Here is a 65878-nt window from a genome sequence, read left to right on the forward strand (position 1 = left end):
TTCCAATATTTTATTTTTTGCAGAATACTTACGCAAAAGACAATTTTAACTGTAGTTTGTCATGTTTTTCAGAAGTATAAAAAAGTATCAAAACAGTAGCCATTCAAAAAAAAGTTTGCCATACAAAAGGCAAGTAAAAATAGGCATATGTGCTTGAACTCAATTCTAACATGTTTAGAGAAGGAATACAAATGCAGCAGCATTCAACAAAAATATTTGCATCCTTTTGAAAAAACTGGACACCTTAAAATAGGACACAATCTCCAACTTGGAAAATGAACAGATCAACTATGTTTAAGGGAAGATTTTGCATGTTTTATGTAAATGTACAGTCTGTGTTGTTAGTAAATGTAATCAACTGAAGCAATAAATTCCTGTGCTGCTATTGACTGAAAAAACCTGTAAAATAAGCAGTAATGTTGCTGTTGAGGAAGAATTACATTATTTTGAATTTACTGCTTCAAATGACTACATTTACCATCAACACAAACTGGACGTTTACATGAAAAGTGCTGAATTTTCCTTTAACTGTATCAACTAAATATTACTATGGAGCCCTGAGCATACACTTCTAAATCCTGTTTTTTAGAGTACAAGTGGCTGGACACTGATGTCTCTTATAACACTGTAAGCTGAACATTACAAACTTTCTTAAGAAATAAAAGTTGTGGCAGTACTGCTGCACTGAACTGCATTAGATAAGAGCAACTTTATCAACTCCATCTGCATTGAGTATATTTTCAACCCCCTGACTGTTCACTGACAACACACAAGACATTTCGTTACATCGCAAGCTGGTTTTTCAATGTTTGTAACTTTGGTTTTAGTTCAACGTGGCCCAGCTCAAGAAATACCTGTTGGATGAACTGGAACGTGAACTTCATAGAAATGGGGTAACTGAGATGCATTGCATATGCAAGTCCAAAGAGAAGACACATAGCTTTTGGCAGGTCTTGAATGTTGTCCATCACCACTTCTCCCTCAATGACAATTTTTAGTGAGGCTGGACTGAGATGCAGGGAGGATGAGGGCACAGCACCTTCAGGTTCAACAAGGAGGATCCCAATGTCAATGTTGCGGAAAGAGTCATCATCATCTGAGTCCTTTATAAATGACAAGAGCACAACAGTGATATTTCAGTGACCATCAATAATTGATAAAAAAAAATAACTTCCACAATCAAATTGAAATTTCTGTCATATCTGTTTTATCATGCTATGCAGCCCTAGTTTCCTAGTGTAAATGTTGAATGAGTTGGAGCTCCACAAAAGAACATCTATCCAGCATCTTCATGTGCTAGTGCTAAGTGGAACAATACCTTATCCTTTGAATTGTTTAAAACTATGCTCACAAGTTTTCTTCAATCACTGGAACTGCCATCTGTTTTCCCACGCCTGTCTGTCTATGCCCAAATCCTGACATGAACCCAACACAGCATAGCATAAGATATAAATTAAGATATATATATAAAAAAAAAAAAAAAAAAACTATCCCTTTAAAGTGGGTTGCATGAGGTGCTTACAGATGGTCAGCATACTTACCTACAGTAGATGGTGGTCAGCCTTTCCCCACTTTGGAGAAGCAGCAGGTGGATCAGTGTAGGTAGATAAGCAATGTACTGCTGCAACTTGTATTTTTAGATAAGTCAAAAAATTTATATCAGTTTTAGTGGACGCATACTATTTTCAGCATCTCAAACTGCTGTCCAACGGACCTATCTGACTAGAAAATTAAGTTACAGCACTCTCTTCATGCCAACCAAATGCCATAGGAAAAATTAGTAATTTTACCTCACAGAACACAAGAGTTGTTAGTCTAGCATGTCCTTGATCCTTAAATGTGTGCTACTGTGTGATTTTAGTGAATCCAAACCAATCAAATAATAACACAATCGAACAGACTGAGGCAGCAGTAGAAGAGCCGTTCCTCTGTTCAGCAAAGTAAACAGATTTTGTCTATGAAGTTTGGCAGGAGAAATCTATATACAACTTATATAAAAGTAATTTTATGTCAGAAGTCTGACTGACAGTAAGGTAATGCAGTGAAAATATTCTGTGTATAGTGTACATTTCACTGATCTAGATTTTTTAGGTGGCTAAAATAATGTTGTTATAAACACTGATCACAGCAGTATATTGCTTAGTTTCCTACACCAGTACCTCTGCTGCTTCTCCAAACCGGGGCCGTGTCAAATGGCACTTAATTCAAGTAATACACTGACTTTGGATAAATAGGTCATACAACACAGCTGCAAAACATTATTGCAAAGTAAATATTAAAGAATTTAAAGTATTTCAAAGACCCATGAGAACCGTGTATAAGAGTGAAAATTCAAGATTGAGTTGTTATTGTTCCTTTAGGTAGTCTTTAAGTAAAATTACTTACAAAGGCTGGTTTGTAGAAGTCTGTGGGGTTGTCACCAAGGATAACAGGAAGTCCTCTGAGCACCAGTGTTCGAATATCAGTTGGCTCTGCAGTCTTTTGGGCAGTAAAATGACAAAAATAAGCAAGTAACTAAGCACAATTGATTGTATCAAAAAATATAAAGTCCCCACATCTTCTTAAGCATCGTTATTACGAATGTACAATATATCGGCATTAACATCGGTATCAGCCAATATTAGTCATTTGTTAACATGTGAGTATTGGTCCGATAAACAAAACTGGGCCAATATTAACAACCCATATCTATTTCCATCTTCTTGTCATTTGATTCCGGACGGGCAGGGGAGGAGGTTGGTCATGTGGTATTTGTTTGGTCATGTGACAGCAATGCAGCGCAAGATTGTGAGGAGTTCATCTGAAGCAGAGAATCAATGTCAGCTGTGGGATTGTTTTGTTTTTTCCAAGGTGTCGAAAGGGTAGTGAAATATATATATTGTATACATTATCAGTTATCTGCCATAACAGCAATATTAATATCGGGTATCGATATCATCCCACATTTTAATATCAGTGCATCCCTAATGGTAATCAAGGACTTTTGAAGGCACATTCCCTAAAATTTAAGAAATACATGGCTCATGGTTAATTAACCCACTGAGACAGTAACACCCTTAACACTGAGAAGAACTAGCAGGTTTTACTGAAGTTCTCTGAAAGTTTAAGTGAAGTTCAGAAACTCAGCCTTGTTTTTCCATCCCTAAATTCAAAATCTTTTAATCATTTCAACAATCTATGTGAAGCATGAAAATAAATACAGTTGGACTTAAAGCCAAGTCATTACATGAGCTGTTGCACACAATGCAAGTGATTAATAGGACCAACCTTTGTTTGTTGGGAAAGCTGTGTCAACATTTGGCCAATGTTCCCTCTCTTGGATCGAAAAATCTCGATAAGACGAGGACTGTGCCGATCAATGCTCTCATAGAATTCCTGTTTGAGATTCTTGCCAACAATCCTGTTGAACTCCATGCATACCTGCAAAATACAGAAAATGCTCCAATATTACATCTTTACAGCTAATAACTGAAGGTGGAAGCACCAGAGTGAGGACAGCAATAAAAATTGCACAGGTGTGGACATGGTCAGCTGTAAAACACAAAGCCCCCTTCAACTCACTCACTTAACACTTTAAATTTGGGGATATTTCAGTTATTCTAGTCAAACTTCTTTAACAAAAACTTTGTACCGCACACAACACAGGAGTTGCTTTTCTACTGCCCTGATTGTTTGTAGTATTGTGTTACTTTTGTGTAGCAGACCATTGCTACATATAAACAGACTATTAATATTTTGTGTCAAATTATATATTTTTGTTGGCAAGTAACCTTTTAATAAGCAGGATAGCGTACCGTGAATAGGGAATTAATAGATGATAAACCTCTTCAGAATAATCTGAAATCAGAGTTCTGCATCAGGGTGTTGATTTCACAATAACGACCAACTCAATATACAATATTCCTTACCAAAAAAAGATAAAGGCAGCTGTAGATAGCAACTACCATGTCCTGCATGGTAAAATTACTTTTTTTTTTGCTGACAGTGGGAATGGCTAACAGATAAATATTTTTAGGTTTTATAAAGGCAGTTTCCTAAGAGAAACACAGACACATATTTAAAAAAAAAAGTTCTCATTATTTTATTCATGAATGAACTAACCTGATCTTCTGTGAAAAGAGCAGGCCAACGTTCCACCATCTCACATACGGCAGGTTCTGACTCCACCACCTCTTTTCTTCTCAATGCAAACGTCAGATCCATCTTCTCTTTTACAAGCTGTCCATTTGGTGTTCTCTTCTGCATTTCATTAACCAAGTCTTTGCGGGCACCCTCAAGGGCTACCTGATTAAATCCGTCTGGAAAGTTGGGTAAGAAGTTGATCTCGCCTTTCTTTGCCTTCTTGATGTTCTTGTTGGCTGGTTCTCCTTCAGTTGAATGCCCTCCTCGTTTCCCTGCATTTACTGCTACATCAAGGCACCCTGATCTTCTGCGCTTTGTTCTGTAATTAGCCATTTTAAATTTTAGACTATTTTTCCAGCCGCTACAGCGACTGGTTGAGCCTCGCTCCTGGAGAGAGGGGTGCTTGCTTATGAGGGCTTGTGCAACACTTTCGAACTGAGCATTATTTGGGTATGCTGTGTAACTATACATGCTCTCTGCCAATCTTTCAAGAATCTCATGTTTCAGCTCTTTTGTTACTTTCAGGTGCGTACCATCACGAAGAAACTGAAGATCTGCTTGCCTAAGTCTATATGCTACATCAACAGAAAAATCTGGGATATCAAAACAATCTGGCCACTGTTTCTGTCGCTCCTGCGAGGATGTAGAGAGGATCTCTGTATCTGCTACACTGGGTGTGCCACTCAAAATTTCTTCAGATGTTGAGACAGATACCAACTCAAGTAGAGGGATGACCTTGACTGTTGGTTTTTCAGGAAGATCTTCGATATCTGTCAGATTGCACACTTCATAATTGAATTCAGGATCTTGGTACTGGAGACTGAAGTTGAAATTAAGTCCCAGTGATTCTTTAAGCTTGCCTATCAAATCCTCCACTGTAGTAGGTCTTGTATTCAGAACAACCTTTCTTATATCTGTCTCTGTGAAAATTACTCTCAAGGTCATCTTCTGGTGTGCTGCCATCTTGGAAATAAAAAAAATAGCTTATTAGAAATATATACACAAAGACATAGATATTCAGTTTAACATATGGCTTATCAAAAAAGATACAAAATTACCAATTAGGCTTACATTTAGACTCTATCCAGAGCAATGCTAGTACTGACAACACTTGTGGTTTCTCAACACAGAATATAGCGAGTGAGTGTCACTGCTGAATTTTCTCCAAATCTGTATGCTGACAGAGGGAAAACATCATTCAGCTCTTTTAGTTCCACCACACACAAAGAGGGATTTGCGCTGCCACAGAGTTCAAATGATCTGAAATGTTCATGGTACCATGCCGTCATTGTATTGCACACAAACAAGATCTCTGTGTTTATTGCCACAATCTGCTTGATCTGTTTGAAATTTGGGAGGCCTGAACATGAACCGACAGAGAGTATCATATCAGCACAATATCTAATTCCATCTACAGAGACTGATGATGCAACCAGAACCTTTGTAAGCTGGGGTACTCTCTTGCAGAAAACTTGTTGGACATTCTCGGGGAAAGATGTGATCAGTGCTGTGGTAACTTTGTCCAGCTCAACTGAGGGCTTGAAAAACGAACTTGTGTCCAAACAGTAAGCCATCATTTTCTGATGCTTTACAGCCAGTGTAAGTGCCACATGTCTGAAGTTGTGTGCATTACGAATGACCCGCTTGAAGAATTTATGTTTTCCCTCGAAACGCATTGTCCAGACATCTGACAGTGGGCCAAATGCCTTAATCATCTCAGGATAATGCTCAATGAAGTGGTGTTTTGGACGCAATTTGAAATTTGGGAATGTAGTTTGCAACAGTTCTCTGTGTTCTGACACTTTGCAGTCAAAGAAATGTATAGACTCTTCAGTGTGCCTTGTTGCTACAGCCAATTCAACAATATCTTTAAGGAGCATCAGAACGTTCCAGGCATCGTCCCCTTCAGGCACTTTATGGCCAATGAGAAGTGGGAGCAACCTGATTAGAGCCCAGTTCTCATGGCCATTTCCACCTATGGTCCCTTTGGTAGAGAAGCCTTGGGCAATAGGCTGAGGCTGGTCAGTTTTGTCATGAAAAGCATATGCAAAAGATTTGATAGCATGGTTCAGTGTTTCTAATGTGAAATATTTCTTAGAAATCAGTTCTGAAATGCAGAGTGATAACTCAACAGGAACAACCCCTTCAAAAAGGTCGTGTAGGATGTCAGGGGGATAGCCACGAGCAACATGAAAGTGCTCCAGACTGTCAGTTAGTACACATCGTCCCTTTACACCATACTGTTTTGCCAAAGTGGGATCCTGCTGTACCTCCTGTACCTGTTTGTTGTGAATGTCTGCAGTTCGGGGTTCAAAAGAGCCCGAGCTTACCTCCTTGTCTTGGATCTCACTCCTCGTTGCCATGCAGAACCTGCAGAACTTGTCCACTCCAAAGCTCTCAAAGAATCCTGCAAAAGAATGAGCAGCCAAGTTATCAGCAGCCACATACAACACTGTGCCTTTGACACATGCTCCCAACTTCTCAACATATAGGCCATCTTGCTCCAAAGAAACCAGATCCTGGATCAGAGGATGAAGAAATTTAGCATAGCCATATTCTTTTACATCAGAGGCTTTACATAAAAGAGCAAGTTGAATGGACTGGAGTGTGGACCTATATTTTGATGGCACATTGGCAAGCACCCAATACACTGCACTCATTTTATGTTTCTTCTTAGATGTCCCTAATGGATTGGACACTTCAAAATCATCTGTGTAAAGTCCAACCGCGATTCTGAATTCCTCGCTGTTAAGGAGGCCATTTCCTTTACAGTACAAACCATCTCTGTATGTACTGTACTCATGTGGCACATGTTTTTGTACTGGAAGAGCTTTATCTAAAATGTCTGCCCTGTTCAACATTTTCTGTAACATGGCATTTATAGGAACATATACAGCACTAGATTTCTTTTCCCTGGCAATAAAGTACTCAACTGGCATAACCACATCAAAGTTTTTGTTTACATATGCTGCTCTCCTTTTAGAGGTTGATAAGGAGCCACCCTTGCCACAATACTTTAGTATGATATTGCTCTCTGAGGCAGCCCTGACTACCTGTTTCACAGTTGAATCATCTACATCTGTGTGTAGCTTCAAAATGTCCTTGACTGAATTGTGCAGCAGTGGTTGGGACAGTTCACTTAAATGTAGGAGCTGTTGTATAACTTCATCGATAGAACTTTGTGGAATGTGGAGGATGGTTTGCATCTTTAAAAAAAGAGCAGCTAGGTTGTGCTCCAACTGTTTCCCAAGATCATGATGCTCTTCATTGCTGGACTCTTCGCTGCCTTCTAAATCAACAGTGTTGTTTGGGGGCCCATGTTCCTCTTCTGCCACTTCATTGGTTTCACTACCAGACACTATTTCTGGTTTGAACATCTTCCAATTGCCTGTTCTGTGCTGTTTACTTCTGTGTGCATTGAATGTGGAGTACACAGTAGTATGAAAGTTACACCCATTATATGGACAGTGGACTCTGTGATTAACTTTTAAATGTGTACTCCGCAAGTGAGTGATAAAAACTGCCTCTGTGCAAGCAGCAGAAAAATCACAGGACTGACAGTGAAAGGTCAGTGTTTCACACAGTTGTGCATCTTGGTCTTTCTGGTGAATTTTGGATAAGTGGACCCTAAGTGCACTGATGGACTTAAATGTGCATAAACACTCTTGGTGTAAGCAAGGAAATGGTACAGTTCTGGTGTAGCTTCCATGTTTTAGCCTGTAATGTTTTAAGAGGTAACCCCTTTTCTCTGATGTAAACTCACAGTATTTGCACTTCCACTGCATCTTCACACGGACCTGTAAGAACAAAAAATAATAAAAATTTTAGCACACTTGTCCACAACCATGTCATCAGTGATCAAGGAAATATGGTACTTTGAAATACTGTCTCCCTTTGAAATTTCTGTTCTCAGCCTGAAAATTTTGTTTTCCCATTTCACATTAGAGTTAAAATATTGCCAAATGAGTTAGGCTTACCCTTCTGTCTGCAGACAATTGACAGGTTTAATAACGTTTCTAACTTGTTGTCAGTTCTGTATTTTAAGAGTCTGGAGATCAGAGGTGGAGAAGAAGAACTGGCGATAACCTCAGCTTCAGCTCTTTAGTCATACAAGATTTCAACCTTTGTGTCCGACCATTACATTTCAGTACATACGAAACCGTATAGAAAAAAAACGTGGACTAGGTTAACACAAGCACATGCTGTTACGAACGATGTGAAACGCTAAGCTAACGATAGCATTTAGCTGTCTTGACACTACTGGAGCGGCTTTTTCGATTAAAAAAAATTACCCTCAGAGACAGGATACACTCGGCTTAAACTTGGTGTAATAAAGGTTTATTTCAGCAAAGTACATCTCTCCTAAAGTAACTGTCCGTTATAAACTGAGACTCGTCAGTATGCTAACACTAAGCCAATGCTAACATTCGCGCTCGCCACTCCACTCGCGATATTTAACTTCGATTCCAAAACCCCTCACTTTACCAAAGTGTCGATAATGGTGGCGGTAGGCTGTAACTATAATTTTCAGTTATATCTGCACATGGAACTCAGCTATCTTTTAAGCAAAGAAATAGCTAGAATTATTTAAAATAGTTATTCTTCACACTTACCAGTCAGGAGTCGTTGAACTTGCCACGGTGCATGTTGCAGCAGGACTGAGTTTGAATATGCCCCGCCCCTTCACTTCAAAAACATAATATCTTTAGTAATCTCTGCTTAACAAGTTCATTACACTCTATATTTGTGTAGAAAAGTACAGTTAACTAATTTGATTTAGTAATGGGACAACATTTTTACCAAACACGAAAGAATAAGTAATGATTACTAAAACGTTTAATTACAATTAATATCTGGGTTAAGAGTGTAGGGGCAATCAGTGCTTCTCTCTGACAGGTTAGTGAACAGCCTCTACTCAGTATATATTAGTGCTGAGATCCAGTGGTCCTCCTCTTTCTACTGTCCCCATCTACCACACCTGAGTTTAGGTTTCTGCCCAGCTGAGTCACTCCATCACTGGTTGACATATTCCCCTTGCTGATATCACCCATCAGGTCGGCAGAGTTTTAATCGATGTGGAGCCAAACGGGTCCTGGAAAAGGCCATTTAGTCTGGGCTGAGACAAAATGATAAAATTTCTTGTGGGAGATAGAAGAAGGCAGGTGGGCTAGCAGAGACAAGCATGAGAGACCAGATGTAATGGATGATCCAGGGCAAGGAGTACATAGTGCACATATATTGTAAAGTGTGCACTTGTCTGCCACTGTGTGCCATTAAAGCCTGCCTGGTTAGATTTTCAACTTTTCAAAGGCACAGATGAGTCTCCTTTGGATGATGATGAGTCATTCCCCCAGGAAAAAAAAAAAGCGAAGGAAAAATGATGTGCAGTTTAAAAAAAGAACAAATCAAATCCTACTTCCTGAAAAATGCTTTTCCAAGGATGAAGCTGATCTTCAAGGTTGTGATAATTATATATTATATATATATATATATATATATATATATATATATATATATATATATATATATATATATATATATATATATATATATATATATATATATATATATATATATATATATATATATCCCTGCCCATAAAGAGATGTTTCCTGTGTTCAGATGCTAGTGTTCATTAATGATCAGTTCACATCTGCTTCACAGTCTTGCCACAACTTTGTTATTTCACACTGCATACAACTCTATAGTTGCTGTCAATCAAAGGATACCCACAGGTATGGAAATCTATGCCTCAAAAGAAACCCTAAAAATTGCTCCCCAACCATTTTTATTTTCAAACACATGGCTCACTTTGGGCATTGTTACTGTCAGAACAGCTCTGTGTCACTCTATGGACAACTGTGATCAAGGCCCCGTGATGAAGGCACTGTTTTCATATGACAGGGATGAGATGGGGAATTGTACTGAACCTTGAACAATTAGATTAGATACTACGGTGCTACCTGCATCAGTGTTAGCACGCTAATATATAATAAATGCAAGCAGCATTGAGAAGAACAGTGACAGAGTTGAAAGCAGGGCTGTAAGCAGACATATAAGAAAAAACAGATTATTTTGCATATCACAAAACTCCAGTGGATTCACTGACTGTGGGTTTCAGAGTCCATATACTAAATTTGTTGTAAATACAGAATGTTTCCAGTGGGTATTAGACTCTGACAAGGTGAAGAGGGAGCTGAGTGTGAAAGCGAAGTTTTGATTTACTGGTTCATCTACCTTCCCACCGTCCCCTTTAGCCATGAGCTGTGGGTAGTGACAGAAAGAATGGCACGGTGGAAACAAGTAGCAGAGCTTAGCTTCCTCCATAGGGTGTCTAGGCTCTTCATTAGAGATAAGGTGAAGAGCTCAGACATTCAGGAGGGCCTCAACCAGGAGAAGACATACTGAAAGAGATCATGTCTCTCGGCTGGCTTGGGAATGCCTCAGTGTCCCATCAGGAGAGCTGGAGGAGGTAGCTGGGGAGATGGAGTTCTTAGACTGCTTCCCACAAACTGGACCTGGGTAACTGGCATAAAAAAGATGGACAGAATGATGGATGTTTGTTACGCAATGTGCTATAATTAGGCTGGCACTTAAAGTGAAAGCTTTGCCCTGTGACGTTTTCAGGTGCACATTTATCACGTATCAGAAGCTGAAAGGTCAAATGAGAGGGGACAGAGCAAGAGAGGAAGCACAGAAAAGCCTTACTCAGAGAACGCTAACACACTCTGTTGGGGGAGTTTTGAGTGTGAGGATGGAGCATCTGCTCCTGCCCACTGGGCCTCCCAGCTAGTGCAAGCAAACAATCACACTCTCACACACATACACACACTCTGAAACCAAACTGCTGCTGAATCTAATGAGGCTGAGGCCTGCTGGGCAGCAGAACGGCTGCTCCAGCTTGTCACTTGCTCTCTGATTCTTATCCCAAAGCTCTTCACACGTCATCCACTGTTTCACACCATCCGCACTGTTTTATTCTTGACAGTCTTCTACCAGTGCTGGCTCTACAGAAAATATTCATATTAACAGACTACACTAAAATGAAATACAATAGAATAAATAAATAAATAAAGGTGATCATAAACTTGATAAGACAACTAGGGCTTTTCCTTTCTGGCTATGAAATCATTCATAAAAAAATGGTGGTGTTGCTATCGTATCACCAGTCACAAAAATGGACAGTTCTACTTGTAGTAGAGAATATTTCCAAAGAGAAATCTATATTATCAGCAAAATATTACTCTGTTAGGGCCCTTTCTTAACAAAAGTAATGTAACAAATTGTACTTTGCTTTCTTTAATGGTATTGCGAAACTGCGGAGGCCAGTTGCCGGACTTTTGGGAGAGGGATGCCATCCAAATCTTGTCTGATTTAGAAACTAGCTGTTCAAACATCCTTGGTCTTCTTTGTCAAATTCTTCATTTCATGATTCATGAAATGTTTCCAGTTGGTGAAAGGTAGGCCAGTTCAGCACCCAGACTCTTCTATTATGAAGCCTTGCTGTTCTAACAGATGCAGTATATGGTTTAGCTGAAATATGCAACGCCTTCCCTATAAAAAGACATCAGCTGGATGGGAGCATACGTTACTCTAAAAATTGTATATACCTTTCAGCATTCATGGTGCCTTTCCAGATGTGCAAGCTGTCAGTTCCATAAGCACTCATGCACCCCTATACTCTCATAGGTGGGTTTTTGAAGTGAGTGCTGATAGCAAGCCAGGAGGTCCTTCCCCTAGTCCATGTTTTCCAAAAGGAATTTCAGGTTTCAATTTGTCTGACCACAGAACAGTTTTCTGTCATGAATGAGGACCCAAATGCAGACTCCAAGAGAGCCTGAGTAACAGAAATTGAGCATTTATTATGGCCGAAGCAGAGTTCAAAAACAGAGTCCAAACAAAAGCCAGATGCACAAACTCAAAATTAGCTCAGGAGATTACTGCAGAAAAGACTAAGGAGATGACAGGATTATCTATACACATGGGGTCATTGGGCAAGTGGAGACATCTGGAACAGACTAGACACAAGTGCAGACAATCAAAACAATAAGACAAAGAAGTAAAACTGAGCACAGACCACAGGAGACAAGTAACTGCCAAAGTAAAACAGGAACCAACTCAGATAGACAACTATACTGAAATAAAGAAACACTGAGGAGCCTAAGCACAAACACCAGACTTCATTAACAGTAAGTACAGTAAACATGACCTAAATCGGAATTTCATCTGACTTCTAAAAAATCTGTCTTAAGTAAAATAAAATCCGATTCTTCAAAATTCTTCAAAATATCAGACAGTTTGGGGTCTAATATTGAATTTTGCAGCATAGTTTTTCTACTCCATCCCTGCATTTGCTTCTGCAAATTTTATAATCTCATATTTTTGCTCGTAGCTTATGCTTGACTCCTGCGCTTGCCATGATTGTGTCCGGTGAAATGAACTGATTCGCCCAGTGCAGCCAATCTAGATGTCCCGTGCCAATCAAGCAATCGCCAGTCATTGTTAGTGTGTGTAGTTGTGCATGAATGAGCCGATGCATGAAGTTTGCATAGATTGTTCATAGTGGAATTGGGCGTGCCAGGAGATGCAGAGGGCTTTAGCACTTAAACTTATCTGACTTATGTGATCACATTTAATTGGAAATGCATTACAACGGGACCAGATTTTTCATCCATTTGAATTTTGTCAAGCTCTTCATGGTTTCCATAGAATAAATCTTTGGTGATCCCTGACCTTTTTCTCAAGTGCCATTTTAGTTATTTAAATCCCTCAATAGATGGATTGCTATTAAATTTGGTTCAGGCATTCATGTTCCCCTTACAAAACAAACATTTCAATAAGCACTGAAATAGTTTGTTTTTTTGTTTTGTTTTTTTCTGCATGGTGGCGATAAGGATATTACCATTTTGGCTCAAATAACTACTGTGCCTAATTGCAGATTCAGGCTCTAGGCTTGTGTTATCTTATTATGCTATATTTTAACAAACCCAGGTAGTTTCAGAATATTGCTTGTTCAGAGATGATGATTTATTTTTTGTGTTAACACTTATTAAACAGTGACAATACCTACACTGTGTGGAAAGCAAACCAACAAAATTTTAAATAAATATAAACCTAAAGATGTTCTTTTTTTTCTCACTGATGTGTTGCAATGCCCACCCACAAGTTTCCTTAACTATGATTCATTCACTCTAACTCTCCCGGTCCTTTTCTGTCTTTCCATTACCAAGAGGAATAAGCCCTAACAAATCCGCCTAAAGCCTTTGATGGGCTGATGGTCTCATAGAATGATACCTATTCCCTCTCATTTCGAATGACACTAATGGCATATTGATGTGCAGACAGATTAACAGATTATTGTATTTGTGTGTATGCTGGGCATCATGGGTCTATTTTAATCCAACTTTTTAGCATCCTTTAGGATTTTAGGTCAGTCAGTGATTCTCTTCTTACCCTTTTGCCATTGGTGATAAACTGGCATTTGTGAAGTCAGTAAAAGTGATGCATGCTTTGTTAAAATGTTATTAAACCTTTTTGCTCATTGTGAACTCAGTTTTAAAGTAACCCAACCACCGAGGGCCCACAAGTCAGTGCAGGTCCCAAGCCCAGGTAAATGGGGAGGGTTGCATCAGGAAGGCCATCCAGTGTAAAATCAAGTCAAGTCACGTGTATTTATATAGCTCACTTAACACAATAACAAAATCTTGGCTAAATCAAACATGCAGATCATAAAAAAGTCCATACCTGATTGGTTGGGGTCCAGATTAACAACAACCACTTCCGGTGCTCTTGGTCACAAGGGTACTGGTGAAAACTGTGCTACTGTTGGCTGAAGAAAAAGGAAGAGGAGAGGGGGAAGGCATCTTTTGAGGCAGAGAGAAAGAAGGAAAGGCAGGAGTGTGGAGTTGAGTGTAGGTGCACCAATGTAGGGACTGTGGCTGGTAAAGGGAGAGAGGTGGTTGATATGATGGCAAGAAGGAAGGTAGATATATTGTGTGTGCAGGAGACCAGGTGGAGGGAAAGCAAGGCCAGGAGCATGGGTGGTGGATTAAAGCTGTTCTACCATGGTGTAGATAGGAAGAGAAATGGAGTATGGGTAGTCTTGAATGAAGTGTATGTCAGTAGTGTTGTGGAGGTGAAGATAGTGCCAGATAGGACCATGAGTTGGAAACTGGAAATCAAGGTGGTGATGTTGAATGTTGTCATTGCGAGTGCCCAAGAGATTGTTAGGACAGACAGCATTTTCCCCACTTTGGATAAAGAGGCTCTCGTTTTTAGAAATTTGGGAAAATTTAATAAACCCTCCAAAACAACTATCTAGGATTAAGACCATGCCTCTTGGCAGCTTGATTGCTTCTGTTATCCCCCCAAAACCCCATCCCCAAAGAGACTGTGTCTGCTCCCAGACCACAAAAAAAAAAAAAAAAAAATAATAAAAAAGTGATATAAGCATAATAATTCACAAAGAAAGATCAATATAGCATCCTCAACTGCACCAAAGAGTAAAACAGTTAAATTATTATTATTATTATTAAAAATAAGGTTTCTCACTTCCAAGTCCCTGTTAGAAAATAATTTAATAATTGATCGACATATTGAGTTATTCTGCCTTACAGAAACCTGGTTACAGCAGGATGAATATGTTAGTTTAATTGAATCAACATCCCCAAGTTACACAAACTGTCAGAATCTTTGAAGCACAAGTCGAGGAGGAGGAGTAGCAGCAATCTTCCACTCCAGCTTATTAATCAACCAAAGACCTAGACAGGGTTTTAATTCATTTGAAAGCCTGACTCTTAGTCTTGTACACCTTAATTGGAAAACTCAAAAAACAGTTGTATTTGTTGTTATCAATCATCCACCTGACTCAGAGTTTCTGTCTGATTTCTTAGACTTTTATTTCTGTTGTGCTCAGTTCAGATAATTATAGTGGGTGATTAAACATCCATGTAGTTGCTGAAATTGACAGCCTCAACACTGTTTTTACTCTATTATTAGACAACTGGCTTCTCTCAAAATGTAAATGAGCCCATGCACCACTTTAATCATACTGGACAGATGGACACTGGATGGACGGGCTGACAGATGAGGTTAGGCAGGAGTCTCCGTGAAGTATGATGTTCACAGTTGATCTTGTGATCTGTAGTGAGAGCAGGGAGCAGGTGGAAGAGAGTCTGCAGAGGTGTGGTACGCACTGGAGAGAACAGGAATGAAAATCAGTAGAACGAAGAGAATATGTCATGGTCCTGGACCTTTTGCCCAGCGTTCTTATGTTTCGAGGTTTTGTCTCCCAATTATTTTGTGATCCCTGATTTTTGGTTTCTTGTCATTTGTTTCTATTTCAATATATTTAATTATGTCTTATCTGTGTTTGTGCTTGTGTTTTAGTTCTTTGTGTGTACATTAATTCTTAGGCCTGCCTCCTGTGTCAAGTCTGCATTCTTGTCTCTCTGTTATTTCCTCTTTACTTTGTTAGACTTTGCTTCTTGTCCTCTGTGTTTAGTTTCCCTTCCTTGTCTCATTTTGTGATTTCATTCAGCTGTTGTGTGTTTCTAGTACTGTTTATTTTTTTGTCTTGATTTCAAGTTGATGTATCTGTGTCTGCATTTGTCACTTCCTGGTTTATTTTGGTGTGTCTTTTGGTCCTTGTGCTCTGTGTAGAGTTTTACTTCCTGGTCTTGTCTGTAATTACCCACAGCTGTGCTCCCCACTTGTTACCTGTTCCCTCATTATTCCCTGTGTATATATTGTCTGCAATTCCCTTTGTGTTCTGTTGCATCCTTATCATTGGCCTCCTGCCTATTGTGTGTTCTTCCATCAAACTGTATTCCTATTAAGTGAGTTCCTAGTTTGTTTTGCTGGCCCCGTCCAGCTCTGGTTATTTTGTGTTTTCCAGCAAATAAAGCTGAGGTTAAAGTTAAGACTGTCCTGAGTCCTACATTGGGGTCTTTAACCTGCCACACACAGCACAGTACATGACAGAATACATGTGTGTGTGAATGAGAGGGAGACAGGTGGAAAGGTGAACATATAAGCCCTGCTATGATTTATGATTTGGAGACAGTGGCACTGGCAAACAGGAGGCCAAGCTGGAGGTGGCAGAGTTGAAGATATTAAGATTTTCATTGGGAGGGACCAGGATGGACAGGATTAGGAATGAGGATATCAGAGGGACAGCTCAGGCCGAGCAGTTTATAGACAAAGTTAGACAGGCAAGGTTGAGATGGTTTGGACATGTGTGCAGGAAAGATAGTAGACATACTGTACAAAGGATATTGAAGATGGAGCTGCCAGGCAGAAGGAAAAGAGAAAGACCATGGATATAGTGAAGAAGTACATGCAGAGGGTTGGTGTGACAGAAGAGGGTGGTAGGGATAGGGTGAGATGGAGGCAGATGATTTGCTGTGTCAACCCCTAAAGGGAGCAGCTGAAAGAAGACAAACTCAGTTTTAATGTATTTTTAAAGTATCATCATTTATGTCACTGAAAACACCAATACCCAGAGATTAGACTATGATTTTATTATTTGTTTTTGCTCATGCACCAGTATGTATCATGTTTACTATACAAAAAGAAAATATTTTAGCAATACACAGATGTCTAATCTCTTGTTTATTGTAATTATGTTTGCACATACATGTCCTTTAGTCGACAGCTTGCCAACAGTCTGCTTCTGCTGATGGCTGCTAGGTCTATTTTTAAAGTGATAATAAAACCACAGAAAAAAAGGGGGGACTTTGAATGTCAATCTGGTAAAGAGCAGGAGGGGACAAGTCATCAAAAATATCCCCAAGGAGTCATCTCATGCTTTATTTTCAAGGCCTGTAGCTAAACTGATATAGTGAAGTGATCTAAGCTGGCCCTTTATTTCTCACCTCATCTTCTGGGTGAATGCATACATGTCCTATGTGTGCATGCATGCCCATGAATATACCCCTTGTGCCCGATCATTGTGAGAAGAGGAAGTGAAATGGTACCCAATGTGTTTTTACCTTTTGTTCAAAAACTCCCTTTCAGCTAGAGATTAAACTTAGCTAACCTCAAACAAAAGCATGCATTGGATGCACTGTAATGGCAAGTTACGTACTAAACTCATATTACATTTCTTACATATGATGTAGTTATTTCTTGATATTCAGTTTATCTTTTTTTTTTTCCATAGTTTTAGAAAACGGACAAAATATAATGGAGAAAGAGGCGTGATCGATAGCAAGGACAAGAGACATGGGCTGTTACCATTGTCAGACGCTGACAGCAACCAGCATCTGTCATCTCTTTGAAGTGGGTGAAAAGTTAAACTCATCCAGCTTGGCTAGCCAATGTTCTTTTTGTAAGGGGTCAAATGATAATTACATTGTGTGTGTGTGTGTGTGTGTGTGTGTGTGTGTGTGTGTGTGTGTGTGGCAGTTGGAGGGCTTATTGCTGGCGTCATTGCTCTGATATTGGTCTTGTATTAATTTGATCTTTCACAGTGATAGATTGAAAGTCCTAATGTTGGACATTAAAAATTCACATTTGCAAACCTGATGTATTTTGCAACACTATCTGAAAGATAACAAGCAAGCGATTAAGCAGCATATCATCAACCAAAGGCAGTCTTCCTTCATCTGAGAATTTGTCACTGTACCAGGTGCTGTTTGTGCATCTAATAGATGGCGTGCCTTCCAGCAGTGCAGTGAATTCAAATCCACTTCCTTCAGTAGTTGAGTCCAGCTGAGGCTGTCTCTGCCTGCTCTGTCCTAGTTAGCTTCTTGATTTTTTTTTTTTTTTAAACCAACAAGCCTGACTGTGGATTTTCTTCACTGGTTCAGTTTTCTGTAATATTTTACAGACATAGAACTAATAGAACTAATGAGTGACAGGGTGTCACTCATTAGTTCTTGGACAAACTTGCTCTGCAAGCTACATATTTAAACTGTGTAAGTGCAATGAACAGACACCGTCATAGACTGCTAATTAGTCATAGACAAATAAAATACTAGAATTCCACTCACCAAAACAAGTTTCAGACTTCTTGAATGATCTGTACCACACAGCAGGCCATTTTATTGATCAGATAATTCCAATAAAATTTTCCAAGAGGCATAACTCCACCTGCATAGTCTACAGTTAAGTGACCGGAATTAGCTCAGGTGAAGCTTAGCTGATGGCAGTCAGTTAGAGTTGTCTCATTTGGCACACCTGTCAGCCCCTAACTTGAAATTTTCACAGTCTCTAAATGAGTGACTTTAATACCTTAGTAATGATTCACCTTGGGTCAATTTTTCTCTTTTGTCGTGGCTTCTTAGCCAGGTCATGGTAAAGTGGGGGCTTGTCCCATTCCATTCAATTCAGTTCAGTTCAATTCAATTCAATTTTATTTATATAGCGCCAAATCACAACAGTCACCTCATTATGTTGTACGGTAAAGACAATTACAGAGAAAACCCAACAGTCTCTCTTTCTAGTCCCTGTCAGTTCTGCTGCAGCATTTTGGATCAGCTGAAGGCTTTTCAGGGAGCTTTTAGGACAGCCTGATAGTAATGAATTACAATAGTCCAGCCTAGAAGCAAGAAATGCATGAACTAACTTTTCAGCATCACTCTGAGACAGGATGTGTCTAATTTTAGAAATATTGCACAAATGCAAAAGCAGTCTAACATACTGACATATCCTGGTCAAAAATGACTCCGATTTCTCACAGTGTTACTGGAGGCCGAGGTAACAAGGTTGACAATATGCAACCATAGAGTTCAGATCACAACCAGAACACACAGAATAAAATTGCTATCCATATATATATCATCTGGTATCTGGTGACTACTACCTAAATTCAGCCCAATGTTGCTGTCACTGTCAACAGTCAGCAGTAGGTACTCTCACTGCAACTTGCCACTGCAATGGTTCCTACCTATAAAAAACAAAGACAAAATGGCAATGAAAAGAAAGAAAAACACCACATGGACAAGAGGTCACAGAAATTGAGGCAGATTAATTTGGGACCTCTGCATAAAGGTCAGTCTCTCATTCTCAACGCTGTCTCAGTGAGTCAGTCATGGATCATCTTCTCTGTTCAACCCTGTTCTCTGCTTGCCTCTACTGCTGTCACTGCATATCAGCTTTGTCTTAATACTAACGTGTCTCTTCACCATTCTTGATTTTGCTCAAAAGAGAGAGACAGAAAGAAACAAAGAATGAAGGATAAGGAATGCAGTACCAATGCCAAAAATCCCAATAGCTTCCAGGTAAATGCTAATATAACACATTATAATATCCATCTTTTATTATAATATGGCCCAAAAAAAGAAAAAGAAAGTCAAAAGGCCAAGCTTATTTGATGAAAAATATTCTGCCTTTGAAATACTAGTACAGATTGTGCAGGTATACTGAAGTGAAAGAGAGAATGTTATTAACCAAAATCCCACTGTTACCAAACAGTGTGAATAATTACAAAAAGGCATAACTTGGACGATAACAGCAGCTTTCACATAATTTTCACAGCTGAACTGCACCTTTTGAGGTTCCTTGATTTACAGAGTGCATTAAAAACAGGCAGTTCAGTCGACTGATTGCATAATTATCTGCTGCCTTTAATAAATCAGATGCTAATTACACAGAGATTGCTGCTGCAAACAGAATTAATGCTTCCTGGTATGAGCCTTGCACATCCATCAATCAGAGCACCCATCCCTCAGTCGGCATGATCATCCTACACAAGTATGCATACCGCCTTCTTACCTCACTGCATTTTGCTGGGCAGATGGTTTAAATTATGTGTCTGTAGCCATGACAGCTATGGTTTTGGATTTCCTGCTCATATGTATGTCCATGTATGTTTAATTCTTGTGAATTCACTCTTTGAAGTCCTGTGATATCACAGGACTAAGTCTTGGCAGGGGGGGGTTTCCTGTAATTTAGCCAAACAATGTTCACTTAGACTCAGGGATGATCTGATTAGAGTTTGACAGTCAAGTGTAACTGTGAACTCAGAAATTTAAAAAATTGGGCAATAAGAGTAAGAATTCATATTGCAATATGACAAAACATCTAACAGTATAAAATTATGTGATGATGACATTCTGTACCAAAAAGGTAAAAGGTTGAATCTGAAAAGATATCGATGTAAAATAGCAGGTTTGACTGGTTGGCGAAGGCATACAACTAATTATTGGCGGATCGATACTGAAAATATCGATATTTCCAATACCAGACGTTTATGCTTTAAAATCGATTCTCAAATCCAAGTATCAATACTGTCAATACTTCAGTCATTTGAGATAATGTATCTTAACAAGAACACGTTAGAAAGTAACAAAATTATTGAGATCTTGCCTAAATGAGACGGAGTTGATGGGAACTAACTCTTCTTCCGCCTCGTAAGTGTCTAATGGGCTCGACACACGTGGAGCGACGTCGCTCCCTCTCATTCATTTCCTATGGAACTTGTGCAGTGAGGGGACAATCGCTTGCCCTCCTCCAGCCAAGCGACCTGCAAAATTTGTGCATGTGAAATTTCGAGTTCATACAGGTAGACGTCCACAGGCGGGCACTTAGAGGAGACTTAATGGCAAGATTTCTGTCAGTTCCAGTAAAATCTTCTGACTCTTCATCTTTATTGCCTTGTCTGACACGGACTGCTTTGAAAATGTCAAAATCCCTCCAGTTTCATAACAATCATATTTCTTGGGGACAAGTGACATGAGAGTGCGATTCGCAATGTTGCCGTCGCTATCGCGTGCCGTGTGTTGGGTATCACCCCAGTGGCGTTGAGGGCCATTTGTTGCTGTCGTTTGTTGCTCCCCTTGTGTTAAGCCCATAACGCGTAAGGACGTAATGCTTAAGTGCAGCGTACTGCTGCTGCTCACTCACTTAGATGCAAGAAGTCACGCGTGGAGCTATTTCAGCTCCACAAATAGCCAAGACACGATCTGTGATGTTTGTGGGAAATGAGTAATAAATGAGGCTGCTACCTCAATGTACTTCTGAGTTTAAAATGAATAGAGCAAAGTGATGTCTTGTGTTCTTTATGAAGCCAAGATTTGAATTACACCCCTTTCTTTAGATTTACCATTAGGTGTTTTTGCATAAAGTATCAGAATCGGATCGGTATCGCCGATACCAGCTTGAATTTTACTCAGTATTGGATCAGAAAGGAAATCTGTGGTATCGAACATCACTAGTGACCAGAGGTGGGAAGTAACGAAGTACAAATACTTCGTTACTGTACTTAAGTAGATTTTTCAGGTATCTGTACTTTACTTAAGTATTTATTTTTCTGAGTACTTCTTACTTTTACTCCCTACATTTTTACACAAGTATCGGTACTTTCTACTTCCTACATTTTCAAACAGACTCGTTACTTTTTAACACGTCAGAGAGAAGTTTGCATTTCCGGTCAGTGCGCCGTCAAACATCAAACGATCTGAGCCTAAATGGAGGAATAATAACATATAAGAGACAATCGTACTGCATATCCTCCATCACCGGGGCTTATCTCGTACAAAGGGATTAAATACACAAACCCATATAATTAATGTATCATTTATAGTGCTATAATCGGGCCGGACCGAGTCCGTAAGTTGCGCTGCGGCACATAAACAGCTTAGCTAGCGCTACTGAAGAGGAGCGAGCATGAAGGGAGTAACGTTTGGCAGGTAAATGCAACGTTTCTAAATATTCAACAAATATCAGCAGACACACAAAGTGTGTGCAGTTTGTCACACAGTGTGTCTGCTAGCTAAAAGAAGAGCTGCTGTATTTCAGGGAGAGCAAAGAGAGAGAAGTTCACTCAGAGATGGAGAAAGAGGACAGGAGAGGAAGAAGAGAGGTTAGAATTAAAGGAAAGGACTGGAAAATAAACTGAAGTATGCTGACTTTGTGTTATTCAGAGATTCTATGAAAATACTGCAGTTTAGGTTAGCTTGTTGTACTGTATTTACAGTAAAGCTCTGTGTTGGACTGGAGCACAGTGTTTGTGTTCATGGTCAGAGTTACAGGTTACATCAGTGCAGCAGAGATGAGTTTGAATCAAAGCTGCTGATGCTGAGATTCATTCACTGAGTCCAACATTTATGCAGCCTGTATGCTGTCAGTGTAGGGGATGGAGATCAGCAGATAGCTGTGAAATACTGGGTTACATCTTTGTGAGTTCAGTTCATCCACACAGAGCAGTAAACCTCAGAGCAGCAGCAGGTCAGCTGATCACAGCCTGCACACCAACATCATTTACTGGAGCTCACAATAGAAATTTGTGATTCTTCTCCCCATGCAGAGCCACTACAGCTGATCTTAGGGTTCCTCCACCTTCTGAATCCCACTGTAACCCCTGAGTATCCTCATGTTGGTGTTTAGGTGGAGGCACAGTCACCCTCTACTATGGAGGACACAGAGAACAGAGCTGTGTTTAAATTCCCTTTCACAGTTTGTGTCCTATAACAGATTCAAGCTGAGTGCATTCATTAGGATTAAAATTTAGATTGGAGTAACGTTTGTATTCTCATGTAATATTATTTTATATTATTACAATAATATATAATGAGGTTCAGTTAGTTTTACACAAAAATAGCTTGTAGAAACATCCTCCAAAGAACTACTTTTACTTTCTTACTTTCAGTACATTTCAGAGCCTGTACTTTTTTACTTTTACTTAAGTAGAGAAGTTGAACCAGTACTTTGACTTTTACTAAAGTATTTTTTAACATAAGTACTTGTACTTCTACTTAAGTACAGAATGTCAGTACTTTTGCCACCTCTGGTGTTTAGAGAAAGTCTCCACACTGCGGTGGATTAGCCTTTCCTAATCTTAGTCCTGAACACTGCCCTGTGTCCTGCTGTAAAACGCTTGTATCATCTCAGTAAGGTGGTGTTAATGATCAGGTGTGTGGGAAGCAGGTGAAACGCTAATGTTAATATTATTAATAATATTCCATAACTTTTAATAAATATTTAATTTTGTGTAAGTGTGTATAATGACTAATTCAAGGGAACTGAAGAAAAAGCATTTACATTTTACACCCTTTATATTTTAGTCGCCTAATTCGACTGTAGATTTAGTCGACTATATTCTTACGATATTTGTCGGCTAAAACTAAAACTTTTCAGATGACTAAATTATGATTAAAACTAAATTACATTTTTGTCAAAACACTATGACTAAAACTAAATCAAAATTTGCGGTCAAAATTAACACTGATTCACTCACACTCACAATCTGCCTTCTTCCGGAGATACGCTCCCCAAATTCATGCCTTCCTCACCACCAAGGCTGCTCCACTTCGCCTCACTCACTTTGGGACTTGTGCCAAACTTTTCCGGACTCTGGCTAATCCACTCTCTCCTCCCTCTGCAGAATTCCTGTTGTTTGACCCAGTTTGCAGTGAACTCAAATTTCACCCTCACTTATCTTTACATTATTTTCATCACTTTGTGAATAAAAACTTTTTAACTGCATCCAGTATGAGTCTGAATTCAGACTCAAAAAGTGGATTTTAAATATCTGTATTAGTCATCCTGTCCAGTAGGACCCAAATACATTTGGTGAGTCTCCTCTGAATGAAGCTCCATCAGTTTATTTAACAGGCTATGTTATCCATTCCAGCCATGATATGTGCAGTGGTAATGGCAGATCTGTTATCTCTGTTGGCCATTAGCCTTTGTGCGTGAAGTCATTAGAGGATGTAATTAAGCCCCATTGTTCTAGAGATGGGTCGTTAACAAATGAGTCTAAGACTTATGTAGCATCGACTTCATTGTCCTGCTTATGATGGTGACCCACAAGGAGTGGGAAGTTAAACAAGTTTTTTTTTTTTTTGAAAAGCTGCATTCACAGTGAAGTATTTCTGTGAAATTAGGAGTTCTGTTTTCATGATCACCTTAAAAATGCAGACAAATGACTTTATTTCCTCACTTAATATGCAAACACGGCCGCAAACATTCAGTTTAAAGCATTTCTGCTGAGAGAGCACTGATTTTGTGAATCACAGATATGGAAAACAATAAAATGCCATTACAGGACATGTGTGTAAAATTTATATCAGTGTAACTTAAGGATATGTCTTTGAGGGTGCAGAAAATGTATCATTATTGATGGGTGATATGGTTTACATTTTATACCAAGATGATCACTAGGACTCCAACCATCTACATAAATAAACATCTTTCTTTCATTCAGGGGAAGTTTGAGAGTTTGCTGTGTTACACTAATTCATAGGAGCCATCTATTTGTTTCCACTGTATCTGGATGATAAATCATTGATATCCCCATTGAAATCCTTCTGCTGCAGGAATGTAATAAAACCCCAATATGAGCTGAAGCTGAGTATTTGTACAACAAGCCACTCCTTGTCAAACAGCTCCCTGAAGTTACACTTGGTGAGATTCGTGAAGACAGGACAGTCAGCTGTTACTGCTTTTACCAAAAAGTTTTGGTTGCTTTTATTAGCTAGAACCCCCAAAATTGCCCATGAGCATGCTAACATTGCTAAGTTGCTAAAAGCTTAATGAATTTTAATACGAGTTTACTCACAGGATACTTTTTATAAAAACAATATTAATGTTGAAGCACAGCGAGGACAATAAGTCATCCAAAATCAAAGAACTTTAGGTTTTTGATTTGGCAATAATTCACTCCTGAATTATTGACGTTATGTCCTGTTATAATTGCAAGTCTTTAGAATGGATGGGTGTTATTATGAAAAACTAATTAATTAATCTAGCACACCTCTAAAAAACCCTTAAGGGCAAAACATCACTCAGAAAGCATTGTTTATTGTTAATATTTGATGAACTCTATAACAATTCAAACAGAAATGACTGAACTCCCTTTTACTTGTGTTTGTCAGATAATTCCAGCCCACCTGATTTCCATTTTAACACATTTGCTGCACAATTAGTTTTTTTTTTTTTTTTTTTTTTTGCTTGGAGCTAACAGGGGTTTTGTGTGAGTGATTCTATAGTACAGATACCTATCTCCTTTCTGAGTCTGTACTTCAACTTATCATTAAGTCAACCCTAAAAAAAGGTGTGCTTGGAAGCACACTCACACATTCTTGTATTTACTTCTGTCCATTTCTTTTCCCTCTTATTAGCTGCCTTATTGATTTTAGAAAAATTTTGATAATATTGACCTTTGACATTGAAAATGAAATCATATGTTCTTGGGCCCCTAATGAATAGTTCCACAAAGTTTAATCAATTTTGGTTCAAAGGTTTTGACTTATATTGCTAACAGTCAGACAAACAATTTCTTACCTCCCCTTACCCCACTTCCCATTTTCCTAGGAAAACATAAATAAATGATGGGTGGCTCAAGTCTTTTGCACAGTACTATATATGTAGTGAACAATTGAAATAAAAATTTATTTGGCCAACTTAATTCATTTCTTTTTTTGTGATAAATATCATTGGAGCCCTGCAACAGGCTGGTGTACCCTGCCTCTCGCCCTATGACAGCTGGGATAGGCTCCAGCCCCCCTGCAACCCTGAAAAGGATAAGCAGAAGAAAATGGACGGATGGATGGATGGACATATCACTGGTACATGTAACATTTTCAGTTCTGGTGAATTCAAGCTCTTTACCTAATTTGCATGGGTGGATTTCCCAAAATTAGGTCCATCCCATAATTCTTCACTGAGTCCTCATCCTGTTTAGAACAGAGCTCCACATTACCATATTTAAATGTAATACCAATATTTAAATGTAACAGAGTTTAATACGGAGCATAAGAAGGAAGGAAAGCATATTTGCCCATTATAAGACAGCCATTACTGTCACAGATGTATTAAAGTTACTATTTGCAGTGAGCAGAATTGTTTGTAGTGTCAAGACACAGCTATGAAGCCCACTCAGGCAGATCTCAGTCACAAAGAAAAGTCAGATTTCTACATTTGACTTATAAATAAATAAATCACATTTCCCAGCACTTTTTAACCAGAGTTCAGCCTTATATAAAAACACTTCGAGTCACCTCCGGGTGCCTGAAAAAAACTCAGCTAAAAGTCATATTATCTCTGCCAATAATTTTGATGTTTTGATGTGTTTTATATTCTACCAAGCCCAAAGCAGAATATACATGCACATACAGTCGCACTGTGCAATCCAAGCGCTCTCTGTCTTGCATGCCCTTTTGAAATTCCTCCAGGCTAACAGCTTCCCAGTTAAAGTGTCACCGTGTATGACTCCAGCTGCATGTATTTGCATGTAAAATGTGTGTGTCAGCAGTTCATTTTGTGTTGATAGCTTTTCCTGGTTGATTGACTGGTCATCTGGGTAGATTACATGTCTGATCTCTGTGTTAGTTCTCACTGGTGTCTCATTGCTCTAACAACTGACAGATTTGGTGTGGTGTTTATAGATTTATCCTTGCAGCGGCTGGGTATGCAGATGGGGAGGATTGACCTGCTGCGACCTTGGAAGAATGCCCTGGCGGAGGACGACGGCGACCTCGGGTTGGGCAGGACGTGCTGCAATGCAGCAGAGCAGATCAGGGCACTGCATGCTCTCACCCACACACTTACGCAAACACATAACCTGCAGTTTTATATCATGGAATAGGAACACATACACTGATGCACACAAATCAATATAAACACATACACTTTTTTTTTTTTTCCCTGGACAAGCAGGCATGGGTGTGTCCAAATCAACCTGCTGCTGACTGTCTCGCTGAAATGCACACACCTCATACATGACAGTGTTTGGAACAGCACAGACATTCACACACATACACTGAGACGGGATGTTTATGTGTTTGTCTGCATTGTATGCTTTTCCCCTTCACTGCAACCACACTTACTGCGTGAGGCAGTCACTCAGATCCAATGAGACACTATAGATGCTTCAGTCTCCCTAGCGGGGCTTCCCATATGCAGCAGTGTGAAGACAAGTGATTTAAATACCAGTGGAAGACAGACCCTCATTAAAGAGATTTTCTGGGGCATATTAGTAAACCCTAATGACTCTGAGCAATCATATCAAACCAGATCAACGTCAATTATTTTCACTATCAGGGTAGTGCAAAGCTCAGCCCAGTGGAAGTCTAATACACAATTGCATTTATGACCATACCTGACCTTACTTGACCTTGACTTGGATGTATAACTCCAACACAAATATATCTGTGTAGCCAGAGTCAGAAAGAAGTCATTCTTTTGTGCCTTAGAGTCTTTTCATCCTTACACCATCAGAGACACAACAGTGAATGACACTGCTGCAAAGGCTTACATTTTCCTTCATTACAATGAACGTGGACACTGTAATTCTTTTGTAATAATGCCACTCACGCTGTCTTTTCCCCATACTGTCCTGTTCCTAAATAAATATTGATCCACTACTGATTGTAGTCCCTAACGAGCTCATCGTTTTCTTCTCTTAAACTGATGTTTGCTAAAATGCAAAGATGTCTTTTAAACATTTTTTTTTTTTTTGCAACTCAGTATTAAAGATTTACATATTTAGTTAAAACCAGTGTTTTTCAGCTGAGTGTCATAGACACCAGCGTGTGTCACCCGTATCCTGGTAAACACAGACCCCCACGCAGCTGTGCTGGAAATTCTTAGTAGTGCAGCAGATGTTGCAGGATGTGAGGAAAGGTTGTAGCTGCAGAGGAAGGAAGAACTAACTGCAACAGTGATTCAATAGGAAATTCTTTCCATTTTTACACTATTGTGTACCATCTGACAGAATGGGATATGGCTACATTTCAGGGTATTATATTTAACATGTGATTGCCTGAAACTGTTTGTTGTATTACAAATGAGTGATTACTTTAAACCTACATTTCTTGTGACAGTACTCGTCATTTAACTATTGATTTCCAACAACTGTGGAATAACTTGTACTCCAAAGTGACCTTTAACTGCAGGATCAAAGCTCACGGTACACTCACACAATCACCTTGGAGTGATTTCAGCACACAAATAAAACTTGCACTTTTAGATAAACAAGTCTATTTATTATTTGATATACTATATCATATGCATTTTCATATAATAGTTCTAATACCAGTAAGTCAAAAATAATAGTCATATTATATTTATATATAGATATATATATAGAAAACTAATCCAATAATCTACTTTTTACTTGGACTTTACTTCCTTGTAAAAAAAAACAACATGGAGAAATGTATAATCTTCTCCCCAGCTTAAATATAGGCGCTTTGAGGGAGCAAAGAAGATAATACAAAAAGAAAAATTACACCTGAACATTGCATCTCATAGAATAAGAACATCTGTCAGCAGCTAGTAATGTTGACCATCTTGGTTTAAGACACAGGAAGAGGATGTTTTTTTTTTTTTTTTCTTTGCTAGAACATCTGTGACATATACGACTTTGTCTTCTTTTTACGTTCAGCTTAAATGGCTGGAAAAGTTCTGAATTTTTAGTAGGATGAGAGAGGAGACGATGGCAATCGTGATCATCTGGATTTGTAGATTGAGGAAACAGCACATTAGATCACACCAGTCTCATTACACACACTGAAGATCACTTCTAAGGAGAGGAGGGAGGGAGCAGAAAAAAATGGGAGAAACGGCAGAGTGTAGGAAAATAAGGTTTTTAACAGCGGGATACAGAAAGGTTTATGTGCTTCTCCACCAATGATCTGCATTTGTAAACAGAGGGTAGCAGCACAAACAGTGCAAAGTCCTTTTCATCTCCTCACGCCAATCTCCAGCCTCTTTCCCTTTCTCTCTGGGTGCTCTCCAGGAGGTAGCCATGTCTCAGTTGGCAGGGAGAGATATCCACTTGGATCCATTTAGCTGCGGCAGTCGTGACAAGTTTTACCAACTACACTGATATCATTCAAGAAAAAAAAATCTCCCGCCCCGTTTGCGCAAACTCTCGATATGTAGAAATGAAAACATGGAGGCAGGCTGTTTAACGGCTGTGGGAAATGGATGAGGCCATGGACTACAGACCATCCGGAGCCGTGGAAGGTGGCATCCAGGGGCGCTGGTGTCCATCAAGGCCTGAGATGCAGGAGGGCTGTCTCACTGCAACCCCTCCTCCCTTTGAGAGGCGTGGGTCGCGAAGTTGGGGTCAAGAGGAAGCGTCGAAGCTGCACGGGAAAAGACAGACGAAGTCATTATAGTTAACTTCAAACTGAAACCAGGTCTGAAAAAAACTTTTATTAAACTGAGCTGCATTTTAGAACAAATAAAAACTGAAACAATGTTTGCAAAAGTAGCTAAAATCTCATTTTAAATAACCTCAGGAAATGTCTTTAGTTTTAGTCTATAACTTTTGTCAAAGTTATAGAAACAACAAGCACGAGGAGTCACAAAATATATACAGCATACTTCTTTTCAATGGTACTGCGGGAGGTTGATTTGCTTCAGAAAAAGGGACATTTTAAGTGGTAGAGGATACTGTTTCACTAATCTACAGCTTGGCCACTGCAGTGTGTGTAATTCAAAGTCCTACGCAGTGTGCAGCTCACTGATTAAGACTTTGAATTGAAACTTAGGATATACAGCTTTTAAATGCTAAATAGGAGTGGTGACAGATATGTTGCTATGCTAATTATTTAGATACTGTATTATTTTTCCCATTATGGTAGGAAAAGCAGAGATGTTGCTAATAATAATAATAATAATGATGGCTAAATTGTGAGTGTCCGAGTAAGCCACGGCAGAGTGACAGTGAGCCAGAATGAACACAATTGGACATTGAACATAAATAGATTGTAGCTGCATAAGTCTGTTGAGAGAGAGAGCGAGTTTGAGTGAGAAAGATGTTCATCTCTGCAGGTTTTTGTGTTGCTTATCAGTGACAGATCCCTTTGTTCCTGCCTGCGTCCGTCTCCACCTCAGTGGAGAGCCAAGGGATGACCACAAGGCCTAACTGCAGTCTGCATTGTTAGCACATCCTTGTTGCTTTTCTCTGAGCTTGCAAATCATCTACTGACATAAAGTACACTTTATTCTTTTCTTCACCTGAGTCACTGATATTTTTGTAGCAGGTGAATGGGACTGGGCTCAGGCATGGAAAGAGTGATGGACTGAAAATACTAATGTGAAGGGAAAGGGATAACACTCTTTAATGTGAATGTTAGAGAAGTTCACCGTGTGTGGGAGAATAAGCATGTATGTGGCTTGTAATTACAGTATGCGTGGCTGTGTGTGGGTGTACTATACAACGACAAGAGTAACCAAGGGGGTCCCCAACTGTCCTCTAGGGGGAGGTATGTCTTGTCTTGCAGTCATTAAATATTAACACAGCCATCTCAGCCTCCCGCTGGCCCTGACTGAAGATGTAGGCTGGCATACGGGGACAGAAGAGGGTCACCTCTAACTCTGTAGTCCCACTGTAAACCCACTGTGATTACACCTGGGCTGGATCAAGCATGCCAACACATTACTCATCTGGAGGCAGTGCACCAAACTAAGTCACGAAATGACCCCGCAATGACACAGGATCACAACAGAATGCATTTTGCGGATCACTTACTGATTAGCAAGAGAATAAAGTGCAAAGAGTTTTGTATTTCAAATACTCCTGACTGAAAGATTTAATTATTTATTCATGTAAATCCTTCTAATGCAAATCCCTTCAACCCACTAAATAGGTTTCAAGACGTGAGCTAAAGGAAGCACACTGTAAAGCAAAATAGAATAATGGGAGCTAATTACAGGATTATGAACCCTTGTGGAAAGAACAGACAATGACCTTCATTAGTCGTTCTTCTTTCAGAGATTCTAATTAACACACACACAAAAAAAAGCTTTATGAAAAAGAAACAAGGTGGAGAGGGATTCTTACCTGTCCCATAGCTTGACATTTCTACAGTTGTTGGTGCAGCAGCCGGCTGATATCAAAGCTGTGACACAGAAAGAGAAGAGGAAAGAGACAGAGGAAGAAACTTGAATCTGTTGTTTTGACAAGAGTGGATTTTCTCATTAATCTAGTGATTTAGAGCTGATGTCTGTCTGGTTAGACTGCCAAAGCAAGGCAACACGACTGATAAATAAAACATGTTAATGGAGCAGCAGCTTTTGTTATCAGCTAAATTATGTGACAGAAATTGAACTGGGAAAGCAGCAAGTTTGTTATTAGAATGGAGGTGCCAATTAACACACACACCACACACACAGTGACTGAACAGGAAGAGACAGATACTCAAAAGCAGAGCTTGACATTTTAGAAAATAACATAATTCACTTCTTTTTTTTTTTTTTTTGTGCTGAAAGTTGGATCAAAAGACTGGATCTGTTGTTTTGTCTAAATTGGAGAATTTACAGCGAGGATACAATTATCTTAGCTTAGAAAAGACTGGAAGCAAGGAGAAACAGCTAGCCGGGCTCGGTCTCAAGCCTGTTTCTTTAAGAAGTGTAACTACTTCTTGCTGCACTAAACTGTAAAAAACAAAATTCAAGAAACTTGTAATATCATACTTTAGGGGGATTAAATCTTTTTCCTCATCAAGCGTAGGTAATCTTTTCAAGCACAAACTGCACCTGTGCTATTAGAGTTGTTTCAAGGTGAGCGGTCATGATTTGGATTAGTGAGGTATTCAATCAATTTTTCAGCTCAAGTTCACAAGAAACAAATCTGACTGGTGAATTGCTCCTCACAACTGAGGCGCACAGTGCATGCTCGACATCTCTGATTAGACCACAAAAGGCAAGATCCAAATGAGATATTATTTGTTGTGTGACCTATTTTAAGAGGAAGCAGCATGGAGACGGTGACTGTTTAAATAATACTCGGTGTGAAGGTTTGATTTTGTAAACCAAACAAATGAACAATGATTTTGGACAGTATATTATGCACTTACCTGTATATAACATCATTTCATTTAGCCTTAGAAAATCTCAATAAGTATTATAAAGATAACTTCTAAACTGAGACTCAAGCTCGAAGCTGGATTTCCTAATCTTTTAAAAACATTTCAGCTTTTATCCAAGAGACTTCTTCAGTTCTAAAACCAAAAGGTGGAGATTCCCAGGTATTTAAACCCTAGTGGGGGTTGTCACCTTTGGGGGATGGTCATTGAACTGAGGCGACTTTGAAGGCAAATGTTTGGGCTTTAAGCCTCTGTAACTTTAATTTCTGACAGTTCAGTGCTTACTTGAAGTTAAACAGGCTTATGCTTAAGCCTTTTTATGGTTGATTTTTTTTTTTTTTTTTTTCGTTTTTGAGTAATGGGTGAAAATATGCTAATTTAGCATAATTTTTGCTTGCACCATCACCAGATTGTGTGGGCTTAAAAGTACTATCTGCAGCTGTAGTACAAATAAAAAAGTTGCACCTTCACAGTGGAACACACTATTGCGATCAGCTTCACTGTCCTTAAACACAAGGCAGGCTCTTGACTTCATTTTGACATCCTTGTGCAGAGGCTGCTTTATTTCTGCACAGGATACTGTGTTTCCTGTCACACTTCAATGCAAAGCAGTAAAGCAGTGCAATAATGTTTTTTAAGCAGACCAAACTTTTTAAAAAAAATCATGTTATCCCTCTTTACCTCTTTTGCCCTTCAAAATTCTTTTACCCTTGCTCCCTTGCTTGATATCTCCAGCTCTTTCTCTCCCAGCCAGCGGTTTCTTCCTCCCCATGAGTCCATAATCATGTTTTCAGCACATTTCCTCTCCTTGGCACTCTAACATCTCACATTAAAGATTTATAATGCTCTTGTGACCGCCAAGTTGTGCAAAAGATTCCAGTAGCCACTTTCGCTATGTTCCCTGCCCCTTCCCTCAGTGTGGTCATCGGGGAATGAGGCAAGATAACACAAAGATATGAAAACTCCTTTAAAGTGTTTGGTAGATGCAGCAGTGGGCTGGGGGGTATTTTCACTTGGAGGTCAGCGTGTGTGGAATGGAACTGATTTCACGGCTAAAGCTCTCACGTTAGGGTAAAAAAAAGACACTATCACACGCACTCGTTTTCTACTACCACTTATACACAAACAAATAGCTACTGCAGGCGTAGACAGTATTTATTTAGATATCAAGTACACTTGAAAGAAACTGTTGGTCTGAACATGGTCTGTGGAATCAGGCATATATAATTTCTAAGAATGAATGGCATTATCCTTACAGATCAGCACCGAATTTATGATGGTTATATTAATACAAAATTTGATATGCCACATATTACTACTTCAACATACATACACATACTATATGTAATTAGTTTCAAGTTTGTTCCAGATTAATTTTCCTAAGAAAAAAAAAATGACGTTTGTGGCATGTTCACATTCAAAATGGCTTTGCTGCTGCTGTGTGTTACTGCCAACAATTTCAAGCAGGATCTAAGGGTGGCAAGATAAAACAGTCAGCTAAGTTCGAGCATTAACACAGAACACTGTTCTTTTGGAGTCTGTGTAGTAGTTAAATTGTTTTGGATGTGCATTGCAGCACAGCTACAGCAGGTTTGTGTGCAGCCTCTGTAGCTTTTTCGCTCCGTAGGAGCCGAGCTAAAAAAGACACCAAAAAGCATCACACGTCTTCCTAAAGAGTTACTCTTACAGGCTGCCGTTATAGGTTGGTTATGCTAGTGCTAGATATATATTATAGGTACCATATAAATCTATAGTGTATCACAACATTAAGACAACTAGAAGGGCAGAAAATATCTGTAAAAAAAGACACAACAGCTCCTAGAAACAAACATTTCTTGTTCGACCATTCGCGCTAACTTGGTTAGTTTGAATTGTGTTAGCTTGAACTAACTCGATTCAGGCTAACTCAGAAAAACAGCTTGAATGGAGTTGCTGCTTCAAGGTCGGCTTTCACACACGCACACAGGTCACAAGATTACAAACTGCTGTCTTGTGATGGTGCAGTTCAGTTTACACACACCCAGCCGAAATCCAGAGAATCCCTTTAAAACAAACTTGATCAGTGTCTAATTAAAGTTGCTCCTCCTTCTAACCAGTACCTGTGACCTCCTTAAGGAGCGTTATGATGTGAGAAAACACACAGCACACTTAGGCAGTGTTTGTTGATTTAGTTATGGGGAGGCAGAGTATTAAAACCAAAATTGGATTTAATGGGATGTGAGAGATGTGTAGAGGGAAGGGGGGTTAGCAGTGGGTCAAGTATATAGATAATGTGATTACTCTAGAATAATGTGGGGGGGGCCTAAGCTCTCTTAAATTCCACTTCTGTAAACCACAGCAGTGAAAGGCTCTAAATTTCCCCACAAAGAGATCTGCAAGATTGGCTTGGGAGAAGCTGCTCCCATACTGAATATAGCCCTTTTCCCTTAGCAGCCAGACATCAAATCATTAACTCAATATAACTCATAATCCTGCACTTCATAAAGAAGTTCCAAAACCATTTTTAAACACTTTGTTAACAAAATAAAGACTTTTTTTGAGTGAAAATTGCTAAAGTATGAGCGAAAAAAATGATTCAAGGAGACTGGCTCTGAGCAATAACAATAAAGAAGCTGAGAAAAAATCAGAATGGCGGTATGTGTATGATTTATCAAAACCAGTAATCGAGTTGTTATTGATGTCTGAATCAAGCCAGTAAACACATGAACGTGCTTCTCAGGACTGCTCATCATGCAGTCCTCTTTGATCTGTCACTTTCTCTCTCTCTCCTTCTCTCAATTTACAGAATCAATGCAAGGTAATTTCACGTGGCCATTCCCTCAGATCTTCTAAAAATCTGCCATATAAATTATTCAGGCTGGCTGGGCAGGAAAGCCCATGGAGATGCATGGTAGATCAGTGACCTTCCGTTTAGCTGGCAGTCAGTAAGACAACTAGAGTCAGTCAGTCAGTCAGCGAAGCTATCTGGCAGGAGAGCTGCTTGTTTTAATATCCCTCAGGCAACTAAAGTCAGTGCTGTTATGTGCAACTCTGGTGCACGACGGCAAGCTCGAAATGCATAACATTAAGCACGGCCATAACACATACACCAAGTGGAAAGAAGATGCAGAGTATTTGTGGAGTCAAGTCCGCCCAGTCTTGTGAGGCCAGACTTCAACTTCATCCCACTTCAGTTCTGCTTGGTCATCTCTGCAGCGTTTTATATAGCATCAACGACATGCTAATTGGCTACACTTGGTTACATCAGCTGTGAGAGCCTGTGATTGTTTTAAATCAGTAAAATTACACAAAGAAAAAAAACTACACTGAATTTCATGAAAAGAGAAGAATCTTTTTGTTTTAAACATGTTTTGCAGCAGTTTTGTCATGCTTAAAGTCAGTACACTGTTGCAAGATTGAATGGTTTGTTACAGTAGTTAAATAGTGTTATGTTACAACATGGTAATAGAGTGGTTACCACTGTACCACAGCAGGAAGGCTCTGACAGTAAGCTGGGGCCATTCTGTGTGGGGTTTGCATGTTCTCCCTGTACTCTGGCTTTCTCACACAGTGCAAACACGTTTGTTAGCTTAATAGGTGATTGTAAATTGGCCATAGTTGAAGATCTCTTTGTGCTTACTAGAGTTCAGAAAAACAGCTGAACTCACCATATGACAGTATACTCTAAGAATCTTGATTCACCAAGAAATGTCACTGTTTTTGAAAGCAAAGCACACTTGTTTTCATCTACAGAAACACAAAATGGGCTGAAATGTTTTAAAAGACAAACACGTTTAATACAATCACTTATCAATTACTATAAGTGATTTTAATAGACTGTCTACACCTTATAAAGACCCATTTTCAGCAGCCATTGCTCCTGTTTTTGCAGTAAATCATGTTAAACATGCTAAAATGCTAACTGACAGCTGAAAACTGTGCTGCTGATTAACAAAACCAGTTTGGTTTGTTGACCACCTGGAGCATCAGTCTTTGCAGGTTTGATTATAGTCTTAAAACGTCACGAGAAAGAGAACTTCTGAAAATCAGCAGAGTGTTCTGGTTCTAAGCAATAAATCCTGTTCCACGAGAGATATTGCTAAAAACAGTGTGTGCTACTCCCCTCACAGAACAGCACAAACTGACGAACCAGAATAGAAAGAGAACGGGAAAGCCAGGGTGCACAACTGAGCAGGAGGACACAAACAGATGCCACGCTCTCAATAGTTCTCAATAACAGTACCTGCAAATGACTTTTAACTTTGATCAAAAAAGAATTAATTATTAGCGATTCCAATAATTATTGTCAGTGACAACAATCTTTGTTAGTTTAATGTTATATTGGAGGGGGAAAAAAAGTGCTTTCTTTCAAAAATAAGGGCAATTCTAATCCAGTGGCACAGATTTGTGAGTCTTTTAGCAGATTTAGCTGATTCCAGCAACTTACAAATGGGTCACTCGCTATAGGAAAAAGTTTTTCATTGCTCTTCTATATTTGTCTCTTTAATGTCTTTTAATCTGATAATATGGGGCTATTTTCACTACAGTGTGGCTTTAGCAATATTTATATAATCTAAGCTGCCATTTGTTGGCACGTTACATCATGCAGGGTATATACATACATTAACACAGCAGCTATAATTAATGGGAAATGTCTGACTAAGGTGTGAGAACTGTAATACAGTAAGTGATGGAAGCAGGGAGAAACAGCAAATAACTTGAAGCCTATGTGTCTGCTGCATGGCTCACTGTTCAGCTGAAGTAGACCGTGGAGACACGAGAGCATGAAACTCACTGGAACAGAGGTGAGTAATTGGCACCCTGTTGGCTGATCCGAGCCTACGAGGGATGTCTGTGCGTGTGGGTTTACCTTTGTGTGCGATTTCAGGGAGAAATACATCAAATGGACGGCGCATTTGATGTATTTCGTGAAGCAGCGTGCAAACGCATGCACAGACGTCGCCTTTAGAGTAATACCAGGAATGCTTGTGTTGAACAGTAGTCACACATCTGTTCATTTACCTTGACGATGTCGTACTAAAACTTTGGCAAAATTCATATTTAAACTGAAGACATCAGCGTTAGGAATAAAAGAGACTTCCTTCGTGATGGTTTACAGACAGAAATGCTGTAACAACTTCAGTCCCTGATTCTTCTTTTGTTGCTTCTGTCCTCTGTGTTGAAGCTTCACATCATCTCTCCACATTCTACAAGAGCTCGTGTTGTTCCATGCATTTCTTCAGTATTTTGCTATGATCCTCAAAGGTAAATTAAATATTTAAGCCGACATTCACAAGATAAACTACTGTTGCTCTATTTTAACATGTCAACACCCATCACTTCTCAGTGCTGATGAATAATATAACAAACCGGGCACACAGCAGCGTATAGAGGATTGCGATGCGTGTGTGCCAGTTAGAGGGGTGGGGATGAGAAATAATATTGGTAATTTCATCAGCTCTAAATTAGATATGCTAGCATCCCAGAATTCTTTGCGGTTTTGTGTGACACAAAGGTTCTGTGTTTAATGACTTCTCATCTCCCAAAAGCTTTGGGACCTTGATGACCCATGTCCTGAGGCTGAAACTTGTTTACACATTTTCAGACTGTTTTGTCTTTTCCCTTGCTAATGAAAACAGCAGTAATCCTTTTTGTATTTGTCTCATGTTTAAAGGCTTTTGGATTTAGCTAGAAATAACGCAACGCATTGCATCAGATGTTAAAATTTGTCCTCCTCCCCCCCCAAAAAATGTAATTTGAAACAGAACATGGGTAGCCTTTTGTCACATTAGGTGTTAAGGATGAGCCAGTATTAACGTTGTCTGCCCTAACATCTATGTGTGGATGTGAATTTATATTCTGCTCTTACACACCCCTCTTCATGTGAGAAGAGCTACTTCACATACCTCTTCTCACATGAAAAAGTGAAAATAAGATTTTGTTAGCACTTAGTTATATAGGATATAAAAGGCTGCATCAGTAGAATATTGAGAGTTCAAGATAAAGCTGTTTCTATTGGAAAACTCATCATTAATTTATGATTTAGAGACACTGCTAAAGGAAGTTCAACATGATCATCTACTGAGTTTAAAGCAACCCAAGAAATTCTATCAAATACATGTTTTATTTGCAACGAAAGCTCTCACAAAGCACGATAATTAAATGATTAAATGTACCTTTTGCTATAACTGTAAAGGAAATGAGCCAGCCAGTCTGGAGCAGCAGGGGGTGTGTGGGTGGGGGTGGGGTAATGAAATTGATTTCAATATCTCAGAGAGGAAATCTCGCAGACCAAAAGACATTGCTGAAAGAGAACTAGTAAGAGATAACGACATAAATATAATGACAGTGGTGCCAATCGTTTCATGGTCTAACATAATGTAAAGTAATGGAAGCTGCACACATGCCTTATTGTAATTCAGGAAAACCATTACCTCAAACACACAAAATGGGCATTAGATAATTTATGTCCCCGGAAGAGGATAACTGTATCCTTTCAACATGCTATATTCCTGATAAGTTATCTCATTTTTAACAGACAGTAGAGCTATAAAAGCCATCACTCTGATAGGAGCAGCAGCATGGAAGCTCATCTGCTGCTTGACAGTGACAATGCACAACTGACACAAAACACAGACAAGCTATTTGAGCATGGCACAGACTTTGGACCTCTATGAAGAAGTAATTCTTTATGTCACTGAATACAACCAGGAGCTTTAAAAGTACAGTCTTACTTTGACCAGTGGTCATACCAGACTAACAAACTAAAGCAAACATCTGTCATAGATGTGGCTTTTTGTGAAGAAGACACGATTCCTTGTTACACACTACATGTTGTTACAGCTTGATTCAGACATGATGATGTTACAGAACTAAAGCACAATATTTTGTACCTTAAAGGGGGTAACAGAAAAGGGGGGGGGGGGGGGGGGTGCTACCGCCAGATCTTCTCAGTCTCCTCAACAACTCAAAACTACTTTATTCCTAGCAGCATATTTAACTGATATATTTAAGGGTTAATTGACAGACCAATTTTTTTGTTTTAAAGGGATCCAATTTATTTATTTGTTTTTTGCTATGAGTGCTACAAAAGACTGTGCAGAGGTTAAAAAACTGAAAACAATACAATTTAAAACAAACAACTAATGAGCAACGGGGGTGAAAGTTTTAATAGAAATGTGAAATTGTTATTTTTATCTTTAGTAAGAAATTCAGGGAGGGATTAATTAAAAACTTATTGAGCTGTAGCCTTGACTTGATGCGTAATCTTGTGCAGCTCTTATACTATAATTATTGAGTGAATGTTCACAAAATTCACAAATTTATTCCTTGTTAAAAACAAAGGCCCCCCCCAAATCTGCCAAGCCCCCATCTCACAGCATCACCTGCATATTGCCCATGATGCACTTTGTTACAACAGTCCAGCTCCGCCCTCCTCCTTCACTCGCACCTCTTCACATGGTACTCTGAGACTGCCAGCTCTCAGAATGGCATGCAGCGACAAATAAAGGAAATGTAACAGAAGCAAAATGTGGTTACTGCTGGTGACTTTGGGACTGTCAGAGATTCCCTCAGGCCCAGTCTTGCCCTCATACATGGCAGCCACTCAACTTTCAGTTAATTACCTGGCCTAGCAAGCTAATTTCCTCTCAGCTCAGTGGTCTGTTCCCCACTGGCATGGCGTAAGAGGACAAAGACTGTTCTCCATTCCACTGAGTTTGCGTGTCTACCGGATGACTGGGGCTACTGTGGAACATTTGTCACATACCTCTGGGGTTTGGGCCAGAGCAACACTAGTACGCACCAAACAGCCTCCTTGATATCTCAAACAGCCAGCTATAAGCTGCTGGTGGGGGGAAATGTTTAGGCGAATCCTGAATACTATAGTTATATGCGCAACATAATGCCAAATTCTGATTGAGTTATCTTCTTATGTAGTTTTCTTTTTATGATTGCATGATCTTAACATTAATTATCCCATAATGTGTCAAAATGTGAGTCTAAAATGTATGCAAGGAAAGATGGCTGGTTAAATGCTCATCTCTCCTAAATCTGCAGGACAAAATCACTCTCCTTGCCTTTCCCTAATTTATAATTTAGCCTGCCAAAAATAATTTTAGTTTTTATGTTAGACACATTTTACACTCCATTTCCCATTGACATTACCAGTCATGAGTATTTGTCTGGCTGTGGCTTTGTCTGAGAGTTACAGCACAGAGAAGCAGTATAGAGCTTTTTGCTGCATCCAGGAGGAGCGAGCTTTAAACTGACAAAGCTAACAGCAGCTTGATTAAAAATGACAATGATATGCACCAGTGGAAGATAAACAAAACGCCTAATCATGCACTCCTGGGTTAATAGCTGCTCTGATGGCCTATAGGCAAGGGTGTTTGGGATAATTGGTCTCAGATGTGATTACAAATTCAAAGGCCATGATAACATTTAAAAGTAACATTTTCCCCTTCGCAGATGAAGACATCCACCTGGAGAATTGAATGTCTCCGATGGCCTTAACTCTGAAGCATCTTTGAATTTTTAACCAGCTCTCTTTTCTTTACCATTTTAAATGATAGAACACATCAATAAGGGAATGGCTGTTCAACTTGTAAATTAAATATTCATCACTTATTTGCAGAAAGATCCAATGCCATGGGATTTTAAAATGAGTCTTAGACTGTAAAACAAAGAATTGTTTGCCTGAATAAGAATAAGTCCACACAGCATCTGTCATTTTTAGCAAGTTCAAGAAGTTCTGAATGGTAAAGCCGGAATGGCAAGGCAGACGAGCTCGTCTGGTTATAAAATTATTCCATGTGACTTACACCAGCCTAATGCTCCCCTAAATCCTTTCACACCAAGCAGCTGTGACAAACATTTGAGTTTCCCCAGGCCGCTTAGGCTGCGAGACTTGACAAATTTTCAAGGGATGCTTTCCATCCATCGCCTTGGCAGGCAAGCAAGGAAGAAGAGGATAGAGTGGAGTAAGAGGAAGGGAAAAAAATATGTATTATAGAGAGGAAGACAGAAAGGGGGAGAGAAGGAGGGGAAAAAAACAGCCAGTAATCCACTCAAATACTTCCTCAACCCTCTTTCCTTAGCCCAGCCTGGCAAACATTACATCCTCCAGCTTCTTCCTGAAACAGGGCTTTGTAATCAGAGTTTTCTCGCTTTCCGACAGCTGCTTGTTCACACTGGCAGCCAATTAGGATGGAGAGAGAGAGAGAGAGAGAGAGCGAGAGAGAAAGAGAGAGAGAGAGCTTTTTCAATGACACTGGCGAGGGAGAACATTATCTGAGACCACAGCTTCAGTGATGATTTCCTGTTGCACTGACAGGCAGCAGCACTTCTAAGCAACAGCCAGAGGAGCTGGACAGTCTGAACTAATGCCACAATTACGGAGATTAACAGATGGAATGAGACAGTGGAATGGTCTTCGCTAATTCGATCACATGCTCGAGAATGGAGGACCAGAGTTTGTCAGTACGTTCAGAGTATATAAAAAAGAAAACTAATAGAGCTTCAGAGTCGGATATTTGGCAAAATGTTCACGGGCCTGAAGCATTTGGAGAGTGTTTTTTAAACGCCTTTAAAAAAAAATCCCAAGGTTTCAGCAACACTTGCAGAATACAGAATATATTTTAAATAGCAAATAATATTATAGAACACAAAAACAATCATACATCCAATATATTCATCAGTGAGGTACCATCATTGCCAGTATCCCATTGGTTGATACATACACCAATGGATGGGCTGGGCATATGATCATAATAATTGTCCCATGAAATGTGGAGTGCTCAACTGAAAACATAAAAAACTTTATTTGATACTTAAACAGGAAAAATGAATTGGTATGTATGGAGGTGAAGTCGTAAGTGTGATAAACCACTATAATAGAGGTTCAGCTAACTTTAGCTGCTCTTTACTGCAATTTATATACTCTGAGCAGCCAAACCCATTACCTGCAAACACACCATATTTGTCAAGCTAATGGGTCAGGCTCATGTTGTGCATGCAGATCTGGCCTTTGTATTTCAGCATCCCATCAGAAACTGAGCTGTTAATTTAGAACAGCGTAGAATCCACGAGCAGTAGTTTTCTTTTCAATCGCCGGCTATAAAAGTGTAGTTTTGTCTTTATCATGAATACATACTTTTAAAACAAACTGTCTGCAAAGTGTATGTGTGGTACACATACTCCACAGTACATGCAAATGCAGTAGATACAGTATCACATGTACTGTCATAACAAGGGCAAAGGTTTCCCCACACACTGTACCGTCTTTTCTTTTCTCATGCAGCCTATTTTTCGCCTCCTGATCATCTGAGCAGCTTAAGCTAATATGCAGAACATGTGATTGCTAAAGCAGAAAACATGATTAAGTCTCTCCTCTTTTTTTTGAAGAAGACCCTCTGCAGTGCAGAGATCCTGTAGGCTTAGCGAACATTCATCCCTGCAGTCTGGGTCAGGAGACAACAGTGTTCATGGCTGATTAATATCTGAGAGGGATTCTATCACATGAAAAGGCAGATATTTTTGCTATGAGTCAAAACTGATCTTTTGGCGTTACTGATTATTTGTAAAGCTCCTTATCACATTCAAAGTCTTAACAGGCTTTACTGTGGCAATTTAATATTGGCAAGACAATAATTATTGTCGCTTTGGAGCTTGTAAAATCTAAAAGTGCCATGCACTCATTTCATCTGTAATTCCTTTTAATGCTTTTTTTTTTTCTTTTAGATGAATAAGTTTGTATATTTTTGGACATGTATTGTCAAGAGGAGAAAATAGGATTCTGCTATCTTCTTTTCTTCAAGCACAAATTCAACCAAAGCAAAAGTATGAGTGCTTTCATTTCAGCAGTATTCCTTCCTCCCGACTGTAACAATGGCACAATAGGCTATGTGCGATAAGCTTCCTGAAAGATGTTGCAGCAGATTGTATTAAAAGGCTGCAGAGGTCAGAGTGTTGTTTTGCTTTCTTTCTGGATTTTGCCAGGAATTTAAATGGCCTTAGCTTCACTACTGTTGAGTTGCACATCAATATGAGATGTTCATTTGTGAGAAAATAAACCCTCATTGCTACACTGACCCTGGGACACTTTAGCACAGCCACCCAAATCTCACACACACACACACACACACACACACACACACACACACACACACACACACACACACACACACACACACACACACACACACACACACAAACACACACACACACACACACACACACATGCAAGATCATAAAAAATGAAATAATGCTGTGCAAAGGGCTTAGAGGATAATCCAAGTGAGTGGAGTGTACTACATCGTCACAGGAATTAAATTCCCTCTTCATCCAAAAAAGGACACGGCAGCAAGGTTAGGTCAGTGTATGACACAAAGGGATACCGCCACAAATCTGCTGTCTTTACTTTTCCTACGCAACAAATGTTTTTTTTCTACATCTATTCATCTTTTTTTTTTGCCCTCTTTTGTCTTTAGCTGTATTCGTTTAAGTGGCATTTTAGTGGATTCTAATCCACCATCATCGGATGGATGGTATTTTGTGTTAACTTCGGAAAAAACATCATCCTTTGGCAAAATGTTGATTGCGTGTCTCTATCTAAGTGTAAATATCGTGTAGTGACACTTAAAGTTAGTTGTCTTGTCAGGTCAGTGGAGGCATGGAAGCCCTGTAGGGACAAGTTCATGATGGAGATAAACATCCATTATGACAGATAACAAGCTATGATATACCAATATGGCTTCACAGTAGCCACACACACACTTCCTCAAACTGTTGTCATACACAGGCTTAATGAAGTCTTTATGGCCCTGGTTAAAGGCTATTTGGTGCATGCATTTCACTCTGAGCTAAGTTCACAACAGTTATGCCACAGTTGGCAAACTACCAGGCCCTGTGCACTCACAACATTTTCCAGTTAAGGATTTGTGAGCCATTAATGTGATGTGGCTTTTGCAGACATCATATGGGTTTCAGGTTACATCAAGATTGAAATCTCTCATGGAGCTACAGTGTGCGCTAAGACCTAAAATAGAAGCAGAATGATGATCTGAATCAAAGTTGTGTGTGCATAATAATCCAGTACAATCCATAAAGATTGCGAAATGGCTAAAGCGAGCGTGCTCAATACTATACCGTAGTTCCTGAGATCACCGTTGTTGTACTGTGAGACATTCACAGTCATTTAGAGATTTAATTTCCTAAACCTGTGAAGGTGCTTCTGAAGGCAGACATCGGTAGCATCACACTGAGTTGTACATATAAACAGTGCCACAAAAAGTTGAGTAACAACTGAAAAAACTTTGCCCCTCACTGACCTCCACACTGTTGGCCAATCACAGTGTGAACAAGGTATTAATGACAAGTCTCTTTTTTTCATGCTATCCAACCATTAATTCAGACTATAAACCCCACTTAGCACCAGTATTTGTCTAGCCTGAAATTACTACTTTTCCAAAAAGGAACTTGACGTCTCTTTGCTCAAAAGATACTGTCCGGTTACTTTGGTCACATTCTCCATATTGTTGACTTGCTGTCTCCAAAACCGAGTTAAGATGACGCTGATCATACCAGTGGGGTCACCATTCAGATTTTGCTGCGACTTTTAAACTGAGCTTCATATGTCAAGATCTGTGGAGCACCTCTTTGAAGTTGTAAATTCCTATAATGTTTGTATTTTTGCTTTGTAATTGTCTGTTGTTGGGGGCATATGGCAAAAATGGCTCATCGTTTGGAAACAATAGCAGTTACTATCTCTGCTGTAAGTCTTAAGTTGACTCTGCTTTGTGTAAACTGTTTCTATTCTCTTGTCATTTCAGCCTCATATTGCAAAGTCAGGTAGATATTTCACCTTGAGGAATTTGTCCGTTAGCATCTGAGAGCTCCGTGCCACTCAGCACTTTTTCCCCCGGACTCCAGAAATCATTATCAGCCACTGTGGGGTATTTAAACAGCAGCCAAGTTGGTGCTTTGATTTTCCTCCTCATCATCATCCTTAGCTCCCCACGTTCTCTCAGAGATGGACGTGCATGGAGCGAAGATTTCAGGGTAATTCATCATTTAATAGGTTTATGCATCATTGTGTGGCAGCGTTTGCAATGCTGCAACTCAAATCTGAGTGTAGATCGTCTGAGCTGGATTGGTTCATGTTAAATAAATATTTCTGAAACCTGTATTTTCTCTGTTTTGTTTTTTTTTCCCAAGCCAACCCACATTTCTCCTGAGATCAAAAAGAAAATCAATAATGTTGTAAATTTCGCAACAGTCAGAATGAGCATGAGTGTCTCAATTTTCTCAATCAAACAAGTGCATTCCAATCCCATATTACCCTGCAAATCTCCTTTTAGAAGATGTTAGTGTTTACAGAGAAAGAAACCATCTCTACCACAACACTATAGCATACTATAAAACACTAAACTCTCTGTATATCTATATATGTTGAAACATTTATTTGATTGCAGTATTTTGGTCTCTTCAGTATTCCACACTGTCCAACCTTCACCATGTATATGGGCAGCATCTCAACAGGTCCAAAGATTCAGAACTACTCAGATTATTTTCACAGATGACCAACTTGCACTCAATCAAAGCATATGCATTAGAAAAATGATTTAAAAAAGTAGCACATCTCAAGTGTAAAACTGAAGAAACTGGTAAATGTAAAAACAAATGTTCTGATACGAAATATTAACAATAGTCTTTTACAGAAAAAAATGGAGCATGGCCAAAGTTTCAAATAATGAGGTCACTGTATGTACAAGTAATCCCTGTGAGCTAAAAGCTTAAATGCTCGAGAGAGGGGGTATCCTTAACATGGCCATAGCAGGCACTCAGCACTAGCTGTGAAGAGAGCAGTGTGCAATCCAAACCTGCTCTTTGTACGGGGCAATGACCATAAGAAAGTTGGCTTAAAGAGCAGGTGACCTTAAAGTAAGAGGAGGGGAAAAAACAGCTAATTTCAGACAGCGACTGTGGTAGGGAGCCGGATCAAGGCCCAGTATGAAGTAAATCAAGATCATTTTCAATTTTAAATCATGCAAAGCAATTAGAGTGAATAAAAATATGGAGTTAGAAGTGAACAGACTGCTTTAAAATGGTTGATAGCTGCAAGATTTATGTTGCATTAAATGTGTTTATTTTTATTTATTGTTTTTGGAACTTAAGAGTCTTGAGATTATAGGAACATTGCTTCACTAATTTAGTGATTGAGGCATGGAAAACATGGCATTGTTGTGTCATGCTGTGATGGGCACCATCTCAACACTTCAATATGTATAGGCCTCATATATATATATATATATATATATATATATATATATATATAGTATACAGCAGTAAGCGAGACAAAGTGTGTAGCAGTAGCACTCACTGTTTTCACATAGTATCTTCCTCTGATGAACCTGTGACTCATTTAGGGTTACAAATCTTCTTTTTTTTTTTTCAACTTACTATATGCATGTTTCATGTGTAAAAGACAAGATCAGGACAACATCATCCGCTGCCTTTAAGGGGCTTTGTACATGGAAACTCTAGGTGTTAATTAGAAGACCATTTTATATGATCTCATCACAAGGCACAAATAAACCTACCATTCATGCCATTATAGATGCTTCGATGATGTGGCGACAGCTCATCTCCAGCTGGCCTTCTCTGCCCTTCTCTCACTGGGCTCCCAAACTTCACATGGTCAGGGCTCATGCTGTACTGGTGCCTGTGAGTTTCAGGGCTGCCCCCCTGGACTACACAGCCCTTTTCATGGTGCTCCCCAGTCCCCAAATGTGCCTGCCGGGGCTCTGGGCTTCCACAGCCTGAACTACTGATGCTGCTCCTGTTGTGCCTCTGATAGAGCTCCCCACTGCCTCCCTGGCCCAGGAAGTGCTGCCTCTGGCCCAGGACGAGATCAGAGCTATGGTGCTTGGGGTGCTGCTCCGGACTTCGGTGGCCCACGTTCCTTCCATATTTTTCAGGGCTAAGGCCCCGCATGACTCGACTATGGTCAGGCACAGATATAGAGCCACAGCGGGGCCGGCAGAGCTGGGGGAGGGTGTATGGGTACTCCAGGCTTGTACTCCGATGCCGCCCAGCTGGATGCTCAGGACTGGACATCTCCCTGTCTCCTCCAGTTATACCCCCTATTCCACTGATGCTGCTACACCTGGGTTTATGCAGAAGCTCAGGGCTTCCTTTTTCCCCACCACTGCCAACCCCACCCACTCCTGCAGCCAGGTGAGGCTGCTTATGGTGAGGATGATCAGAGCTGTCAGCACTCCCTGCACTGGAGGTGCTGCTCCCATCACCTACGTCTCTCATTAGCAGCCCCTGCCCAGGCACCAGCAACAAACTATTCTGGCTGTCTATGGAGTTGCGGCACCCTCCCATTCCCACACTCACTCCGCCTCCACTTCCCCCAACGCCACCTCCTCCACCTACTACCCCCTTTTCTTCATCCAGTAGAAGACAGAGCTCCTTCAGCTCCAGGTTCTCCCGGATTACCTCCTCTTGTCGAAGTTCCAGCTCCTTGAGTTTCTGGAGATAGAGCGTCACCTCTTTACGCATTATGCTGGCACTGTAACGTCCAAGACGCTGCCACTCTCTGGATACACGCTTTCCTTTTTGACGATCATCATCTAAGAAGCAGCACAAGTCCCGCAGCTCACGATTGTCTTCCTGCAGCTTCTGGTTAATGTCCTGAGAGGGCAAAAGATAAAATAGGAGAAATTTAGAAAAGAGTGACATAGAGTTTATTGTCTATGAACCACAAATCCTGAAAAAATTAAATTAAATTAAGAACATAAATTAGCTTTTGAAATTTACAAAACAAAATAGTTCTTCATGGATTACTTAACTCCAAGTAAATCACTGACGCTACTGTGTAATTTGAATGCATTTCACTGCTCTTTCAGATATTAGTCAAATGGTTTATGCAGTCATAATGAAATTAAATCCTAATCCTCTGTCTTTCCCATACATGCACTGACTCACTGTGTACCATGTGAAACACATGATGTAGATTAGAATCTTCTGTAGGAGATGAAAAGGCCACACATAGAAATGAGGCAAGGTCATGGAAATGAAATCATACGCCCAAATCATTTTACACTAACCAACATTTACTAAAAACATCGCTTCTTCACTTCCAAAAGACCTCCTTCTTTTCTCCCCTATCCTTCTGTAACAATTTAACTCTCTTCTATCCTCCCTCTCTCACTCACTCCCCCTCTTGCACCCTCCAGCTCTTTCCTGTGTAATTAGGCCGCTTGGATGGGTGGAGAGGTGACTAGGTCTCCAAGAAAAGCAAATGATCCCGATGTGCTTCAGCTGAGACTACCTCGGGCTGATTCTCAGTTTTAACTGTAAACACTGTGGACACTGTGCCATAATTATTTTATTAAAAAAAATGAAGGCACTGGGTAAAGGTTACTCAAAGGGAAGAAGCCTTATTTTGTCTTCTGAATTTTCTAGGAATGTAAGGTATGTGCAAGCATGATCAGATTTGAGCACTGCATGAAGAAATTCCCTCCTCTTTCTATTAGAAGAAAACAGTTTTAAACCATGAAACCTACTTGTCATTGCTCTGAGTGGAAAGGGCACCGCTTGGTACTGATTTTGCTAACACGCACGAGCATCCCTTCCTTTTGTTAATTCACTTAAAAAGAAAAACTGTTAAGTTAAAAATGCTCTCTATAACCTTTTATTAGCTCCTGCATGTAAATATGTACACAAAGGCTTTACATCCATTCAACCTCAAATTATCGCATAAACAATAGCACATTAAACTTCAAAGATACCATCTATTCTCACACCATGTTTGCAGAGGCGCTCTCTAAACAGCAGAGCATTACTTATGCTATGCGCGTTCTCAGGTGTGCTCCAAACCTATGATCTCATCCTTCACCAATGCGCGCCCCCTCACCTTCAGCCCCCTTATTTCGTTTAAGTGCAGCTGGAGGCTGCGATTGACCTCCCGGATAAGATTCCCGTGGTCCAGAATCACGCTCATCTTGTCGGCCTCAGACCGCCTCAGCCGGCGCACCAGATCCTCCTTGGTCCACTTGAGCAGTTCCTCGTCAGTCAGACCGGAGATGTCCTCTGCTGGACTTTCCGTCTTCGCTATCGACAGCTGAAGCTGAGGCTGGGGCGGTGGAGTCGCTTTCTCCATTGGCACAGCTCCTCCGACGCCGACAAAGGGCAGAAAATATTTAGAGGCTCGTTGACAACCTCTGCTCGCATCCGCTCCCCGGTCGACTTAGGGTGGAAACGGTTACCGATTGTAAATCAGTCGCATAGTTTGGCCTTTTCTGTTGCTCCCCACTCTTCCACTCTCTTCCTAGAGCAACAGCTGACGATGCCGGCTGGGCGCGATACAGTGGAGAAGATGCTCTACTATCACTGCAACATCCTTACAGCCGAAATGGACTCTGTGTGCGGCCGATGTGCGTTAGAATCCAGATTCTGCCGGTCAGGTGGTCAAAGTAAGAAAAGCTTCCGTTTACACACACCTGCCGCATGTAGGCTCAGCACACCGCGAGAGAGAAGTGATAGTCCGCTGTGCACAGCAGAAACACGGGGAGAGGAAACAGCTCTCCCCTCTCTCTCTCCTCTCTCTCTCCAGGGGCTTGAGCCTCACCAAAAAAAAAAAAAATAGCTTGGTTATAGCGCCACCTAACGTTCAAAATTATACCAAACAATTCTGAAGTGCTGCGTTAATTATTGACCTTTTGGATTCACTTGAAATGCCAGCGGGGAAACTAAAGTTAAGACTCTGGTACTTTGCACCAAAGAAATAACTTGTAAAAGTGTGATGATTTAGCAGAAAACAGCCTGTATGAAGACCATACAATATTTTAGGAGGGGAAAAAAAAATCATCTTTACAAGGTATTCTCTAAAATTGAGCAACAGTCTATTCATTTTCGTCTGTATGCTCTGTGGACTGTCCCATGTTATGTAACAGAGTTTCAAATTTAAATTATTGATTTGAATTTTTCAAATTGCCAGTCACTGATATTTGAGGTACTGAAACTTTCCTCTCTATATTAAGTGGTTTCGACCACCAAACATCCCCATATCAATACACAGATAGCTGTGTTACAGCAGCAAGAAAATAGTAGTCTACAATAAATAAACAACAAAGTTATAATGGCTCACTGGCACACAGTGAGCCATTATACTTTAAGTACAAAACTATACATATACAACAGTGATAAAAATGTAGGTAAAGAAAAGTAACAGTAACTTTCAAAATATTTGTAAGGCAACGCAAAGGGTTCATTATTTTTCCTCTACAATTTTAAATTTCTCCACTTTTCTTCTACTTCACTAATAGTGAAGAAGAAGAAAAGGGTCATACAAAGGAATTATTCATTAGCAGATCTAAATGTACATCCGTCCGAGATAATACAAACCAGACACAATCGTCGAGCTACACGTTATCACACAGTACAAATTTTTCAGTGGACATAACAAGCACTACAACTGATTACCCGGACTTACGCTTCTGTTGCAGTGGACCAACCCAACTCCTTTTCCCAGAGTTACCCACTTCCGCTGCCTACGTGGTGCACGACGTCTGAACGTCATGGAAAGACGAGCCAATAGGAGACGCCTCATCTTGGAGTAACACGTCATTGTACTAGAGTGCATACGCCGGCAGATAGGGAGTGATCTCTGCACAGCGTCGTCTCTGTGTCCTCCTGGGCATCGGTGTCCTTTTACCTCCAGATGCTCTAACTTGTTGCGAACCGAACAGATTCTTTATTTTTTGTCCAGACCTAAGCCCAACTCATATAAGAGGTAAGAGCTCGTTTTAATTTTGTTTGAAACTAGATCGCCCGTATTCTGCTTTCATTTATCACGAAGGGACAGGAAGTAGGTTAATGCTACATTCCGTTAGCTAACCCAGCACCGGCAAATCGTACGAGCTGGCGTTAGCATGTAGATGAGTGCCTGAGAAGTAAGAGAGCGTGTTTTACAGCCGCGATTAACAAAATAACGCTATCTGTTAAACTAATGGGGCTTCTCAAAACACCACCACTATTATGTTGTGTTTTGGCTATCAGCATACTCCGCGTAAATAAACATTTGAATGAGTACGAGTTCTGATAAAGACCCACTCATACTGGTGGCTTCATCGCTGGTAATACGTGGCCTGCACGCTGTGTTGAAATGTTTTCACATTCATAATACTGTAAAAGTAGCTCTGTCCGTGTGCCTTCTTGAGCGGAAGGAAAATGAGAAAATCATTTCCTCACTCCGAACTAGAATACGTCTCGTATTCATTAAATTGTTGATTTATTTTTTTTTTGCGCTAAATGAACAACGTTAAGCAGTGAGGTGTTAGTAGTAACAGAGTAGAAGCCATTAACAGTAATTTGACGACAGCATTGGTAATATTAATAAAAATACAATCACTGACTATTTAGAGAAATTAGTAGTCTTGCCAAATATTTCTTAGTGCCAGTAATGCAAGTTTATTTATGAAGCCAATTTGTAAACAATGAGAGTATGTGCTTTTAATAATTCACAACAAAAGTACATCTAGTGAAACAATAACCACGATAGTTATAGTTTATGCATGTAGGCTCAGAGCCATAAAAAGGAATCAACAAATGAGAAAAAAAATACATTTTGCAGTGAATAAATATTTTTAGTGCAAAACCTGAGTAGAAGCTCATCTTAGTTGTGAGAATATATGCTCCCGTTTTTATTTGTTTTATGAGATCCGAGTACCTCTGAACTCTGAGCTTTCAATCAGATGAAACAAGTCATTTGCAAATGTTACCCTTGGCTCTGGGATGTGTTGACTTTGCCATGTTACAGTTTTTGAAAGTACACATCAGTTAGTTGAGTGAATCAGAAAAAAATTAAGACAGCTGATATTGTAATGTGAAAATAATAAAATGTCTCATTTCTCCCTGTTGTACCTTTGAGTTACCTAATTTAGAACATATTTTAAAGGTCGTTCACTGCCTGTTTTTGTAGCCCTTTGAATTTTATTCTTAAGATAATTTTGAAAGCATTTGTGGCCTCTCATTGTTGAGGTTGTACAGTTGCTACAACAGGATGTTTGGCGTCACTAATGTTTCAGTGACGTGAACCAGCAAAGGTAAAGCCTCAAAATACCTGCAGGATTCCTCTGGACTCTTTGAAATCTTGCTGGTCAGGTTTCCTGACGACAAAATTTGTGCGTCATGCTTTCGAAAAGCCGTGTCTTATTTTAGCACAGAAGAGAAAGGAACTTGAGTATAAAGAGCAGGTGTTCACTGCAGCTAGCAGAAAAAAGCAGGTACACAGCAGAGTGGGAACATCAGGAGATTTCCAGTGGCACAGTTTGGCCTACTACTTCCACATTGATTTTATTCCTTCAGTGGTCTGAAAAACTTACTTTTTTTTTTTTTTTTCCCTTTCCCGGGGGGGATTTTTTTCCTGCTGAAGATCAGTGATGGCAACCTACCAGGAGTTCATCCAACAGAATGAGGACAGGGATGGGGTGAGATTCAGCTGGAATCTCTGGCCCTCGAGCCGCCTGGAAGCCACCAGGCTGGTAGTCCCTGTCTCCTGTCTCTTCACGCCACTCAAGGAGAGGCCCAACTTGCCGCCGGTCCAATACGAGCCAGTTCTTTGCAGCCGAGCCAACTGTAAGGCCGTTCTCAACCCACTATGGTGAGTTTCACAGAAAAACAGTACTCAAGATTGCAGTTGTATGCTTTAGAATGCTTGTTTTAATCGTGCTTTTATTTTCAGTCATGATATAATTTCCTTGTCTTTTTGTATTTTAGTTTAATCATTTAAGGCCAAAGATGTTCTTGACATTTATCATTGTAATCTTGTTTTTGTGAATGTATATGCAAGTGAAAGGAGATGCATGGAATTGAATTTGACTGTTTTTTGACACATCAGCACTTCCAAATGCTGAGGTGTTCTAAGTACTGGGTGTGGTACATGAGAACTGCAAACACTAAAATACGCATTGTGTATATTTCACAGTCACTATCCTAACAATTAGATGCAAACCTTATTTTCTTATTTTTACAGTCAAGTTGACTTCAGAGCAAAAATATGGGCTTGCAACTTCTGCTTCCAGAGAAACCCAGTAAGTCCAGTGGCAAAGAGCATGTTTTAGTCTTGCTACTTTTGATGCAAATTGTTGCCAGAACTTGTAGATGCCTTCATAACTTAATGTTGTTGAGCTACATTCCTTTTTTAGGCGCGTTAATCTTGAGCTCTCGCTCTCTCTTTGTTTGTATGTGTGTGTGTGTAGTTTCCTCCCTCTTATGCAGGCATATCAGAAATGAACCAGCCAGCTGAGCTTATGCCACAGTTTTCTACAATTGAGTACATAGTACAGGTAAATACTGCATACATGTCTGCACTCTGACCTTAGATGTAAGGTATAAAGGTCATCATTAGCAGTTTCCAGTTATTTTTTTTTAGGGCCTGACTTTTATTGTGGTTGGCATTTATAACTTTATTTATAATGTATAGTGTTTCAGAAAGTGGCATGAGCTTCTGATGTTCACATGGCACCTCTGCTAGTGCCAGTAATACAGAAACATATATCCAGCAAGCCACACATGAATTCAGCCTCCTCTTCATTTATTTACAGCAACACATATTAAGGAATGCATACATAATAATCTCAATTGTTTGTCACTTTGTGAAAGGGACTGTTTGGAGACAAAGCTTGGGATTTCATCAGTTTTTGACCTGTCTCTGCTGCCCCTTTATAGCGTGGTCCTGCAGCCCCTCTGATCTTCCTGTATGTGGTGGACACGTGTTTGGAAGAAGAAGACCTCCAGGCCCTCAAAGAGTCTCTCCAGATGTCCCTCAGTCTGCTGCCCCCCAACGCTCTGGTGGGCCTCATCACATTTGGCCGCATGGTCCAAGTTCATGAGCTCAGCTGTGAGGGGATTGCTAAGAGCTATGTGTTCCGGGGCACCAAAGACCTTACCTCCAAACAGATTCAGGTAAGTCACCCCCAAAGGCTTTTGGGATTCTGGTGGGTGTGACGTACAGAAGTCCATTTAGATGTACAAGAAAGTACAAAAAAATGAACTATTTTCAAAGTTGTGTAAAATCTGTGACATGTGAATACTCCACTCAGCTTAATGTGTGTGTTTTGTTTTTTTTTTGTTTCAGGAGATGCTGGGTTTAACAAAGCAAGCAGTATCAGGACAGCAAGGTCACCCTGTGGCCCCTCAGGATGCTGCTGCCACTTGCAAGTATGTAGGAGCACGAACACAAACACATGCTTGTCAGTTATTGGTTGCTGTTTACAAAGAACACACAGCACTTTGCTTTTGTTCATCAAAAACACGCATGTTTCTGTCCAGGTTTCTTCAGCCCGTGCATCGAGTCGATATGAATCTGACAGATTTACTTGGAGAGCTTCAGAGAGACCCGTGGCCTGTCCCTCAGGGTAAACGGCCACTCCGCTCCACTGGTGTTGCACTGTCCGTCGCTGTCGGCCTTCTGGAGGTATGAACGACAAAATCTTAAGTTGTACATTAGGTGCATACAAATGATGCTGGACTGTGAATATTCTGAACTGTAACACATAAAACCATTTATGAACACAGAAACAGTCATTTACACGGTCTGCATACAACTAAAGCAAAGCAATTACATTAATTCACAGTAACCTGAACTTTAGCTTCTTAAAGGCACTTGTGCCACATGTCACTGTTCCGAACGGCACACGCTGTCTGATAATTATCATCTGCACAAACAGTAGATGCTCTCTGTCCGTCCAAAGGGTGTTTTCTGTTTGCCTTCTGCTTTTTCACTCAGCAATCATCCTCTCTTCTTGTACTGCTAATCTGTGTGGTTATATAACTGATAGTGCAACAGAACATTCCCCAGCTGTACTAGATTACATTTTGCTCTTTCACTGACTCCAGAGTCACTGATTTATCCTAGGGCGTATGACTTAATGAATGAGTCTTCTTTCATATAAAGCAGAACCACAAAAGGGTTTTGGCATCAAGTATCAGCTGGCTCATTTGTTTGTTCTCTCTGAATGAGCACAGTTTGTCCCCTTTGCAAATGAATCAGTCTTTACATAGAATGCATTGTCAAATAGACACTTCAGATTTAAAGCAAATCCCAGCTGCTTGGTGGCTGCTCGGTTCATTTCCTAGTATTTTCATGTGTTTTAGACTCTCCCAGACTCTTAGACTGTGGACTTTACTGTTGGAAGAGTCGATATGAAGTTTGCCCTTTGCTTACGTATCTTCCTTGAGTAATTAATTCTGACTTGTTCCCTTAATACAACATTTATGCTTTTATGGTTCATTTTCAAATGGATGGGGGAGTGATACTGAGTGTTATGAAAGAGCATGATCTTTTTGTTGGTATTTTTTTGCAGGTAATTGTGGGTTTTTTTAATGTGTTCCTAGCAAACACTGAATTTCCCTTTCCTCTTCTCCCCTTAAGTCCTCTCTTTAAATGTCAACTGCAGTCCCGTGGCATGGAATATCAGCACTTCTACTTTGGGATGTAGTCAAATAACAAGCCTGCAATGCTGAATTGTAATATTGGGCACTTGCACCAACGGAATTCCATTTTGTTGTCTGGTTTCCTCAGGGTACATTCCCCAACACAGGGGCTCGTGTGATGCTTTTCATTGGAGGGCCGCCCACACAGGGCCCAGGAATGGTGGTGGGAGATGAGCTGAAAACTCCAATACGTTCCTGGCATGACATCCAGAAAGACAATGCTCGCCATCTGAAAAAGGCCACCAAGGTAAGCATGCAGTAGTACTTGTATTTGAGTGAAATCTTTCTTAACATATTGAATATATTTAATGTTTTTTTTTTTTTGTTTTTCACTCACAGTACTATGAAGCCTTGGCCAATCGTTCAGCAGTGAATGGCCACAGTATTGATATTTACGCATGTGCCCTAGACCAGACCGGACTGCTTGAGATGAAGTGCTTATCTAATCTCACTGGGTAAGGACGCATGAACTCTTAAATTGATTGAAGGTGTAGAATTGTATTTGTCTGCCCTTTTTAAGAATGATTAATATTAACTGAATCTTAACAATTCATTGTGCTGTGCTTCAGGGGGCATATAGTGATGGGAGACTCCTTCAATACCTCATTGTTCAAGCAAACCTTCCAGAGAGTCTTTAGTAAGGACTATAATGGTGACTTCCGCATGGCCTTTGGAGGTGTCCTGGAAGTCAAGGTAAAGGGTTGATTTAATTATTTGACTCATAAGTGTAACTTCTTTCTATATTGGCACTTGTAATGTAAGAACATGGGTAACATATTAGCTGTTAAAGTTAAATGTGTGTATTTCTCTGTCTGGCTTTGTAGACATCAAGGGAGCTGAAGGTTTGTGGGGCCATTGGACCGAGTGTTTCACTCAACTCAAAGGGTCCCTGTGTTTCAGAGAATGTGAGTGACTGACCCAGAGACTGGGTGGTTTAAATTCTTTACTCTCCTGTTAGGTAATCTGAGAGCTATTGTTTATTGATATTTTATTGTTCTGTGTTTTGTGCAGGAATTGGGCATTGGTGGCACCAGCCAATGGAAAGTGTGCAGTCTCAGCCCCTCCACCACTTTGGGCATTTATTTTGAAGTCGTGAATCAGGTAAAACAAGAACTTGAGCCTCTGCTTTTAGGCTGTGATAGAATTACAGTAACTTGATGAAAGTACAAATGTTACCCCAAACAATAAATAGTTGGAATGAAGAATCATGGCTTTGTTTTCTAAAAGATTCCTCAAACAAAGGCTTTTTGTCTCCCTCCCTCAGTTGAAATGGTTGTCAACTGCTGTCTTACTGGTTCCACTGTTTTGTTTGCAGCACAATGCACCCGTCCCTCAGGGTGGTCGTGGGGCAGTCCAGTTTATAACCCAGTACCAGCACTCCAACACACAGAGGAGGATACGGGTCACCACCATTGCCAGGAAGTAAGACTTCCATTTTATTGTTCATATAAATGGATGTGAAACATGACCAACTAGACTGCACCTAAAAATTTGCTTAAATTTCGTAGATTCTTACCAAACCGGTTCCTCTTGCTGAATAAATTTTGGGAGTATAATGATGTTATAATGAACCTGACATGTAGCCAAGAGAATGACAGCTGCATCAATATTATCCTCCCAGAAAGGATGTTTACATTCCAATTTAAGCCAACGCCTTTTAGAGATCTATTTGCTTGTGCGTCATTTGTTCCACACCTATGCTCACCTGCACTTCTCTGGTTCCTTTTGTCCTCCCTCCCTCCCTTTCTCTTTTCTTCCCTTTCTTTCTCAAACTACTCCAGCTGGGCAGACGCCCAGTCTCAGATTCAGCACATCGAGTCATCCTTCGACCAGGAAGCAGCCGCAGTGCTCATGGCTCGCCTGGGAGTCTTTAGGGCGGAGTCTGAAGAGGGTCCTGACGTGCTGCGTTGGCTTGACAGGCAGCTCATCCGCCTGGTAAGTGAGACTTCTACACAGCAGCTTTTGTGACAAGTCAACAATACATAGTTGGGCTCCTTCATTTGAATAATGAAAGCATTTCAGATTTATCTATTGTGACTCATGATCTCCATGGTGTTCAGTATTTAAACCAATTTATTTTCTTCCTTTGTTTCAGTGTCAGAAATTTGGCCAGTTCAATAAAGATGATCCGACGTCCTTCAGACTGTCAGAGTCTCTGTCTCTCTATCCACAGGTAAAACCGCTACCAATGGCAAAATCTTTACTTTGATTAAAATGCAGTTTAACCCTTGTTATAATTATTATACTGCCCCCTAATTTGATTAACATATTCTAGAATAATCTGCTTGTTGTGGAACCTGCATGAACTATATTTGCTTTATTCTCTCCTATACCTGCAGTTTATGTTCCACTTGCGCCGGTCACCATTCCTGCAAGTGTTCAACAACAGCCCAGATGAGTCATCCTATTACAGGCATCACTTTGTCAGGCAGGACTTGACCCAGTCCCTGATCATGATCCAACCCATCCTCTACTCATACTCCTTCTATGGACCACCAGAGGTCAGCCTCATACCCTCCACACCACCATTGATGTTATGCGTGACCCACTGGTTGCTGAACAGCTGGAGTTTCCTTGAAGCTTCTAGCAGAGTGTTGATGTTTTTGATGCTAAATTGTTGTACGTTGTGTCGTGGATGTGTTGCAGCCTGTGCTCCTGGACAGTAGCAGTATCCTTCCAGATCGAATCCTGCTGATGGACACTTTCTTCCAGCTGGTTATCTACCATGGAGAGGTGAGACATCAGACTATCCATTACAACTGTTTTTTTTTTTTTTTTGTTTTGTTTTTTTTTTTAATAATCTTTATCCATCCATCCATCCATCCATTCGCTTCTGCTTATCCTGGTCAGGGTCGCGGGGGGGCTGGAGCCTATCCCAGCTGTCATAGGGCGAGAGGCAGGGTACACCCTGAACAGGTTGCCGGCCTGTCACAGTGCCAACACAGAAAGACGAACAACCTTTCACACTCACATTCACACCTATGGGCAATTTAGAGTAGCCAATTAACCTAACCCCAGTAAGTGCATGTCTTTGGAATGTGGGAGGAAACCGGAGTACCCGGAGGAAACCCACGCAAGCACGGGGAGAACATGCAAACTCCACACAGAGAGAGGGAGAGGCCTGGGCCAAGGTGGAATCGAACCCAGGCCTTCCAGATGGTATTCCATCTGTGAGGCAGCAGTGCTAACCACTACGCCACCGTGCTGCCCTAATAATCTTTATGTTTGGCTTTTAAGAAATTTCATATCCTTGAAATTTTCTTGACACAAAACACTGCATGTTGTGATACATTAGGAATTTTCTTTTCTTTTTTTTTCCCAGACCATAGCTCAGTGGCGAAAAGCAGGCTATCAAGAAATGGTGGAGTATGAGAACTTTAAACAGCTGCTGCAGGCTCCACTGGACGATGCTCAAGAGATCCTGCAGACACGCTTCCCCATGCCACGCTACATTGACACAGAGCACGGAGGCTCCCAGGCTCGCTTCCTGCTCTCCAAAGTCAACCCATCGCAGACCCACAACAACCTCTATGCCTGGGGACAGGTACAGTATTAAAACCTGCTATTTTTTTAACCTTCTGTATTTGAAAACTTAGGGTTGAAATTCCTCGCCCAGCCTATTTTTGTTTTTAGTTTATTGAAAGGCACCTAATTTGAAGATTTTTAGTGTAGTTATATCATTTGGGCTGCATTCAGATATGTAAAGTTATGACATTTTCTGCCATTTAAAAATTCTCAAAGGAAATGGATTTGCTTTCCATCTCATGCAGCCTCGTTGGGCTGAGGTTAGGTACAATAGATTTTTCTTAAACACCTATGCATAAAATATAACTTCCATAAAGTTCTCATTTCGTCCATTGGAACTAGTATGGACTGAAATCCCAGGATTGACTAAATCTTTTGAGATGTCCATCCAGATTGTTTTTCACCCACAGCGCAGGCAAACTGTCAGTAAATACAGGTCTGTGGGAGATTGAAAGCTGAAAATAGCACTAATCTGTTATTTCCCAAGTCAAGGAAGAGCTGAACTATACCCTGCTATATACAACTGCTACAAAGAAAAGAAAAAAAAATCTGCAGGATTATCACCAGAACGTGGTCTTGCATAAGCCAATCTTGGGAGCGGTGCATTTTGTTCATTAAAGCAGTCAGAGTTATGTCATAACAAGATGTGTTTGTAAAGTGAGTAAATCACCATTTTTGCTCCTCCCTTGTTTCCTTGTGACCACAGGAGACAGGAGCCCCGATCCTTACCGACGACGTGAGCCTGCAGGTCTTCATGGACCACTTGAAGAAATTGGCTGTTTCCAGCTCAGCGTAGAACTCGCTATTGCACCACAAAGAGAAAAGGAGTGATACAGCAATCCTCTTTCATAGGGATCCATTAACATTTCCCCAGCTTTGTAAAGGACCCAAACCCAGACAGTCTACTGTATGTGCTTGTTTAATTTTGCTGTTTTTTGAGACCAATGTGACATTTACATGCCACAACAAGAACAGAAAAGGGTGATGGCACGTTGGTAAAATAAATAAGTAAATAGTAGTAACATGTCTACCTTTTTTCAGTAAATAACTTATTTATGAGAAATGTTTTCAGAACCAAACTGTTCTTATGTCAATAATATCTCTATTTCTGTTTAATGTTTGGTACATGAAGAATAATTAGACTTAAACTTTCTTTATTTTGTCTTTTGTTTGTTATGAATGTGTATCTACTGCATCAGACTGTATAAGGCGCTGTTTAATAGGAGGATTATGTGTGTCTGCTTTTGTCTATAGCTAAAATTGATCTCATTAATAAATTATAACAGTATCTCTTGTTTAAAATATCCACATGACTGTACGGTCTTGGCGCTGATTTCTGGTTTATTTACGAAGCGGCTCAAAAGCCACAACGTAAAGTGGAGACTGGCACCAGAGTTTTAAGAAATATGAGTTTTATTTTAAAACTACTTGATAAGCAGCTCTAAAACAGTTGCAACCCAGAGAGCAGAAGTGCAAACAGTGGTATAGTTTAGGTCTAAGCTATCTAAGACCTTAAGTGTTTTCTGGGAATTTTCTCTCCCTGAATAATTAGGATTAATGTTCTGAGGAATAGAAGTCAATCAGTTCAGCTCAATTGTGACTTAGTCTGTTCTCAGTGACGAACATTAAGATTTATACTTTATAGAGTGCTCCATCTGCTATTGCACACCCCATGACTGCCTTAGTGTAATTTGTAATCTTTTATTATATTGTACAGCTGCATGAAGGACAGTTGGTTTATTGAGATCCTTTCTGGTTTTCATATAAAAGTCTGCCTGCAGAAAACTGTAGTTTTTTCTTTGTACTTGTAATCAAGGTGTTATTATGCCATGAAGCCTTTTTTTTTTTTTTTTTTAAATCCAAAAAATGGAAATAGTAAAATCATAAACAGTTCAGCAGATTCGTGGGTGTAAAGTCATTTTGTCACCACCTCCGGGTTTTCTCTTGTCCAAGGTTAGAAAACATGCTCAGTTCAGACATCATAGTTCTGTGCAACAGATGGAAAGACTACTCTTACTGTCTAGTATTGCAAATATGAATGCTTGCATGCAAGTGTGAGCAAAGGAATGGCACGGACAATGTTGCTACAAGAGTACATCCTCTGTGCAGATTTGAGGCAACACTCTTCCCCAAACAATTGTCTTTTTTTTTTCTTTTTTCATTTGCTGCTACTGTATGAAAAGCCCACATGGAACACAATCCCAATCATAAAACCACTCACACACCATCTACTATCACTGTAAGCTGATTTTAGAGCACCCAGACAGTATGATTTCGAGGATCAGTGAATGGCAGATTATGAAGACTAATCCTTAGGGGCTATCTGTTTAGAGGCGCATTCTACTCTTAGCAGCTTTAAGTGGAAGTTGCTGTTGAAATACAAATGAAGGCTGTGGCTGTCGAGAGCTTAGGCCTTACTGTGTTGCACTATGAGACCACATATGCTCTAAAGGTATTCATGGCCAAATCAAAAGATGCAGTGCATCGGCTTTTAATCTCTTTTGACATGGACACTATCAAAATCGCCTTTTAGGTCTATGCATTTTGCAGTTTAGATGGGTCCTGTTGCATGTGTTTTGTGGTCATATAGAACATGGATATAAAATAATCGCCTGAAGGAAAAATTGTATCTTAATCTGCGTCTACATGCTTGGTCGTCTTGATTTGTGCAAAAGCTGCAGCCCAAAGATTTTCAGAGGGGAAAAGAACATTAGAATTGCTCTTTGTGCACCCCCCGCCCGCCCCCCCTTCTTTTTGCGTTCCTACATGACGCTTGTGTCCTAGGCTGCTTAGGAAAAGCTTTAAGGAAATTTGTTGACTTATTATTTCTTATCAAATCCTAACAGTTCTATTCCAGCAACTAGAGAATCCATTCTTGCTTCTGCCCCTGATAACTTATGTAATATTTATATATACTATGTTTCATAGCATGTTCATATAACTGACTAGCACAACACTGTGGTCAGAGAACACATGCTATCAATATAATTCTATTACATCAAAGGAGCTAACACTATACTCTGGATGAGTGTTTAAAATGTGTTTAAGCAAATTTAAGATGTTTTATTCTTAGAAACTTTGCAGCTTCAGAAGGTTTTGTTGTTGTTAAATTATGATAAGGCAGTGCTCTACTCACACGAGAGTGCAGATGGGGGGCTATAGTTGGGCAGCGGAAGGAATACTTTGTGGACCTCCTTGTTCTGATTGATACACCTTCTGTAGAGGAAGCAGAGTCTGGTGGCGAGGGAGATGACATGCCCATCACTGGGGTGAGGTCACTGAGGCAGTTAAACAGGTCCGTGGTGGCAGGGTTTCAGGGGTGGATGAGATTCGCCCTGAGTTCCTGAAGGCTCTGGATGTTGTAGGAATGTCTTGGTTGACACATCACTGGATTGGCAGACTGGGCTGATGGTCCCCATCTTCAAGAAGAGGGACAGGATGGTGCGCTCCAACAATTGGGTATTACATTCCTCAGCCTCCCCAGGAAGGTCTATGCCAGGGTGCTGGAAAGGAGAGGAGGAGGTATGGGGTGTCAGGCCATTCAGTCTCTGCACAGTTGCAGCGAGAGCTTTGTCTGCATTGCTGGCAATAAGCTGTACTCATTGGTTGCCTTTTGTCATGGATTCTCTTCATAAATTTTATGGACAGAATTTCTAGGCTTAGCCAGGTGGCAGAAGTCGATTTACCGGTCAATCTCTGTCCCTACCTTCACCTATGGTCACGAGCTTTGGGTAGTGACCGACAGAATGAGATTGCTGATACAAGCGGCGGAAATGAGCTTCCTCAAAAGGGTGGCTGGCCTCTTCCTTAGAGATAGGGTGAGGAGTGCAGCCATTTGGGAGGGATTCAGAGTAGAACCGCTACTCCTCCATAGCGAAAGGAGCCAGTTGTGGTGGTTTGGGCATCTGACTAGGATGCCTCCTGGGTGCCTTTTGGGTGAGGTGTTTCGAGAGGAATCGGGGCAGACCCAGGACACGCTGGAGAGATGATATTTTTCGGATAGCCTGGGAATGCCTTGGTGTTCCCTTAGATAAGAAACAGGTGGTGGCTGGGGAGAAGGAGGTCTGGGGATCTCTGTTTAGGCTGCTGCCCTTGTGACCCAGGCCCAGATAAGCAGAAGAAGATGGATGGATGGATGGATGGATGGATGGATCTGACACATTTTTGCGACATTTTGAATGCTGAACGCCTACTGTAATAGGTTTTCATTTTTCTGAGAATTACTGACTGCAATTATAATTTATGTCCAAGTAAACAGTCACTGAATTTAAGACCAAAAAGGTTTTGCATTCTGCTGTGTGAAGAAAAAGAGCACTTACATTTGCATGACAGTGAGGTGTCTAATTATTAAAACTGCAGTTACAGCAACTAAACTAGCAAAAAGGCATGCACTATGTACTCTGTAAATAAAATACTGTCCTGCTGTGTGCAGAGGTGTTAATCAATGGATATTCTGTCAGTTCATTTAGCCACAACTTATCATCACCTTCATACATAATGCTGATTTTAAATCAGTCAAGATGTGATTGAAGTGCAGACTTTCAGCTTTAATTCAAGGAATTTAACAAAAAATGTGTGTTCACTGTTTACGGCCATTTTTATAAATAATACCCCATTTTGAGAGGCCCAAATTAATATAATTTTAAATATAATGTTTTTTTTATTACTTGAAATGAAAATCCTTTGAAGTCAGTGACTGCTTGAAGCCTAGAAACCATGAACATCTCCAAATGCTGTTTCCTCTGTTGACATGCTCTGCCAGGCTGACTTCAGCTGCTTTTTGTTTGTGAGTCCTTCTGCATTCAGTTTTGTCTTAAGTAACTGGAAAGCATGATGTATTCACATGCTTTGAGAAACTCTTCTTTGCTTTTACAACATTCTTTGAGTGATTTGAACCGTGACACAGTGTCCAATCAGTTCTGCAGCGTTTGGCTCGTTCTGAGCAGCGAGTATAATTCTGTGCACTTCAGAATTCATCCTGCTGCTTCAATCAGCAGGCGCATCATCAATAAACACTAGTGACCCTGTTCCACTTAGCCTGTCATAACATTCCCTTTACCGTGTTTGACAGATAAGGTGGCATGCTCTGGATGCTGAGTGGTTTTTCTCCTTCTCTATACTATACTCTCTCCCATGTTTCTGGTAGACTCTGACAATAATATGCCTACGTCTTTGAGACATACTTTCACTACTCTTTGGGCACAGATGTTGAGATATTGTGAAGTGGTAACCAAAGAAAAAGTACTGTGATCATCCTCTTCAGCTGTCATCTGTGTTTTCCCAGTGCATTCATTCTTTTAAAGAGAGTACGAGTTTATTGATTTGGCCACTCCTAAAGATTTTGCTGTCTCTCTGGTTTATTTTGATTTTTCCTCCTTCATTTGCATCGACATCCCTTTGGATCTCATATTGAACCGGCCTCACCTGGCCATGAGACTGCTGGTCAGTCATTTGTCTAATTACTTTAATACCTCTAAAAAAAACTGCTTTGTCAGACATGCTTTGACAACTTCAGCTACCATCCAAGAACTGAGCCACAGTGACCGTGAAACAGTTGTTTCGGTTATATAAAAGATTTTAAATCCAACACTTCTGTTTTTATAGCTGTTTGAAGAATGAAAGGCCCTGACTTTGATGAAGTTATAGCTGCTTTTTGTTTTGGTGTTCCTGATATTAATATTACAGTTACTATATCCCAGATTCCTAACCACAAGTGTGGTATTTGCCAAAAAATCTGTACTCTCAGTACCGTAACAGTGGAGTCTATTTCATTTAACATTATGATATTTTGATATGCATACTTAATCTCTCTTTGTTTCCATTAGTGGATGATGTGTGCATAGTAAAAATTCATCTGACATATTTGCGAACTGAATTATTCCGTTCATAGTCTTGGTTGGATGTGTGATTAGATTTTCCACATTACAGGAAAAGACTGGTTAACTAAAAAGCTTGGATTAACTTCTTCTCACAAATTTAAGAGACAGCCTGTGACCATCAGAGAGACATTATGAGCAGTTTACGTGACTCTCAGCAAATACATAAACTTCCAATATGCTGCCTATAGTCCACAAGACTAACCACTGTGTGATGAAAGGACACAAATCACAAATACGAGATAAAAACTTAAATATCAAATCCTGAAGCATCTCAACAGTAAGACAAGAGTTGCACCTGAACCTGACATTATCCATCATGTTTAAACAAACCTTTTCAAAACACTTTTCAATGTACAAAAGTCACTGTACTTTAGCCAAGCTTCTCCTGATATATTATCACTGATTACAAGTTATTCAGTTATTCAAATGATTTCTTTTTTGTAGTTTCTGTGCCTACAATAAGTAGTATTTAAGAATTAAACAGCAACGACAAACGTTCCCCTCTCCTCCTGATCATCTTTAATCTCCTAAGGTGTTTATTACCTATAGTAATGACTAGCAGTTTGTTCATGAGTATTTGGGACACTGGTAGAGAGCTGTGGCCTATTTTATCAGTTTTCATAGTCATGTTGAAGTGCAGATTAGCCTCCCGGGCTGTAAATGACAGCATGCCGCTGAGGTAACAGAGATGTCAGGCCTATTTGGCCTCTTTTTAGATTTTGGCCTCTTTTTACTCGGGGGTTGTAAATAGTCGTTGTACAGGGGCTCAGATTATTTCTATTTTTAGCTTTAGAAGAATGTACTCCAGCAAAGATTCAGATTAGAAATCATTTACTGACTCTGCAGTTTTCTCTGCTTATGTCAGTGAGCAGAGCTCAACTGGCTGCGATCAGTTTGGTCCGGAGCAGCTGCAGGCTCATCATCCTCTCCACATGACTTCCGTCTGGAAGCAAGAGCACAGGTCAGCTTCTCTGAAAATAAAACCAGCTCTCAGAAATGAAGACAAGTGCTTCAATGAATTTAAAACAAACTGTTATGCAACTGGAATCTATTAGATTTAATTAATTTTACGAACTGAATGAACTAGTTTTAGTAAGGAAAATT

The 65878-nt window shown here is 40.0% G+C and overlaps 3 protein-coding genes across 6 annotated transcripts; 1 reads left to right on the forward strand and 2 right to left on the reverse strand.

Moving 5' to 3' along the window:
- Nucleotides 1–16: 16 nt before the first annotated feature.
- On the reverse strand, nucleotides 17–8895 carry LOC115789928 (uncharacterized). 4 transcript variants are annotated; one of them, XM_030743541.1, is made up of 8 exons: nucleotides 8736–8891; nucleotides 7886–7919; nucleotides 6453–6529; nucleotides 5194–5299; nucleotides 4102–5085; nucleotides 3268–3420; nucleotides 2386–2478; nucleotides 18–1103 (listed from the first exon to the last, which is right to left on the reverse strand). In XM_030743541.1, the coding sequence occupies exons 5-8, from the start codon at nucleotides 5083–5085 to the stop codon at nucleotides 783–785; spliced, it is 1551 nt and encodes a 516-aa protein (XP_030599401.1). In that variant the 5' UTR covers nucleotides 5194–5299; nucleotides 6453–6529; nucleotides 7886–7919; nucleotides 8736–8891; the 3' UTR covers nucleotides 18–782. The 4 variants fall into 4 exon arrangements, with proteins under 4 accessions (XP_030599377.1, XP_030599393.1, XP_030599386.1 ...); XM_030743517.1 differs by lacking the exon at nucleotides 5194–5299 and having other exon boundaries at nucleotides 17–1103; nucleotides 8736–8895; XM_030743533.1 differs by lacking the exons at nucleotides 5194–5299; nucleotides 8736–8891 and adding an exon at nucleotides 8415–8715 and having other exon boundaries at nucleotides 17–1103.
- A 19507-nt stretch (nucleotides 8896–28402) lies between these two features.
- On the reverse strand, nucleotides 28403–49460 carry ccdc85al (coiled-coil domain containing 85A, like). Its single transcript, XM_030740991.1, has 4 exons — nucleotides 48790–49460; nucleotides 46466–47564; nucleotides 30863–30920; nucleotides 28403–29159 (listed from the first exon to the last, which is right to left on the reverse strand). The coding sequence occupies exons 1-4, from the start codon at nucleotides 49033–49035 to the stop codon at nucleotides 29141–29143; spliced, it is 1422 nt and encodes a 473-aa protein (XP_030596851.1). The 5' UTR covers nucleotides 49036–49460; the 3' UTR covers nucleotides 28403–29140.
- Nucleotides 49461–50514: 1054 nt separating this feature from the next.
- On the forward strand, nucleotides 50515–60197 carry sec23b (SEC23 homolog B, coat complex II component). Its single transcript, XM_030735003.1, has 19 exons — nucleotides 50515–50667; nucleotides 52309–52536; nucleotides 52909–52966; nucleotides 53135–53221; nucleotides 53604–53840; nucleotides 54013–54095; nucleotides 54207–54351; nucleotides 55459–55617; nucleotides 55710–55825; nucleotides 55940–56063; nucleotides 56195–56275; nucleotides 56382–56471; nucleotides 56686–56792; nucleotides 57152–57305; nucleotides 57466–57543; nucleotides 57710–57871; nucleotides 58017–58103; nucleotides 58693–58914; nucleotides 59602–60197. The coding sequence occupies exons 2-19, from the start codon at nucleotides 52316–52318 to the stop codon at nucleotides 59689–59691; spliced, it is 2301 nt and encodes a 766-aa protein (XP_030590863.1). The 5' UTR covers nucleotides 50515–50667; nucleotides 52309–52315; the 3' UTR covers nucleotides 59692–60197.
- Nucleotides 60198–65878: the final 5681 nt, after the last annotated feature.

The sequence above is a fragment of the Archocentrus centrarchus genome, chromosome 1, assembly GCF_007364275.1.
Source record: "Archocentrus centrarchus isolate MPI-CPG fArcCen1 chromosome 1, fArcCen1, whole genome shotgun sequence".
Taxonomy (NCBI): domain Eukaryota; kingdom Metazoa; phylum Chordata; class Actinopteri; order Cichliformes; family Cichlidae; genus Archocentrus; species Archocentrus centrarchus.

Coding starts and splice junctions, on each gene's coding strand:
- LOC115789928 (XM_030743517.1), bottom strand. CDS start 6,485: ATGGCAACGAGGAGTGAGATCCAAGACAAGGAG. Junction 3,421..4,101: donor CTCTTTTCACAGAAGATCAG/GTTAGTTCATTC, acceptor TGTATTTTGCAG/GTATGCATGGAGTTCAACAG. Junction 2,479..3,267: donor AGCTTTCCCAACAAACAAAG/GTTGGTCCTATT, acceptor ACTGCCCAAAAG/ACTGCAGAGCCAACTGATAT.
- ccdc85al (XM_030740991.1), bottom strand. CDS start 49,035: ATGGAGAAAGCGACTCCACCGCCCCAGCCTCAGCTTCAGCTGTCGATA. Junction 47,565..48,789: donor ACGAAATAAGGGGGCTGAAG/GTGAGGGGGCGC, acceptor TTGCCCTCTCAG/GACATTAACCAGAAGCTGCA. Junction 30,921..46,465: donor CATCTATAATGGCATGAATG/GTAGGTTTATTT, acceptor TCTGTGTCACAG/CTTTGATATCAGCCGGCTGC.
- sec23b (XM_030735003.1), top strand. CDS start 52,316: ATGGCAACCTACCAGGAGTTCATCCAACAGAATGAGGACAGGGATGGG. Junction 53,222..53,603: donor CAATTGAGTACATAGTACAG/GTAAATACTGCA, acceptor GCCCCTTTATAG/CGTGGTCCTGCAGCCCCTCT. Junction 53,841..54,012: donor TTACCTCCAAACAGATTCAG/GTAAGTCACCCC, acceptor TTTTTGTTTCAG/GAGATGCTGGGTTTAACAAA.